Below are 72,089 nucleotides of genomic sequence, written 5' to 3'. Positions count from 1 at the left end.
TACATTTAATGAGGGACAGGGTCTCAATACAAAAGTTGACAGCTGATGCCTCTGCTTACCACCTGGAGATATCCATTGATAAAATTATGAGAGCATATCAAAGAACACTGGATCAATTTCTAAAAAGTAGCCCAGCTTTTCTCAAAATCATTCTAATTAAACTATGGCTTTCCCAGGACAGCAGCCTTGAAAAGTTCAGGAATAACTCCGATTTGCCTTTGATGATTTGTTTTAAAATAAAAACAAAAACAAAAACTTTGGCATTGATAAAAATAAATTTTGTCAATTTTGTTGTGATGAAATAATTCTAGAAATGTCATTAATAGTGCACATTACCAGCTTAATGTTAGAAGCAGCTCTTTATTAAACTATTCTTTGGAAAGACCACAGTAGGTATTTCCTTTTAACATGTAAGTATTTTTCTAGAACTATACACCCACCACTAAATGCATGAATTGCCTCATAGTATTCAAAAGGATTAAAAAATTTTGCTGAAAGCAAGGAATAATTTGGGAGTTATAGAGAAAATTCTCATAGAGTCTTGTTTCTGTAAAAATAAAAAATATAAATTTGCTAATTGTCATTCTATTTTCCTTGTATTGAGGATTTCGTAATAAATGATCTGATTTTATTCATTTATTCTTTCAATATTCATGCACTGAGCCTCAGTGACCATCATTGTTATAGGCACCATAAATTCAAAGGTATACCATGAGATATCCCACATAAATATACTGATACATATCTTCAAGTTTAAAAAATAGAGTATCAGCAGTGAAATGCTGGAGGTAAATTTTAAAGTCAACAAGGGAATGTGAGGAACATATTCAATCTATTTGTGAGAAATCAATTTCAGAGATGATACAACTTTGTTCTGGGCTTCAATAAACACATTACTGTTGTAAAGAACCCAGAATTGATTCATTTTTTAAAGTATTTATATGAAACTAACGTTATGAGTTATGTTTATATAAAATTGGAAATAATCTATTTCAGAGAAAGACTTTTGAAATAAAACATTTTCCTTATCCTTAAAAATTAAAAGAGGATGTGTAGTCAGTTTTTATTGTATTATTTAATTAAATTTAGATTTAATTTAAAACCAACACAGAGCTTTTGATGTGAAAAATTAATGCTATGCAAGGAAGATTCAATTATTGGTTTGGGGATAAAAGTTTATGTTTTTGCAATTTTTAATTTTGAAAGCCATCAAATATAAAAGATGCCAGGATTATTGACAAGTTTACTTTTGTCACCTTGATTTCTCAAAAGAAATTTATCTGAAAAATCAAAGCTCTACATTTAGGTTTGTTTCATTCATATTTGTAGCTCATTTTTGAAGGTATCCGAGGTCCTGGAATAGAAGGTGACATTGCTATTGATGATGTATCAATTGCAGAAGGAGAATGTGCAAAACAAGACCTAGCAACTAAGAGTAAGTATCTTTGTTTGAGATTGGTTTGATGTAATGTTAAAGTAACATTACTGTTAAATTAACATTTAATTAAATTTTAAGTTATTTTTAGTTGATTTTAAAATTTCTTATATCTAACACTCTTAGGTTTTTTCAGTTATTTTTAAAGTATTAAAGTCAATTGTAGACATATTTTGCCTGAGATAAAACAGAGGTGAGATTTTAATTTCGAGCTATGTAAAGCAAGTACACTGATTTTTAATTATGATTTTAAAACACTTTGATATTATTTGTTCTAGATTTAAAAACTTTCATTAAAATATGTGATAAATCTATATACTTCGCACATATTTACATTGTAAATTGAATTAGTCCATCTTCGTTCTGCTATAAAGAAACACCCGAGACCAGTAGTTTATAAAAAAAAAGAGATTATTTGACTCACAGTTCCTGCATGGCTGGGAAGGCTTCAGGCAACTCACAATCATGACTGAAGGTGAAATGGAAGCAAGATACCTCCTTCCCAAGAGCGGCAATGAGAATTGCTGATAGAATGGGGAAGAACCCCTTATAAAACCTTCGGATCTCGTGAAAATTCACTATCACGAGGACAGGCTGGGGGAACCGCCCTGATGATTCAATTACCTCCACCTGGCCTCTTCCTTAGCACATGGGGCTTATGGGAATTATATTTCAAGATGAGATTTGTGTGAGGACACAAAGCCTTACCATATCAGCATAGATGGTTTTATTCCTTCAGTTTGTGAATATATTTTCTAAATCTAACTTTGCCAACTTTTTTTTTTTTGAGACGGAATTTTGTTCTTGTTGCCCAGGCTGGAGTGCAAGGCACAACCTCTGCTCACTCAGCAATCTCTGCCTCCCAGGTTCAAGCAATTCTTCTGCCTCAGCCTCATAAGTAGCTGGGATTACAAGCACCTGCCACCACGCCTGGCTAATTTTTTGTATTTTTAGTAGAGACTGGGTTTCACCAGGTTGTCCGGGCTGGTCTGGAACTCCTGACTTCAGGTGATTATAGGCATGAGCCACCGTGCCCGTCCTTTTGCTAACCATTTTAACAAATTCAGCATTGTAAAGAGCTTCAATATATATATTAAGTAATGAAGTAGCCCTAATATTTCTGGTAAACTCTCCTATCTGCACCACAAGCTTGTTTAATAATTTTTCACTTTATACCCGTTTTTTGAATATTATGGCTTAATGATATCTTTAATTTTATTTTTTAATCACTGTCTCATTTTATAATAGAAGGGATATAAATAAAACATGATAAATAATGCATAAAGATTTAGAATTGTGTGTTTAGTTGCTGCTTAAAATCCTCATCTCCATATTTCACATTTGAATCTATGAAATTAAAATCATTCCTGTTAAAATGACTGCAATTGAAGGATTATCTTATACTCATCTGGAATCTTTCATTTTGTGGTCATGTATAGAGAAAGTAAGCAAACTAAATTTACACAAATTACTCATCAATTATTTAGCACATACAAAAGCATGAAAATCTATGTTGTAAAAGTGTAGAGCAAATCAGTCTTTGTTAATTTACTGTATTTGGTGAGAAACTATATCAGTATAGATGTTGAAAGTCAAATTTATACAACTATTCACTGATTGCTCATATGAACTGAATTGACTCAATTCTTAAGTATTGTCAAAAGACAAAAACTAAAATTGCATATAACAATGAGCCATTTTGCTCATAGTATCTTGTCATTAAATTTAGTATTTCAAAGAACATATTTAGTAAAAATGTATCCCTGTATCTGTCTAGTTCTGCTTTAGAAAGCCAGTAGCTATGCTCAAAAGAACAAAGTTTTTCTAATGCATAGGAAAACATGCATTCCCCTCAAAGGAGAACGGGATTTCTTTTGAATTTCATAGTGTGACTGAGTGGCATTAACATTTTATTAACTGAAGGTAGTTACAACTTTATACAGAAATTTTACATTTTCATAATGTAAGCACAAATATTATAAATACATTCAATTAATTGATTTAAACTTTTCAAAGGAGGAAAGCAAAGGGAATTATTTACTCCCTTGGGCAGAAAGAAAGTATAACCGATAAAAGTAGCCATAGTTAAATGCTGTGAAAGCCCATAGGGATTACAATAGAACATTTTTATAATTAGTTCTTTTTCTGTTAAACTAGCAAGTTTAAGAAATGTGTGGCAGTTTTAAATATGAAAATATCCCCTATATATACTGGGGGCATTTTTCTTTAAAATCTGTAAATCAGGGGAAATAATCTTAATTGAATTAAAATAATCTATTTGGTATGAGAAATTTTTCTGTTACATTTGTGTCATTTAATGACCACTTATTAAGTTCATTCTGATGATGGGCATTTGATTAATGATTATTAAATGAATGTTATATTCTAAGTATAGACAAGCCTGAAGTCTGAAAGTCTCTTCCTGATTTCTTACGCTACCAGTTCTTTCCAGGCAATAAATGGTACCGTGTCCCACACCATCCAGATATGATTGTATGTCTTTATTTCCAAACTCAACTCTCCTCTAGATGCAAGCCATTTTGCAATTTTAGCTAGGTTAATGAATTATGCCCGTGTTACCCCTCCTCGGTAAGGCATGCATTCTAAGAGGCATCACCTGGACACCAGGCTTTAACAGAAATCCCAATTACGGTAGGACTTTCCAGGCAGATGGGTGGAAGGAATTTTTTTAGTTAGAATAGTCTTCATAGTGCCTCTAAAAGTTAAACTAAAGAAAAAATGACGTGCACAATTTATAGATAACAGACTGATCTAAATATGGATAATCTACTAGGTGCAATTTTTAATTTCTGTACACATAACTATCCCTTTCTAGTTTTCATTTAGAGAGATTTTCTGTCAGTATTCAAGTTTATCCACTTCTGGAAGTTTGAAAAAACAAACAAACAAACAAAAAAACCTCACTTTTTGAAGATTTCTGAGAATTTTCTCCATTTTTCTGCTTTCCTATGCCTAGCAGAACTAAGATTGAGCTCAACCACAAACCTAAGTGAATATCTTATGAACAAGTTTTCATAGCATATTATATTAATTCTAAATCTGTAATCTTTTTATCAAGTGCCTTACCATATATTCATTTTCCTTTTCACTTCCCTTAGCAATGAAGCTGATAAACAAAACAAAATAAAAATAAATATCTTCCTGAAATGTTGTCATATACTTGTTTTATTATTCATCAAGGCTGTGTTAGTAGCTATGCGGAATGCTTATTCCTCTTTTTTTGCCTTTATTTTCCTTATTTTTAGATTCTGTTGATGGTGCTGTTGGGATTTTGGTTCATATATGGCTTTTTCCCATTATCGTCCTCGTCTCTATCTTAAGTCCTCGAAGGTGACCTTATCCAGGCAGAGGCTATAAAAGATTCACCAGGCACTGGCATGAAGAAAGAGTCTTTGTAAATGGACATTGAACAAACAAACTACCAAAGATTCCTCCACTGACTACTGACTCAAATAAAACAATAAAAACAAATTTTTTAAGCACTGGGGATAAAAAGACATCATGGAAGTATAACTTATTCCAACCTAAACATAAAAGATAATCTTGACCTGAGTAGAGAAGAGACCTTCAGGTGCTTTTGTGGCTAAAAAGATTACAGCGTCATCTGGTTGAACTCTGGAAAAAAAAAAAAAAAGAAAATAAGAAAAAAAAAGAGCTATAGAAATCCTTGTCAAAGCACAAAGTCATGGCTGGTTTTGTTTCAAATGAATAGTTTGCTTGTTACCATGGAAACCTAATGGCCTGCCAACAAAAACCTCACTGTAAACAGGGTACGTGAAGAGCTGGCATTTATTTTCCTTTCAAGAAGGTTTTCATAGAGAATTAAATAAATGTAGGCCCTTTTACCTTTGGCTGTTACCCTTCCTTGAAAATAACCCGAACTCAGAATTATTTAAAGCATTCATGTTCCTCCCCACCTTATCCCCATCCCACCTTTATTATTATTATTATTTTTCTCCCATGGCTAAGCTAGATAACTGTATGCTGTCTCTTTTTGCATGCACTACTATCCAGGATGGTAAACCTGGGCTTACATATTACACAGGCTTATCGGAGTTTGCTTGCGGCCACTTGAACACCCAAACTACGTCATCTGTTCCAATGAAGAAACCAAACCACCATCTTTTATAAATTGCCATGGAAACCAAGTGCCTTCAATGAAACAAGCCTGAATAATTTTCAACTCAGAAGCTTGCACTGCTAAGAGTGGTTTGTGTAAAACTATTTTATAAACAAACTACAGAGTCTAAATGTGCAAATTACAGGCAAGACAACAAAGCCGCTTCTGAAGAAAAAAGGACCGAAGCTGCTGCGTAAGCCCATGCAGACAAGATATTTGTTGTTTAACCTCCTAGACAGCCATGGCCTTTCGGCTTATTGTCCATTAGAAAATTACTTCCATTGAGACCAGACATGGAGCAACACTTTTTTTCTTCCAGGTTTTTAAATGGGTCAACCAGAGCAAAAGTTTATTAAGAATACTTAGTGCAGAAGGTGGTAAAACACAGAAGTGATTTTTTTTACTCTAACCTCTATTTGAAATGAAATTGGCCCTAGCTTTAGAGGGAACAAGGAAATGTTTGGGATTGCAGCGCATACTAACTCTACAGTGGAACTGGGCCTGAAAAATCTGGCTTTATTCTAAACTCTGAGGGTAATATGCCTCTGCCCTATAGTCAGACTCTGTGCAAATTGTGAAATATTATTTTATTATTTTACCAAGATTAAAAAACACTTTTACAAAAAAACAAAAACCTGTAAAAATGATTTTGAGCTACCTGAGGACAAATCATATCTTTAACCAGCCAGTTTTCCAATGCATTGTAAATTTCACTTAAACCTGTTGGTTATGAAAATTTGAAGATCCTTTTCCTTAAATTATCTCAGCTTTTAACTTCATTTAAAAAGACTTTTGTCTAAGAAGAGTATTACTATTACATGTTCTTTCAACACCCCAGGATTAAAAAAAGCTGATTATGCAAGTAATTGGAATATAAGTATTAAATTATAACATTTGCAAATATTAATATAAAAGCACAACAAAATGTAGTAGAAAATGACAAAGCTTGATTTTTTAAAACAATTCTGTAGAAATGTTTGTGCAAATTCAGTAATTCAATTTAAAGTATAATTTTACAGCTATGTTCAATAAAGCCTCTTTCCAGGTAAGGTTTGACAAGCAGTATGTGTGTTTGTTGAGCAATGTTCACTTATCACTAAAATGAAATTAGTTATACAATTTATTGGTTACCATGGGATAAATCTTCAGTGCTCCACATACCTTAATGTCTGCAGAAAGAAATTTTAATAGGAACTCCCTAATGCACTCTCCTATATTTGTAATACATGCAAAACAACAACAACAACAACAACAAAACAGTTAAACCTTTGAAGGTAAAATATGAAATATATATGAACCTAGAATGTAATGTCTATTTTAAGTCAGTTCAAAAGGGGACCTGTTTGAATTTAGGTAGTGTTGGAATTGATCTGAATCAAGTATTTTAAATTAAACATGATAAACAAATGAGTTTCATAACTTATTTGAATGAATTAGGCATATTAAAATTTTTTCAGAGTTTCACTGTTACCTATGTACTTTATCAGACCAAAGAGATTCAAGTAAACGATATCTGGAGCATTTATTTTACTATTTACAAAATTTCCCTTCACCTTGACTTCCATTTTTTGGCAACTAGCCCCTTTTCTCCACTTTCCCTTATCAGTAGATCACCCTTTTTAATTGATTTTCTTCACTTTCATTCCCAATAATAGCAATGAAAATGTTTTCGATCTAAAAGGAGAATCTTAACTCAATGCCCTCTTCCCTGATCTTTAAGTTGATTTCAGTGAGGCTTTTGCAATAAAACATAAAAATAAATTTAAAAAGTCTATATTCAGAATATTTGAATATACATATATCATTTTCAGGTAAAGAGTCAAATGTCCTATTACCCTAAATAATTATGCACAAAGAAACTACTATAAGAAAAAGTTTCAATCCTACTACTAAGCATTTATAAAACACTAAAATCTTTCCCACCCTCTCAAACAGTTAAGAATATACAATGCTTCAGAAGTTGATGAGAACTGGCTGGTACTTCACAAATTAATTTTGCTTAAATTTTTTAAAAAGCTGTAGATGAATGTGAAGAACAAAGGGGCAATCAGAAGTGCGAAGCAATCAGACTTATTGAGATGGTAATAAAATGTATATCTCAAGTGGGTTCTGGATTATTCATGTAAACCAACAAACAATTTGAATCAACGTTTTTCACTTCAGCTCTTATGTTCAGTTGCTTTAATTGAAAGTAAATGGATAAAAATGTAGAAATTTAAAAAGATTGGGATCAGTGAAATGTAAATTTTGTTAAGTAGCCTCTTCTTTAATATTAGTAAAAATAATGAAACTTTTAAAACACCCTTAGCAACTACCTTCCTTTTCCTAATATTTTTTGTATTTATTATGAACTGAACTCACCAACATATTTTTCCTTTTCCATTTTGATAACATATTTAAAGTCTAATTGATACCAATATTTTTTGTTCTTTTAAGGAAAGGAACCAGGCAATGGAGTTTTTAATGTTCTGGAAGAATGAATATACCATGTAATCTCTTATTGCCAGTAATTCATCCCAATTAATTAGAAGCATTATTCTATTTCATCAGTTCAAGAATGCTTGTCTCTCTACATGCTCACATCTCTGCAATTGGGCCTATTTTAATTGCAATTGGCAGCATTTCTTTGTAGTGATATATAAAATGCATCATAGACATAATCAAATTCACTAAAGTCACTAACATTGCCAGAAGTGCCAAACAATGCCTAATATGACTACTTTTCAACAAACCCTAAAGTGAGAAAAAACACCCAACCATATTTGTAAGATTTACATCAAATGCTCATTGACTATGCAGTATTTAAAAATAATGTAACTTTTATTTTGTCCATTTTAAAAATCTGCATCTTCTCTGAAATACATGATATGCATACCTAGATTCACTTTTTTTTTCTTTTTCCTGTTACTTGTTTTTCAGTTCTACCACAAATCCCAGTATGCTATATATACGTGTTTAAAATGTTTCCCCCTTCATGTTATTGACAATATTTTGTCACAAGTTTGGCCTGCCATTAACTTTTCTTTAAAAGATTTGAAAGATGCATGGTATACCACAATGTCATGCAATAGGCTAAACTAAAGGTATTTCATTTCACAAATATCACAGAATTGACTTTGGCATGGCAATGAATTATGATATTATAATATTGAGAATTACAACCCAGCTAGTCAGTTACATCATGTAATAGAGTAAAAATAATTCCATTCTTTTGTATTTTAAAATATGATGAAATACAAATTACAACTGTATTAACTTTTCACCAAACATGCATTTTTATTTTAAAGACTTTATAATAAACATATATGTCAATAAAATGTGTAACCTGAAGAACAATTAATTCATTTAGTTATGTAATTAAGACTCTATGAACCTGGCTGTGGTGTTTTTCATGACTGATTTTCTTTGCTCTGATTAGTGATTTGAAAGATGGTGATGGAATAATCTGATTTTTATAGGGTGATTTCCAAGTATTCTTATGAATGCATATTATTTACCAGAAACCTTTTCTTTTTTAATGTGCCTTTCAAAGATCAGGGCCAATCAACAGACATGGAAACTGGAAAAACTTTACCCCAAATTAATTTGCTTCTTGGTTGATGACTACTTATTGCTAATTGCTTCATCTGTGTCTCACTAAAGCAGAAGGTACACTCTTCTTGCAACTGGGTAGTTGATGTCAATGAGGAGTTATTGCATTTTCTGTGAAAACAATAAAATCATAGGGTTCAATCCCAAGCTCTTTCCTTTCCTACAATGTTCCCTTTGTGACTAATCAGTTTATTAGTTTTCTTAGTGCTTATTTTTAAAAAGCAATGTCTGGCATTTTCTACTTCTGCTTAAGAGAAAACCTACCACAGAATGATCAGAACTTTTTTCAAATCTAATACAAAATGTTCTTTGCTGAATATCCATAATATTTATCAGTAAACATGTATATTGTTATTACGTAGAAAAAGAAAGACTAAAGACTTGAAATCTTAACGTCAACTATGTCAGTTCTGAATCAATCCATATATTCATGTCTGCTTAGAAAAAGAAGCAAGGCTTAGAGAGGGCGAAATATTCCATATATTTGTATATGGATGACTTTATTAACATATATTAAATTAAAGCTTAATAAATTACGAGTGGTGATATCACTACCCTGAACCTACTTTGAATATATTGAAATTAGGGAACTGGAATTCAAAATGTTTAGTAGGCCAGAGGTTAAACTCTGGGTAAAAACTGAAATAGTTTTCTCAAGGAAATATTTGCAACGGATTGAATTTAATTTCAATTGTACTAATTTTCCATGAGTTAAGCTAAAATGTATTCTTATTTTTCAATAAAAAATGGGAAATTCTATAAAATAGGGATTAGCTTGTTAGTTTCAATTTGTTTTTGTATGGCTCTTAATTGTTGTCCTGGATTTCCAGGATATCATTTTTCTTTCTTTAGTTTCATCAATATATTTAAATGTGTACATTTAATCAAATATACATTGTGTTAAATTTATATTGAATATTAGTTACATTTGAAATTTTGAAGTTTAGATTTAATTACATTTTCCTTTTGATATTTTCCTCCTGCTAGTTTCAGATAGATGTATGTTATTTTCCCTTGGATTTTTTTTTTTTCAATAAATGAAATTATGTTAAATACTCTATTAGTGTTTTGGGGAAATTTCTGCTGTCAATAAGCACTTAAGGTAGAAACAAAAAGATATTTAGAACACCAATTATGTTTGCAATTTAAGATGAAAATGCCATCATTTCTCTCACTACTGAAAATCTTTTATAGACTCAACACTGCAGTGAGCACAATTAGCCCATTAAGATATGTGCTGATTTTTACATCCTTTCTAAGGGATCATTTATAAGATTGTAAGCAAACACTAAAATCTTCCTGAATGGATGTGATCTAAGAATTATAAATCAGTTTATTAACTCTAGGTTTCTGAATGATATATGAAATAATTGTGGCTTAATGGTGCTAATGTTATTCAGGAAGATAGATCTGATATCTGAAACATAATCACATATTTCATGGGGACGCTTGGCTAAACGTGAGTTTTCTTAGAGAAACAAATAATATTGCTTGACAATGATTAAGTGAACTGAAGTATAAAGGGAGTTCAGAAAATAAACTTGATTATCATTGTTTCCCTACTGACATTTTAGCATAATTTTGTTTTTATTTTTGGTATTATATCCCTAAACAAATCTACAAAATTTCGGAAATGCAGTGACAATTAACATTAACAGAACCATAACAGTATTCAAAAGTCAGCTTCCCAACTGCTTTCTAACTATGTGTTAATTACTATTTATTTTTCATATGCTGTTTTAGTATAATAGTTGAATTAAGGATCTTACCTATATTTGTATTTTCTGTAGTCTTTAGTGGTCTACATATGTGCTTCCCAAATGAAACTGTAACCTCTTCCATTGCAAGGATGTGTCTTTTACATCTTTAGTAGCCTCTATTGAACTTAGGTAAATTGTAAGTCATGCTTCTACGGAGACTACTGAATTAATGATTATTGAAATAATTTGCGATTTAGAGCCATATTTAGACCAGAACTTATTCAGTGAACCTAGAAATAAGCAGCAACTTCATCTTTCACTAAGGAAATCAATGAAAATTCATAGACTGGAGAGATCTCCTGTATATTGAGAAAAATGAGAAGCCAACTGAAGCAACAGTTTAAACCATTTGCAACAGAATTTTCTAGCACTTCTTACTTTAACAGAAAACAATTGTATTTCTTAATAAAAGAGCAAATGTTAATGTTTCTGCAAACAATATCATTATATGTTTAAACTAAGTAAAATTAGATAAATACTGCATATTTTATGTTAGATATCAGAATTATACATGAGAATAATATTTTAGGAAATCTAGATAACTAAAATGTACTAATTATAGAATATTATGCTTCATTTTATATCAGTAGGATCATATAAGCTCCAGCTAAATTCAAACTCTTAGTTCCTTTCTAGACTTTGTTGCAGAATGTATTACTTGGAATCTAAAACTGAAGTGTAACATATTTAGACATGCAAATATTTTTCAGAGTTGTATGATAATTTGAATTGTAAAACAAAATTTTAAAATTAAGACTATTTGGGGGTAATAATTTATGTAGCAAAAACTACATTCTTACAAATGGAACAAAATAATAAGAAACAAATTAATTTTCAAAATTGGAAACAGCATTGAATAGAGAGGACTCTTAATTTTTATTATTTTAACTTGTTTCTGCTTTGAATTACATGTTTTAGTTTGCAAAACTAACACAATTCAACAGGCCAATGAGTCCAAAATATAAGGATGGTATGGTGCTAACATATGCCAGCCAAATAATAATTAAGTAAATGAAAAATAAGTACTACAATGTATATTGTAATTTTTAATGACATAAACATACATCATTCTTTTTTTCAGATTTTGACAATATCATGTACAAGACTGAGATTTTGAATGTATCCAAAAAGCTTTTCCAATGCAGTTGCATCTGGGGGCACTGGAGGGGTATCCATTCTGAATCAATCACCCACTATAGAATATGATCCAATTATTCTACAATTTCTCACTCAGTTATCCATTCCTTCCTCCTTAGCACTATTTTTTTTCATTCAATCTTCCTTTAAACTACAAATACTTTCATAAGAGAAAGATATTAGTTCCTAATATTATGGAGTACATTTTATCAGATCAAAATCTTCCAATAACTAGAATAATAGGCTGAAAAAACTTACCAGAAAAGACTAGGAAGATGGAAAAGCACGCTAAAAGAAGATGTATAGGACTTGAAAGACTACACTTATTTTATAATTTCTCTGAGCATAGGTTCAGATTGCATACCCAATACTGAACATGTAGATAGAATGAGAAGAATGTCTAGCTGTCAGATACATGCAGTGGCTCAGAGCAGAGTGGTAGAGTTTATAAAACAGAAATATAGACAATGAGGTCACAGAGATGGGGACAATATGAGTAGGTATGGATAATGTAGTTTAAAATGAAATTATTTAAATGAGTGCTCACATCAGTATGAGAGAGACGAAAGGAAAATTTCATAGTCAAATGCATTTGGTAGCGACATAAAATCTAGAAAGTGAAAATAAAGTATTCAAATCAAGTAAATTTGAAAAGGGGTTGCAATAAACACATTTGCAAATATTTTGCCACATGTTCTTCTTGCTTTCCTTTTCAGTGACTATTTACAACTTGGCTTCTCTGCCTACTTTCTTCTTCCTGTGTTATGTGAAGTGACATTATGTAGGTTAGTTTAGAGTAACTTTTACTTTAAGACGTATTTCAACAAGGAAGTTCCTGCCTCCAAGTGCTTCTGCTAACACTCTTACTCTAGCACTTTCTCATTAAGTCATTTTATTCAACTTATTTAATGTTCCTACAACTGAGGTTTTTTTTCTCCTGTAAAATAGGGATAACAGCAACAGTAATAATATGGTATTTCATAGGATTGATGGGATGGTTATATGAGATAATCTGAGAAAAGCATTTAAATAATTTCCTAGAGCACAGCAAGCATTGGAGCACTAACTCATTTTTGATATCCTTCCTATTATTAGAGAAAGAAAAAGAAGAATGTTGAAAATCATGATGTCTGTTTCAGTGCACATATGCCAAGTTTGAAAATGAGCATTATCAAGTTATTTCTACTTTCTCTAATAATCCTACTTCGAGCCCATGCTTACACTTACATTCATACACACAGCATTTACATAATGATTTATCATTTTCAAATTGTTCTCAAACTCATTATTTTATCTGTTCATGGGTTAGTGATTTATGCATAGTATATGTGACTCTACACATTATGGAAGACTTAAGATTTTTTTTCCAGAACCCTGACTCTCAGAGCATGTAGAAGGGCACCCTTTCACATGTGACCCAGGAGGAAAAAAAATATTGCTTAAGAAGCAATCTCTTTTGTATTTTAATATCCAGTAAACCCGCATACATCAACAAATCTAAGGCAGCACCATTTAACATAGCATGAAGAAGGAAAAAAATCTGTTTTTATTGTGATTATAAGAAACACCAGTTTTAACAGTCAGTCCTATTTCAGAGATGTTAAAATGTTTTTTAAAAAATTAAACATTAACTGGCCAGGTGTGGTGGCTCTCGCCTGTAATCCCAGGACTTTGGAAGGCTGAGGTAGGTGGATCACCTGAGGTCAGGAGTTCAAGACCAGCCTGGCCAACATGGTGAAACCCTGTCTCTACTAAAAATACAAAAATTAGCTGGGTGTGGTGGCAGGTGCCTGTAATCCCAGCTACTCAGGACATGAGGCAGGAGAATTGCTTGAACCTAAGAGGCGGAGGTTGTAGTTAGCCAAGATCGCACCATTGCACTCCAGCCTGGGCAACAGAGCAAAAACTCTGTCTCGAAAAAATAAAAATAAACATTAAAGTTGATAAAATATGGCATCACTTATAATTATTCCAGATATTTTATTTGAGCCTCACAGTAAACCTGTTTTGTGTATTAGAATGCAGCCAGATGCAGATTTTAATGTTAATCAAAATCTCCTAGGATAGTTGTTGACAATTCAAATTCCAAGGTTTTGGCACCAGAGGTTTAGATTCAATAGAGATGGGGACTGGGTTTTAAACAAGCTGCTTAAATAATTCTGATGCATGTGATCAAAACAACATAATTTGGTAAACATTGGTGTAGTGGAAAGAACATACATTCAAATTCTAATTTTACCATTAGTAGCTGTGTGACCTTATGTAGATGGTTTAAATTCTCTGTTCCTCAGTGTTCCCTGGATACACCATAGAGTGGCCTGGAGCCAGACTACCTGGTTTCTTCCTTATACAATTTCCCTCAATTCCTTCATGTGTAATAGCGGGTAGTATATTGCCTAATTTATGAGCTAGTATAAATAAAACACTTATAACATTACTAGTAAATAAGAAGTGCTACATAAGTGTTTACTCACCTATAAAAAAAAAGGGGGGGGCAGCAGTAATAGTACCTATCTCATAATATCATGATGATTAAATGATGTAATGCATATCAGGTATAATATTTAGCAAAGAAATATTTTTTTCAAAATAATGGCTTAATTTAGTAATCTATCTTCTTAAATAATTTTTAATTTTTTTCATGAATAACCCTTGTGTTTTTTTTTAATCTTGTTTTATCTTGAGGACAGACAAGTAAGAATTTTCTACAATACTTTAATGATTCAAATATTTTAATATTCTTATTTAACTGACATAAATTATATTAGCTCTCAAATGAAGTAAGTCCTCTGGTATTACTTTCTAATATAAACAATTTTGAATAATTATGCTTATTTTAGAATATAAGAAAAATTAGACATTGTTAGTGAATAAGCACAAGTTTGGCATTCTTAAAAGTTAACCATTAATATTTATATATGTACATATATTCTAGAGAGAAATATTAATTTGTAAACATTTAGCCTTTTATTTTGACATAATTAGATTTACAGGCAGTTGTAAGAGATAATACAAAGGTTTCATACACAGTTTACCCATTTTCACTCAATGATAACCTTTAAAACTGTGGTACAATATCATAAACACATTGACATTGATACAGTCCACTAATACTGTTCCCTATTTTATTTGTGCTTGTACGTATGTGTGTATTTAATTCTATGTATTTTAAACACATCTCTAGGTTCTTGTATCCATCACCATAGACAACATACAACAGTTCAATCACCACAAGGATCCCTTTAGTGCTGCCTTTTGACAATACATCTCCCTTAGGCCAGCCAATCCTATACTACTGGCAACAATTAGTCTGTTCTCCATTCCTACAGTTTTGTCACTTAAGGAATGTTACATAAATGGTATCATATGATACATAAATATTGGGGAGTTGCTTTTTTCAGCCTAATTTCCTGGAGATTTATCCAAGTTGTGGTATGTATCAATAGATTGTGCCTTTTTATTGCTGAGTAATATTGTGTAGTATGCACATACATTTTTGGAACCATTTATCCATTAAAGGACATCTGGATTGTTTCCAGTGCAGGGCTATTATAAATAAAGCTGCTATGAAGAATCCTGTACACATTTTTGTGTGAACTTAGATTTCCATTACTCTGAGATAAATGTTCAGGAATGTAATGGCATGCAACATAGTAGTTCATGTTTAGTTGTATAAGAGACTGCCAAATTGCTTTCCAGAGTGAGGATTTCACTTTGCATTTCTGCCAATAATATGAGTGACCCAATTTCTGTACATTCTCACCAACATATGTTATTGTCACTGTTTTGTTTTTGTTTTAACTATTCTGATAGGTGTGTAGTGATATCTCATTGTGGCTTCAGTTTGCATTTTCTAAAGGCTAATAAAGTTGAACATCTTTTCATTTGCCACCTGAATATCCTCTTCTGTGAAATGTCTAACCATGTCCTTTGCCTGTTTGATAAATGCATTTTCATATCATTTCGTTTTGAGAGCTCTTTTTATATTTGACATCAAAGTCATCGGTCATATATGTGACTTTCAAATATTTTCTCCTGGACTGCACCTTGTCTTACCATTTTTTTTCACATGGTATTTTGCAGAGAAAAAGTTTTCCGTTTTGATAAGCTTCAATTTATTTTTTTTCTTTTATAGATTGTGCTTTTTTGATGTAAAGTTTAAGGATGCTTTGTCTAGTCTTAACTACTAAATATTTTCTCCTCATTGTTCTTTTCAAATCAACATTGACCTTATCTTAAAATAGAAAATAAAACAAATTTTTAGACTTGCTATTATGTTAGGTACATTTATTTTAGCTCAAATTACTGGCTTTTTTCATAACAATGATGAAATATGTAAAATTATCAAATAAATGTGGTTAAAAGATATTTTAAGTATTAAATCTAAATTTAGAATTTAAAATGTAAAGTTAATTATATATTATCTGACATTCCACAGAAACATTCGTTTAAACAGAAGAAAGTTGCATCTCTTTATCCCAAAACATACCCACAACTTACAACCTTGATTTTTTTGAATTACTCTTTAATATCACTAATAGGAATTATATCATGTAAAAAATCAGACAGCCATAAATGCCCATCAGAAGGGAGCATGACATAAAGCATTTGTGTTCTTAATTCTACTCCAGGTTTAATAGAACAGTGCATCCTGAAGACAGCTGATTACATGAGAGATTTTTTCACGAGCCAGGGCCTATCCATGATTGTAATTCAAAAGTGTCAGATATTTAACACCACCACAACCAGACACTAACCTGTTTCCCCACCCTGCACACCAGCAGCCTTGGATCAACTCCTCAGCTTTCCATCCATGAGGGAGAATAGCTCTGAGGAGCCTGTTTTATAGACACCCAGAGTTCTCCAGTGGGACCAAATTTATTACTCACCAAGGTCCCTGGATTAAGAGCAATCCTCTGTTGGTTGCCTTAACTTCCCTTTCTCACTTCCTCATATGTTTCTTAGAATTGACTGGCATCACCATGCAGGTAAAATACTGCATTGAAACCCTTGTTTCAAACACTAGTTATGAAAGAACAAAACTAAGACAATGATTCATTTGCAGAAGAGAGAAGCAAGAATCTGTTTAAGACAATGGGCTCAAACTTAACATAGGGCATATGGATTAATATACAAATATGTCCACTAGATATTGTTTGGCTAAAAAAATACATAAAGTTTTATGTCATCTGATATAGTTATAAAAATATGTATGCCCCAAACTGCTAGGATTCTTCCTGTCTCGTAGATATAGCTAAGCAGTTTCATTTTTTATTCATTTACTGTTTTCTTTCTGGGCATTTTTTTTTTTTTTACATTGAACATACATCAATTTTGTTGTCTTAAAAAAAGAACAAAGAAAACACCTGATGAGAGAAAAGGAAGAAAATGGTTCAGTGCAAGGAAAGGTTTTATTTGAGGTTTTTATATTTCAAAAGTGGATCTTTTCTAGATTTGGCCTAGAAAATAAAGCTTTAGGCATTCTATATGGAAGTATCATACAGTAAGGAGAACCACAAGTCTGCCTAGTGAAGTCCTAGCGATGTGCTGGGATACTGAAAACAGGATACTTACCAAAGGCAAATATCACTTAATGGTGCACATTGGCAGAGGAAATCAAGTGAGCTGAAGAGTCCAAATATGCTCTACTCGGTGAAGCATACTTAATTCAAAGTTTAAGTTGGGAATATTAGTTGGAAGAAAAAAAACAATCTTGATTTTGAGTTCATGAAAACTGTAATATGTGCATGAATGATTGGTAAAAATGACAAGTTTAAATACTGGAAGAAACATGCAGAATTTCTGTGTTAGAATATAATGGGCATGTGGTTTGAGACTATTTTCCCACTCTGATCTCTTCTTTTCAGTACTCTAATTATTTGTTGATCTCATTTATAGTCTCTCAACTGTATTTATTTGTTCTGGAAAATAGTGCACTGCATATGAAAGTAATCTCCATCACAGTGAGTGCATTTCTTTTCATCTCTCTGGCCTAGTTAGCTCTGTTGATTTGGGTATGTGGTAATGAGGCCAGTGGTGTAGATTCAAACCTGATCCTAATTAGCTGTGCATGGAGAGATAAACTCCATGGACAAACCTGCTACTTTCGGCAAAACATTGGACCATGCTTATTATCGGTCAGAAATGGGACTAAGATTGTGCAGCTAAATTGATAGTTTCATTATCATTGTTGAATAAAAATGTCAAAATTTGTATTTCTCACTGGTGTATTAATACCCTATGCTTCTCCAGTACTCTTCTTGTCTAGAATGACAGCAACAGTCACGACAATTTAAGCCAGAAACCTGGGAATCAACCTTGATACCTCCACATTCTTCATTCCTCTATTCAATCAATCACCACATCTATTTGTTTTGCCTCCGGAATATATTTCAAATCTTTTTGTCATCTCAAATGTCACTATCCTAGACTAGGTTGCCATGTACTCTTGCTAGGATACTGCAATAACTTCTTGTAGATCTTTACATCCAATCCCGCCATCTCCAGTCATTCTCTACGTTATAGCTTACGTGATTGTCTTAAAATGCAAATACTATACGCATTCTCCTTCTTAAAGCCTTTTAATAGTTTCCCATTGACCACCAAAAACAGACAGAATTCCTTAAAGTAGGACATAAAACCTGGATGACCTAGTTCCTTCTCACCAATCCAGCCTTCTATCCCATTTGATGGACATTGGACATTGGTATTCCCAGGACATACCACATAATATAATCTGTCATCAGATTTAAATAAAGAAATGAATGATTATCCTACCATCCTCACTCAGAATTTCATTGCTTCAGAAGTTTTTTTTTTTTTTTTTTTTTTTTTTTTTAGTTTCCCCAGTGCCACCTCCACACTCAGGGTTGTGTCTGCTTCTGTTTTGTCTCTAATGCTCTAACCCCCTCTTCCTTCTTCCAGTTCGTTCCTGGTCTCAGCTTATGCATGCAATCCTCTTAAAGTCCTTTCTTTATCATTTAGGCCAAGTACTTTTTTTTCTATTATTTATCCTTTCCCTTAGAACATTCCTCAAAATTTTAAATGAATATTTGTGTATTTTATTATTGTCCGTTAATTATCAGCTTATTACACTGTGAGCTCTAGGAAGCCAGAGGAAATAGGCTTGTTTTGCTTACCTTTAAAAAAATTCATAGGAGGGTTTCAAGTATTTGTTAAATGACGATAAATGACTGTATTTCCTCTCTATTGATCCCTTAAAAGCCAAGTCCAAAGATTTTCCCGAAGATTCATTTTCTTCAGTCATTTTATTCTTTCTGCTACTGTTCATAAGAATTTTTAATTTTGAAATTCAAACATGTTGGTGTTGCTGTGTTTTCTGGTTTCTCCTAATTGTTTTGAGTACTATCCATTGCTTCACATACTACCTATTTCTTCTTTTATCTTTAACAGTAGTTGTTTTCCATAGGTCTACGTTCATCCTACCCATTATAAGAGCTACAGCTCAATGGATGATATCCAAAGTGACTTCAATCTCCCAGACTATATTTGTTATATAGATTTCAAATTTATGATGAATCATATACTCTACAGTCCAAATCAGAAATCAGCTTCCTCTTCATCCCTAAAACACATTTTTTCTCTTAAATTATGAAATTCTTCTGAATTCTCTATCTTGGTTAATTTGGTCAGTATTATGCTCCCATTCTTCCAATCAACTATGTTCAAGTATATTCAAAACCCATAGAATCATATTTGCCTCCATTTGTTGTATCCAGAATTTAATCAGTATTGCTTCCTTATTCTGTCAAATCTAACCCTTCTAAAATTTCATTCTTTCACAGAAATTCAGGCAGTTTTACCTTTCTTGACATTGTAATAGCATATTAACTCATGTCATTACCTTGTACCTGAGATTCATCTTCGTAACCCTGTCAAATTTGTCTTCCTAAAGATAGTCGTACTTTTTTACATGAATGTGGAGCCTCAAATATTTTGGTCCCCTGCTCAGGGATCCTTAGTATCTACGTATTGTATGCTGACTAAGGTACACACTCCTAAGTGTGTACCCACAATTTTTCTTAAATGTTTATAATATATCTTGCCAGATTACTATGCATTGCAATTTTACTGAAAAGCATCTCTCCCTAGGACATATTCACACTTCCTAAATTCTTCAATCTTTATCTTACTATTCCACTTGACTTAAGTGATTTCTAGCTTATGGTCTTGAGGTAGGAGTCCTACTCATTCTTGCACATTCATGTCAAATACTCACTATTATTCTGATAACTTTCTTGAACTCCGTAACATGTTTTGGCACCTCTTTATGATATTTTGCTTTATATCATAACTATTAGGTCCTTGACTTATTTCCTTAATGGAGACTGTAAGCTCCTTAAGAGCAGGCATTATTTCTTATTAGTTTTATGTTCCCTTTCATGCAATTCCAAAAACTGGCATATATCAGGTGCTCAATTAATATTTGTTGAATTAAACTAAATATGTAGGAAACAAAACTGATAACAATGTATGTATACAGAAAAAATTCAAAAAATCATTAAAATTTGTACATCAGAATGTATAGAATAAAGACTTTATTGTTCCTGTTGTATCATTTGTTTTATTATAATATTTAATATAATTAATGCTTATAGGAATTAACTGTCTTGAAATTATCTAATAAAACCTTAATGCGATATTCCTAAATGTTCTGTGAGACAGTCAGAATAAATAATAGAATACTCATTCTAAGGATAAGTAAGCTGGAGTGCAGAGATTTTATAATTGACCCTCTCAGGCCCCATAACATAACACACCTAGAACTAAAACCAGGGTCTTTTAACGTTCATCACTATAATACACTGTCTCATAATCCCAATAATATTTGTAGATATAAAGTGAATTAATGTATTAATGGTGTGATAGTTTAATTTTTTAATTTAAAGGCATAATATATGGAGAACATATTCGGGATATTCTTAAAGATGTTGGGAAGACTGACAAAGCTATTTAATGCAAAAATAAGAAATGCCAATAATTCGAATTATTTATAATTACAGACACACATGCATAAAATTATGAATACATGTTTATACATATACATATATGTATGTGTATATGAATATATATGCACACACAATTGTTTTATGTGTAGATACACAGATAAATAAGCACACACACACATATATATAGAGAGAGCATATTTCTCCCAAACATCTTATAATTTAGAATAAATGTTATGGGGATGATCTTTCAGAAGCTAAACTAATCTTTTGACAAGGAATCATGAATCTGTACGTCATATAGAAGTTTAAAGGATAAAATATTGAAAAAGATTTACATTCTCATCAAAATTTGATCATGTTCATCCTAGTTTGAAATTATCTGTAATGTATCAACATAAACTAAGGTTCATGTAACTGCAGCCACTTCGATTATTTTAGTGTTATTTGTACACAGCAGTCTTCACATGAATAAGCCAAATTCAGATCCCTTGTGACACTTTGCATTTTGGATTCAGAGTCACGTTGAGTACAAGGAAGACATGGTGTTTAAACTTCAATAGTCTCCTTCATTCATCCTTAGCACTGAACGCAGGCTCAAGAGAAGAACTTAAATTTTCATGGTAATAATATGAAATTTTTTGATATCAAAAATATATAAAAGACTTTTCTGACACACTGAGTACTTGGTCTGACTAAGAGGTTTAAGTGCAAGTGTACTGATATTGCTAAAGAAATGACATGATTTAGTTGTAAGGAAAATCTATCTGTAATTTCCCCTTCACTCATGGACAAGAGTTTGTTAAGAAGTACTATGACTGTTTCTACTTGGCTATATAGATCAAGAAGGAATCTCTAGACTGTTAATTCTACGTTGAAACTGAGTAGAGATAAACTTCATAAAGGCAGAATTCATATAAGTAAGTCAAAGAAACAGGATTAATGTTTATATTTATAATGAATACACAAAGAAGAAAGTCATGCCTCTTCTGAAAAAATTTCCTAGTACTGCTACTGCTAATTCCTTCAATAAATTTATTTTCTGTCCCAAAGAATAAGCTTAGAAAAATATCAATTTTGAAACTTGATAGTATAACAGCAGTGTCCCATATGAAATATAATGTGTTCTGTTAGAAAGGAATAATTTGTTCTAGGAAATATCTGCTGGCATAAGAATATTTAGAACTTTTAAAAACAGTTTAAATTATAATATTTGTTGCGTCCAATGTCTCTGATTTGTTTTTGTGTTTGTTTTTCTACATTTGGATTTATATTCTTTTTAACTGTGAGTTGGTTAGGTGCTTAGTATTGAGGGAAAGGCAGATGGGTTTGCCTGTACTAACTAGAAATAGGCCTTACAACTCAGTCTTCCTAGAATTAGACTATTCTGCTTTCTTTTTACTTCTGAATTCATTTCTTCAAGCATGCATGAATTCCACAGAACTATATAGTATGCTATTACAAGCTACGCACACTGCTTAGAACTGGGAATGCAATGTGAACAAGATGTATGACACTGCCCATTCTCAAGTTAATACCATCAATTTAAGTGAGCTTTTGCTTTTTTATATTTAAGGCAATCTAGTCTCAGTCTTCTTGGTGGGAAACAGTAATAAATCTTGAATGAAATATTTACATGCATACTTGCAGTAGCTCTATTCAGTTCTCAGTAAATGTTTCTTAAATATATCCCACCCAGTATTTGTGAATATTGGTTCCACTCTTGGTTTTGCATTGAAAAATTAAGGAGAATCACCTTTAAAATAAGATAATAGTCTATCTCTACAAAATACTCTTAGTGCATGAACCCAGTATCCCTTTGTTTTGTGAAACTGCTACAGTTACCAAAATACGGTGATCGTGAATGGAGGGAATGCAGACACTCTAGAGAAAGGATGCTGTGAGGCTCTGTCAAGGTCAATTGCTCAGAGCCCTCACTTCTCTTAGATCTGATATTTTGCAAAATTATTAGTTACAGCTATAAAGCAAGTGAATTAAAAATTCTGGAGGTATAACATAAGCAAACTGTCTTTTGTGAGGTTAGCTCTGACCTAAAACCTAAATTTAATTTTTAAAAAGTTATTTACTACCTGGGGCTTATCAACATCTGTGATCTATGCAGTCAATTGAGAAACAAACTATATTTAAGAGTCTTTGGGTAAATATGCCCATTTCTAAAGAAGCTATTACAAGTCCGACTTTCTTTATGCTCAAGTAAATTAGTACTTATCTGATTAGCTATTGCAAGCAAACCTTCCAGAGCTGTGTTGCAAGCATAAAAGAAGAATAACCTAGAAATAAAATCACTGGATTTAGAGGACTACCTGTATTTTATTTCAACCATATTCTATCCCTAATCTATAGAAATTTCTGCACATTGAATGATTCTGTAAAGTGACAACTTTCATAGTGATATTATAGTCAAAGTTGTTTCATTTTTGTTTAATCAGTCTCTAAGTTGTAATAAAATGTTTCTATTCACAAATGTGATGGGCTTTTTTAAGGTGATGGGTTCATAAATGTATCTGCCTCCCTATTCATTTGATAATAAGAACTACAACAAATCAGTGTCATCTATGAGCCAGGCATTGTTCTACATATTAAGAACACAACAGCATAAAAGACAAAAATAACTACATTTATGTAGCTTATGTTCTAACAGACGTATAAACACAACCACCACCACTGCCACCACAAACAAACAAACGTACAAAAACTTCATTATACATTGAATTGTGACAAGTACTATAAATAATAAGTAAAAATAAAGACAGGGAGAAGGAAAGCATTGGAATTGTAGGATGTGGTAAGATTATTTGCTCTTCATAGGTTTAAGAACAGCTAAGGAAATAAATTTAAAAAGGTGTATTTATCTATATGATAAATAAAGAGAGAGAAAAAAGCATTCATTTGTATCAAACTAGTAATGAAAATTACCTAAAAATTCATCTTTTCTCTTTCTTTCTTCCCTAATGGGGGAACAGAAAAAAATAAAAAGCAAGAATCACACATGTATAGAATTAATTAGACATCAGATATCTCTCAAACAATTATGCTAGGATTGAAAGCTAGAATTGATTTTTAATAGGATTTTTAAATATAAAAATGATATTAAAATTTATAAGAGGTGTGTTGATTATTACACACATCTCTCTTCTCCTGTGCACCACATTTTGTTTTAGAAGATGGATGACAGGGGCTATTTTCAGGTAAGCTCTCACATTTCAGACATTAAAAAAATTAGAGATATATTTATCATCATTTACAACATCATTTACAACTCTAATTGACTTCTAAATAGAGAAGTCAGTTGTCTTTATCTTTAAACGTTTCTCCAATCTATATTTCCAGAGAAAACATCCAAAATTTTAGAATCCAACTCCTATCTTTCTTTGTTTCATTATCTTTTTAGAATCTGATCAGTCAGTAAATTCTACCAATACATTCTTCTTCCCATCCCTTTGCATTACTGATTTTATTAATATATCCTTTGTTCTCTGACAATATAATTTTGATCATGACATCTTCCTTTCCAAGATATCTTCTTTTATTTCTGCACAAAATGGCCTCATGCATACTTTACTCAGTGTTTTCTTAAGTTCTAGTTTTACAATGAGCTATCTTTTGCTGTTTTCCACTAAAATTTATGATTTTATGTTCACTTGGGCTTGTTCCCTCATCATTTATTAGCATGGCTTATATTATTTTGTCTTGCTGTCATTCAATATTAGAAAAATAAAGCCCTAGAATTCTTCCTGTCCTCTGAGATGAGTGGGCATTGGGGGAGACAACTATTATTGAGGGAGTCAAAGTTGAATCTAGCAACTCAAAATTTAATCACCCTATCAGACCCAATTTATGTACTCCCTCTTCCATGATACACCTTCTCAGTTGAGTTAGTTTTGGCTCCCTCAGTTTTCCCAAAATATACTGTAACTACCTAATTTGTTTATAAGTATTCTTTGGTCTTCTCTCTCACACTATGAATCCCTTATTCAAATTTATTCCTGGGACATAAACAGTGTCAAGCACAAAGCATTTACTAATTAATTGGTTATTAAATTAAATTTCACTAAATTACAGCAAAACAAAGATCCAAATGCCAAGAATGTTAACTTGGGGCTAAGCCCCAAAATTTTGGGACAGGTTTCCTTAAATCCTTTGGTCTAATATTAGCTTCTGATGGGGCTGAGTTTACAATTAGTTGTTTTCTATTGTAGAAAAAGGGATACTCTAGAGCAGGCATTCTAAAAAATATAAGAAGCAAGTATTCTAAAAACCAGAAGTTGGGGAAAATATTGATGGTAAAGAAAAAGTAGTTCATAATGTCTCAGAATAAAAGCCATGTGCAGACATGCTGTCTCATAGATGATAGAACCCCACAGATTTCTGCTAAGCCACATTGGAATCACAACTGAAGTAGGAGGTCTGTTTGAGGCAGTCTGTATTTTCAAGTTTTTTGTTTTTCACTGTATGTTTATCCAAGTGAGGCCCATATTTATAAATTGTCCTTAGCTCAGTACATATTCTTAAAATAAACCATCATCTGTATTTTTAAAAGCTCCCTAAGTGAAACATGAACATCATAGTTTGAGAACCATAACATGAAGGTATTGTCCACAGCTCTTGTGGACATATAAATAGGGCCAGGTACATGGTTGGTATCTGTAATTCAGGAATTAGAGAGGCTGAGATGAGAGAATTGCTTCGGTCCAGGAGTTTGAGGCTGCAGTGAGCCACAATTGGGCCATTGCACTCCAGCCAGGGGACAGAGAAAACTCTGTCTCTTAAAAAACAAACAAACAAAATAGTTTGAGTGAATACTTAAAAAGTTCAGGAGCATCCGGTCAACCAGAGCAGCACACACCTGAGGGCTGTAAGGTGCCATTTCAGCCAGGATAACTTAGTAATACTGTGAGACTGACTGAAGACCATCTCTCCACTGTAGGTTCCTGAAAGGTAGTGAAGACAGATCTCTGGTGTTTCTAGCTCCCCAGATCTGGGACATAAGAAGTTGGTGAAGTTTCTAGAGGCAGTGTGCCTCACTTACTGCAACATCGAGCAAGAGGATCCACACAGAGGAATGCAGAGTAAAGCCCCCTACTGAAAGATGTAGCCCAAGCCAGAATAAATTCCCCATGCCTAGAGAGACTGTTTAAAATGAAGCGTCTTCTCAATGAAACTTTTGCCTTTCTTATTGTTCCTATAAACTACACAAGAGATTGTTGTAGGATGACTTCCTCCATACTTCAGCTAAAAGCTGGGTTTTTGTCCCACAACCAGGAAAGATTAGGCTCACGGACACAGAGAAGGGTGGAAGAAACGGAATTTACTGGTTGCAAAGAAAAACGGAAAAAACAGCAAGCCAGAGAGGGGTTCCTGTTAACAGGCCCTCATCTCACAGATTGAATCCTCAGCTCCCATCCTGAAACAGGAGCGGCCAGGCTCCTCCCCACTGCAAAGGGCGCAAACTTCCCAGAGCTCCACCCCGTTCTCCCAGTGCGCAGGTCCGTGGAAGGTTCCCCATGGACCCCTTTATACTTGACTGTCTCAAGGTGATGACCAACATAGAAAGGACCACAACTTTATCATCTCTATTGTGTGGCTGTTTGTGTTATGTGTGACTGATCATAGGAATCAGATATATTGCCACAGGCATTAAAAAACAGTCATCTTTCCCTCTTCCTTTTGGTTCCACCACCTGAGAGCAAGGGCAGTGGAAAGGCCGGTTTCAGAGAAACAGACCAAGTTTACATTCCCTACAAGTTTACTGAGCCTGAATAGGGGGAAGGGGAAGAACATTAAGTAAACATGAATCTTCATTTTTAAGTCTGTAGGATAGAATCTCGGTAACTAATCACATGGTTGTAATAACCCAAGGTGAATATCAAGTCATGGAATCAGACTAAAATATTCAAAAGTGATTTTGATACTCAGCAAAAATAATGGTAACAGAACAGAGTGGGTAAGAGTTACAGGTAAAATAAAGCCATTTTATGTTTATACTTGACTGAGACTAAACTCTTCACAGAGTACAGCAGAAATTTTACAGAAGCAAATCATAAACAAAGTAGTTTCATTTTCTGGCTTAAAAGCTGACTCATGATCTATATCAGCTACATTTAATGACACCAGCCTGATGGAGAGACACCATATATTTAAGGGTAACAACAATTTCCAAATGATTTTAAACCTCCAATTAAACACTGCCCTTACATGGATTCCTCTCAGGATTATAGAGCTTGGTTTACCTCCCACCAACTAATTAAGAAGTGAATACCAAGAAATTAAGAAGCCTGAAAACACATGGTGAATTCTGCTGAACTTTTAGAATTGAAACATGGAGGGTGAATTAGATCTTCCGTAACATTTGCTTATGTTTTGGAAAGTGCATCATCTTAAAGATGCTGCTTCTCTGATTGTTACATTGACAAAGGTGAGCCACACTGGAGTGAGAGATAATGGGTAGCTTTAAATGAGCCATAAAGGAAGTCTGTTGGCTAAAACTAATTACTTGTTACCCATGGTTGCCTTTAATAACTGAGTAGTCATTTTGTGCAACATAGAAAATTAGAAATATGCAATTATGCCTTCAATTTGGATAAAAACTAACCATTGTTTTTTTATACAAAAAAATTTATGCTTACAAGAAAAGAAATCCCTGTAGCATTTTAAATGTGGGATTCTGCATTGTAGACGGGAAAGTATAGTCTTTCAGCTGTCGGAAGGATCTGCCACATTCGCTGTCATTCTGTGATATCATTTCCCTCTAACCTTTAATGACTTACAATTGACAAATAAAAATTGTATATATTTAAGGTGAACAGTGTGACTTTTTGATATACATATACATTGTGAAACAATTGCCACTATCAAGCTAATTAACCTATTCATCACCTTTGTGTGTGTGTGTTGAGATTCAGGATCTACCCTCTTAGCAATTTTCAGGTATACACAGTATTATTAACTATAGTCATCATGCTGCCAATTACATGTCCAGAACTCTTTCATGCTACATAACTGAAATGTTGTATCCTGGCATTTCTGTTTCTCTCCATAACATATATTATTTTACTTTAACATGAGGTTTTTTCCAGTGGCGATGCAGTTAATTATAAGGACAAAATGAAAGTATAGCACTGAAATACTGGAGGATAGGCATGCGGCTTCTTTTACTGCATGGAGGAACAAATTCTGCATTTTGAGAAGAAAAAAAATCTTTGGCAGCATGTTCTGAAGTATCCATTATTTAATATTAGATGGCAAAGGGGTTTATTATACATTTTAAAGAGCCTATATAATTCTAATGGCCAACCATGTAATTCTTTGGGCACAAATTCTTTTTTCATAATCATTACTATGAGAATCTGAAAGCAAATGTACCACCATCACTGGCAATTACAAGTGCCAAATTATTAAGTGCATTAACAATTTTAGGCTACTGGAGTTCCACTTAATGCACTGGAGTAGCAATTTACTAAATGGACATAAGTGGTCTGAAAGAGCTAATGCACCCCACAAAGGTAAGCACTCAATCACTTCATTACCATTTGGATCATCTGTATATTCAAGAAGAGCAGGATTGCAGGAATGAAAAGTTATCATTACATATGAGAAAAGGAAAAATACACCATAACATAAGCAGTTTAAGAACTGCAGGTTCTTAAGAAGTTAGAAATTTTAAGAGCCTTTTTTGGAATATTAAATGGATTAAATTTGATGTGACAAATTGTAGTCCACAAAGTTAGCTTTCTCTCAATACTTGAGATTCAAAGTAAGAACTACCCCGAAATCTTACTGCAAATTCTAAACACCGTAATGTGAAGCTGTTCAAAGGAAAAAGGGGAAAAAACACCCATTCTTGAGTAGAGAGCTAATTATTCAAGGTTATTCAATTAATAAGCAAAAAATATATCTGACCTTATAGATATGTTAAATTACATAAGGACATGAAGAACAAAAGGGTATAAACATAGTACATATATTTAAAGCTTGAAGAAGTTTTAATCAATTGGTTTACTTTCATATTTCAGCTCTGGCTTCAAAAGAAACACCATATATAGCAGCCCCTGAGTTTGCTTTTTTAAATAAAAATAAGTTTACTCTAAGAATTATTTATTCTGAATCTTGCAACTAGCTATCTTTATGCCAGTCTACTTTAAAATGCTTTTATAATTGATAAATATTAATGAATGGATTTAATAATCAAGTCTCTTATATGACTACTACTCAGTTATAGATATTAAAAAGCCCATGGTATATTGAGAGGCAAAATGATTTTGAAATGCATTTTGTAGATGCTTTGTTTCATAGTATAGGATATTTTTTGTTTGTGTTTTTGCTAGTCACTGTTGATCTCAGGAACAGGTTTTTTCAGGCAGTGCATGGTAGAAGTAAGGATGTGCCTGGGTCTAAGAGACTCTGACTGTAACAACGTCAGTGAGGAGGAACTTTTACTTGGCTGGGGAACAGAATTATTTTCAAATCTAAGGCTTGCATAAGCAACAGAACATTAAGAATACGGATGATATATCTCCCCATTTACAGTGCCTCAGCTATCTCTGTATGTCTATTTCTATTTGAATCTATTTTCCTCTTTCTGTCACCAATTGGCTTTCTTGTGCATGCAGTAAATATTTACTGAGTGCTTATTATGTGCCAGATTCTGTTTCTGGCATTTGAAACTTGGATGTCAGTGAACAAAGCAGATACATATCCAGATTTCCTGACTGTTTATCTTAGTTGTGGAGAGACTGATGATAAACAATCAATATAATTTTGAAAGTAAATTATGTTAGATGGTGATACATGTTATGAGGAAAAAAATAAATTCTTGCCATAATTCCCAAGTTCACATTAACATTCTGAGAGTTTGAGAGATTATCATGGCTTCTTTAAAAGGTTTATAGCAGAACATATCACAAAACCCATCCATCATGTGGATACACATATGGAAAGGGTACATATAAATATATATATATATATATCTTCCCTTGATAGCAAACCAAGATTTTCCTAATTCTATTCTCATAACCATGAAATCAAGAACACAATATGTGCTAGTTATAATAATGTTATAATGTTACAATAATGTCACCCAGGGAGGGAGCGGGGGTATCTCAAAGATTTCCCCAGTTCCCCACTCTGATGTGCCCAGCTCCTTGGCCTCTCTTACCCCAGGAATGGGGAAAATGGCCCTGAAGGCCTGATGAGCTTACCATTCGAATAAATATCATGGACCCAAAGAGTTCAGCGGAGTGCAATTTATTAGGCAGAGAGAGAAAGAGAGAGAGAGAGAGCTCCCATGCTGCCATGGGAGGGGATCCAAGTTACGAATCCGTATAGGTAAGGAGCTATGGGATTTTAACTCTGAAGTTATTCCTGCCCCATTCATATTCTTATCCAATGAGATAAGTTCTTTCAAACTTCTGCTGTAGTGATTGATCTTTGACTTTGATACCAGTTTGGCTACTTGGTGCCCAACAGAGGTCCCTCCTCCCAGAACTTTCCAAGGGCTTTTTGAACAAAGACGCCCACCTGGATTCCTCTACCTAGTCCGAGCTAGGGAAAGTCAGACAGAACTCTAGGTTGCCGGATGGGGGTGTGGATGGATATGTGGTGCTGGGAAGCTCCTGCCTTTGAACCCACGCCCCTTGTGGACTCAAGAAGTTTTTTTTTTTTTTTTTCCTTAACACAGTCCCTCAATAATAATAGTAATAATAATAGCTAACATTTCCTGAGGTTTGCTATATGTCTGGCACTGTGCTAAGTTACATCCAATGACTCGTTCAGAATATTATCAAATATATGTGACTGAGAATTATTCAGTCTTGTTTACTGTGTGCTAGTTATGATGAGAATTTATCATAGGAATTGACCAGGACAATATGTGAGCAACAATAGGCATTCCAACATACTGTATACATACTCTTGCCAAGGCCTTATTTAAATTTTCAGTACCACTAGTAATAAGATTACAAACAGCTACGTGAGTCTAGACAAAGAAATATTCCCCACAATAAAAAGAGGAAGCAGAGTAAGATATCTAAAAGGAGAACATGGGCAAAAAGGCCAGAAAAGAGAATATGATTTTTTAAAAAAAGGCTTAAAAGGAGAGAAAATTAAAACAGCTAAAAGAGATGTCTCACTGAGGTCTTCACCTATAATCCACGAGGAAGAAAAAGCCCTACAAGCAAGAGCCCTACAATTATTTGTTTTTCTTAAAAATATGTGCATCTTAGCATTAAGATTCAGTTAGGTCTCCTCTCTTTTTATCAGTAGCAAAACTCCTCTTCCAGACTGGAACATTAGTGGCTATGGTGGTGGTGGTACACAGGGTGGGGTCAGTAGAAAAGGACCCTTCCCTTGGGGATAAGGTATACCGCATACCTAAGCAGGACTCTGTTGTACAAGACTTGTCAAATAAACCTATTGTAATAGAAGGGCTGACTCAATATTAAATGTTAAACTGCAGACAATTTCAATCTTCCCCTCTCCCTCTTCTCTTCTTGCCCCACATTTGGGCAAACGAATCAGAAAATTATATGCTGTCTCCTGTGGCACTGGCAAAAAGTTCAAATCACATGGTACCTGAATTTCATAAGGAAACTATCACATCAGCCCCACACTTAACTCCAATGAAAGCCTAGATTAGTCATTTCTCCTTGCTATATCAAGCCATTTTAGGATGTACTTGGGAGGCTTCCCTGCTTCTCTCAAAAGCCTCATTGTGTTATGGGTAAATCTATTGATTCATTTTGATATATGTGTAGTATCAATAATCTTGATATCCTAACCCATTTTCAATGAGGATTCATTGCTTCTTCAAGGGACGAACACATCATCTCTGTTCAGCCAGGGGCATATCCAAGACTCTTACATTTGTGGGTCACTTTTTCTTTCATTTCAGACAAATTAGGTATTTAGGCCATCCATTATCAATATCTCTGATGCATTCCCAAATCACTGAACATGATCAGGGCATTACTTTGATTGTACTTAATAATTGTACTGTATCCTAGCAGAAATTATTTTCTACTCTTTGGCCCATGTCAGATTATATTTGTTAGCGTTATCACACCATGTTCTTTAGGGAGGGCTATAAAATGTGCAATGAAAAACTGGCAATGTAATCTGCTCCCAAATATATCCCCTTATTTTAGCAGGTTTTAACATTTCAACAGCTTGTTCTCTAAGAAATATTAATATCATAAGACATTTGTAAAATCATTTTATTTCATCCATTTTCTTCTCAATCTCCTGAAATGTGAGACAAAACAGAGATTTCTTGGATGCCTGATGAGAACCTAATTTTTTTGTTTATTTCATTATTCGTTTTTTTGTTTGTTTGTTTTCCCCAGCAGTTGAAGAATAAGGCAACTGCCATGAAAACTGATGCTATGCCTTCAACATCTCCCAGGCTAAAACAGTCCAATCTTAAATTCCACGTATTTTTCAACACTGCAGATTTCCAAGGAGAAAATGGGATACAGAAGAATATTACATAAATCCAGCATTCACAGCTATAAAAAAAATCACAACCACATATGTAACAGTTACCATGTACCACATAACTGATTGAAAAACCTTATAATAATATACAACTATAAATTATTTCATTAATAATAGTAATGCTTTACTTAATTATACATTTTTCACTATCTGGAAATTAAGAAAAAGAAACCCAAAGTATCTCTTCTGCCAAAAGACTCAAACTAACAAAAATAAATTAAGCAAGCTAAAGTCATATATATCTTAAAATATAATTTTAGAATCATTTTGGAAGTTTGCTTATTTCACATATATAATAGTTAAAAGATATTTTAGGAAGTGAGTCAACTCTGTTTTAGGAAGCACTGGAGTTTTTTTTCTTGTTTTATTATCTCCAAAAACCGGTATAGTTCAATATTTAAAGACAAGTTTATTATTCAAACTTTCCGTCATTTATGACCATATCATAAAATAAAAATGTCTTTCCTAGTAATTGTCATTTATTATAAACCATTCTAACCACATTAAAAAATTTCATGTCTGTGGTAACATTTTAAAAAAATGTATATTTGGGCTTAGTTCCTGTTTACTGGCAAGCAGGCAGTTTCTTAAAACCTTGGAATCTCATGAGTGATGAATGCCTTTCATATGCTAATGTATGACTTTTGACTAAGGTGCTTCTAGACAGCTTCAGGATGGTGTCTGGATGCCAGAAAGACCAAGTCTTGACTTGAAGCTTAAATAGTTTAGCCACATCCTATAACTACCAAAGAGAGGAGAGGGGCTGAAGATTGAGTTAATAGCTAATGGCCATTAATGTGATCAATCATGCTTATGTATTGAAACTGTACTGGCCTGTGAATCAGAACAACTGCATCTTGAATAGGAGCTGGGTAAAATGAGGCAGAAACCTACTGGGCTGCATTCCCAGATGGTTAAGGCATTCTAAGTCACAGGATGAGATAGGAGGTTAGCACCAGATACAGGTCTTAAAGACCTTGCTGATAAAACAGGTTGCATAGAAGAAGCTGGAGAAAGCCCACTAAAACCAAGATGGTCATGAGAGTGACCTCTGGTCATCCTCACCACTACACTTCTATCAGTGCCATGACAGGTTCCAAATGCCATGTCAATGTCAGGAAGTCACCCTATATAGTCTAAACAGGAGATCCATGAATAATCACCTCTTGTTTAGCATATCATCAAGAAATAACCATAAAAACAGGCAACCAGCAGCCTTCAGGGCTGCTCTGTCTATGGAGCCATTCTTTCATTGCTTCACTTGCCTGATAAATTTGCTTTCACTTTACTCTCCGGACTTGCCCTGAATTGTTTCTTGTGCAAGATCTAAGAACTCTGTCTTGCGATCTGGATCAGGACCCCTTGCCTGTAATAAAAACTCCAAAAAAAAAAAAAAAAAAAAAAAAAAAAAAAAGCCAAGAAAACCCTAAACAAGGATATTTGCAGAACTTCAGAGTTGGCAAACATATTCACATGCTGAAAGGGTAGTACACCCAAACTCCTGTGTTCAGGATCCTTCCAGGCCTAGCCCAATGTACCTCTTAATCTGGCTGGTTTTTATTGTACTCTTTGTAATAAACCAATGACAGCTAAGTAAAATGTCTTCCTGAGTTCTATGAGCCATTCTAGAAACGATTGAACCTGAAGGAGGAGGTTGTAGGAATCCTCATCATTGTAACCAGCTTAGACAGAAGTGGGGGTACCCTAGGCTCACAATACTTGTAACTTGTATGCTTTGAAATCCTTTGGGGAGGCAGATATTTATCAACTGAGCCAAAAAAATGGAATAATATTCAGAATATGTAATCTGGTTGGGTGGTCATAAGTAAAGGTGTCTCGGAAGAATTATTTGTCAGGGTGAGATATGCTCAATGAATAGGCAAGTGGAGGCATTCCAGGTGGAGAAAATAGCATAAACAAAACCCTCAAGCAGGATAGGATGTGGTGTATTTGAAAGAATGAAAGAACTGTGGGCTGAAGTTTAGAAAGTGAAGGGGAGGGTAGCCTCCCTAGTCTACTTTAGGCAGTGACCGGCTGATTATGTTATAAACTGTATTTTTACCCCCTAAACAATTGGAAATTATAAAATGGCTTTATGGAGGAAAATGTCATAACCAATTTCATAAAATAATTTCATAAACATTATTCTTTCAGGATGCAAATACTTACAAGTAACAAGAAACCTAAATAAAGTTGGCTTACATCATTGAAAGTGCAGATACAGAGTGAACTTCTGCAATTGTTTAATTTAGTGCCTAAATGGTCAGTAAAGAATTCTATTTATTTTCTTCACTGTACAGTTTGCTTTTGCATAAGACTCCTTTCCTTCATGATAACCAAATTACTGCAGCACTTGAAGGCTTCACATCATGTATACCATCATCCAAAAGAGAAGAGGGAGCTATTCTTACAGAATATTAAATATCTAACATTCATCCTAATTACTAGTTGTATGTCATATATCTACCTCAGAAACAACCACTGAAGTTAAAGGAATGAAATCTAAAGTCTTAAATAAAAAAGTCCAGTCACATAGGTTATGGTGGGATCAGTTTCTTCCAAAGCGGATTAACTGGTGGAGGAGAGATGGATATGATGTAGGAATAGCACTATGTGGTAACAGGACAATGGAAAAATCCAAAAGACAGTTAAAATAAGAACTAGGCAAAGACCACAGGATAACAGAAAACCCAACATTAGTAACAGATAATGGCTAAAATCCCTATCAGGGTGACATGTCCATGGCTCAGGCAAATCCAAAGAAGGGGGAAAGGGGTCAGTAACTGAGGGTTCCTAAAATTCTTTCCTTTTTCAGAGTATCTAATGACTATTCCACCCCCTAATTAAAGAAACCTCTATAAAATAGGAATGCTGGGTGGTCACAGGAGAATTGGGGAAAACATCAAGCAGTAATTTCACCTAACAGCCAGAAAGGAGGTCTTAACATTAGCTACAAGGACGAGGATGAGGCTGGGCTGACAAGATCCTAACAAAACAGGGTGGGGCATAAGCTGGTTAAAATTGGGTGGGTCCAAAATAGTGTTGGGTTTGACCCATGCCATATCCCAGACCTAATTATGTGATAATTACCATACTAAATCACACCTACCAGTGCCATGACAGATCCAAGCATGCCCATTTTCAAAAGATATACTCACAAATTTCATCAAGATGAGACTTCTCTACATAAGACTTCTACTGTGACAGCAAGGACAATGCCTTTAAACTTCTTTGAAAACCTATCATTTGGTTGAGAGGATCCAGGAGATGATAATTAAATTCTTGAACAGATCTTTTGTCTGAGGCAAGCCTATTGATATTTCTGAGATCTTAACAAAGGATTTTACATCTATGCCTTTGGTTTCATATGTGGACAATGATTTTCTTACAGTGAACTCTATTTGACCATTTCTTGGGAGCCATTGCTTGATTTTTAACATGGTTTGCTTTTTGGAAACTCTGATAATTTCCAATGCTATAAAACCTCTAATTATTAATGTTTTAGAGCATTTCCATTGTTCATCTCTTTCCTCTCACATTTTATTGTAAGCAGTGAGAAGCCACCAGACACCATGTTCAACACAGAGGGTGGGAATATCTTTAGCTAGATAATCCAGTTCATTAGGTGTAGTTTTTATTTTAAACTTTATCAGAGGGGACAGTATTTCTAACTCCCACTACATAACAAGTATCCGCTCTCCTCCAATTTTACATTTTTCTCACTTACCTTTAAGTCCTCACTTAACAGCCTACCAAAAGTCCATGGTGCTTCTACAAACACTTTATTCTAGGCTTTTTCAGCTTTTATAAACCGTCTTAAATATTTCCAGCTTCTTCCCACTGTTCAGTTTAACAGTCATTCTCACAGGATAGGATTATTTTTTGGCAGCTCCTCATTTTTTAGGCACAAAAATGTGTATTAGTAATCTATTGCTGTATAACATGTTATTCTAAAAACTAGCAGTTTTAATAACCGAATATTACGACATCATTTCTGTAAGTAGGAATTCAGAAGAAGCTTACTGGATAGTTCTGAACCAGAGACTCTGATGCGGTTATAGTCAGTTGTTGGACAGGGCTGCTGTCATCTAATGGCTTGTCTGGACTAAAGAATGTGTTCAAAGGTAGCTCACTGACGTGGCTGTTGGCAGGATGCGATGCCTCAGTTCCTCAATCCTTGTTGGCAAAAGGTGTTAGTTTTTTACCACATAGGCCTATTTTTACAACGTGGCGGCTAATTTCTTCTCAAATGTGAGGGACTGAAAAGAAAGCTATGGTACCTTATATGACCTACTTTCCAAAGTCACACTCCATCATTGTCACTTTATTCTATTCTTTAGAACCAAGTCATAAGTCCATCTCCACATTCAAGATCATTAATACAAGGCTCCATATATTAAAGAAAGAATATCAATGAATTTGTGGTTATATTTTAAAACCACCATACACAGCTCTTGCAGAGACTTCAGTTATTTTAATAATACACATATTAGGCTGCTTGAAGTTGTCCCATAGCTCGATGATAATCTGTTCATTTTTCTATGCATTTCCTTTTGGATACTTTCTATTGCTATGTCTTTAAATTCATTACTTTTTTTCTACAAAACATAACCTCTGTTAGTTCCATCAAGTGTATTGTTTAATCTTAAACATATTTTCATTTCTAGAAATTGATTTGTGTCTTTTTAATTCTTCTGTTTCTACTTATGTAGTGTCTGGCTGTGTCCCCATCCAAATCTTATCTTGAATTCCCACGTGCTGTGAGAGGGACCTGGTGGGAGGTAGCTGAATCATGGGTGCAGGTCTTTCCCATGCTGCTCTCATGATAGCAATTAAGTCTCATGAGATCTGATGGTATCATAAGGGGGAGTTTCTCTGCCCAGACTCTCTCTTTGCCTGCTACCATCCACTTAAGAGGTGACTTGCTCCTACTTGCCTTTTGTCATTATTGTGAGGCTTCCCTTGCCATGTGTAAGTCCAATTAAACCTCTTTCTTCTTTTTTTTAAAGATAGGGTTTCACCCTGATGGCCAGGCTGTTCATGAACTCCTGACCTCAGGTGATCTACCCACCTCGGCCTCCCAAAGTGCTAGGATTACAGGCATGAGCCACCCCGCCAGGCCTAATTTTTGTATTTTTAGTAGAGATGGGGTTTCACCATGTTGGCCAGGATGGTCTCAATCTCTTGACCTTGTGATCTGCCCACCTCGGCCTCTCAAAGTGCTGGGATTACAGGCTTGAGCCACCGCACTTAGCCCAATTAAACCTCTTTCTTTTGTAAATTGCCCAGTCTCAAGTATATATCAGCAGCATGAAAATGGACTAATACAACTTAACACGTTCAATCTTTCTCTAGGTTCTTGAAAATATGGAATACAGTTACAGTCCCTGTTGTAATGTCTTTTGCTATTCTTTTGATCATCATTCCATTAATTTATCATTTCTGGGTCAGTTATATTTGATAGATTGTTCTCTTTATTATTAGATAACAGCTTATAATACCTCTCAAGCATGTGGTAGTAACTGATTCCTATAAATTGCTTTCTGAGATGCTTTTATAAATGATTTCATTTTAGAGCATATTGATTGCTGAGGAAATGAATTATAGCTGTCAGCACTGGTTATGTAGCTGACTTCTTCACACCTTTTAATAAACTGATGCCATAAATTTTGTTACTATGAAAGAAAAAAATTAATTTTATCGCAAAAATGAGGGTAATGATAAAGAAAGAATGACTCTTGAGAAGATGAAATAAGAAAATTGTTATTTTTTCTCAACTGGGAGCAATTCCAAAAGTAATAATGGTTTGAAAACTGATTAGTTTTATTAGGCTCATATGAAAGAGTATTGGATAAAAGTAAGCACTAGACCAGTGTTCTTCACATCATTACTGTTCCACACCAATTGTCATTAGAACAAAACAGAATAAACAGAAAACAGCATAAACAAAACCCTCTGATTCTACGACACCATGACTTGGCCAATCATGAAAAAATATTTGTTTTATTTTATAGTAAAGCAAGGCTAGAGAAAGAAACACAAAAGTTTCTTTGAAAGAGGAGTCAGCCTGAAGTTATTATAAATTAAAACTCAACTATATTTTCAAAATAAAGCTATTAATTGACTATTCTTGAACTTCCTTCAAAATCTCGAAACAGAGTATGAGGACAACCAGCACTTGCAAACAAAACTCATTCTTTCCTATGAGCCTCTTCCAATTTTAATCTTAAGTTTTAATAACGAATCTACAGAAAATAGGGACAGAATAGGAAACTGAAAAAAAATGACAAGTAACAATTAATCATCATGACAATGTAAATTAACATTGTTACATAACCAGAAGATAATATTAGAAATGTAGATAAAATATACACAAAACAAAAGAAAACACAACTTACAGTTGTTTTGCTTTGTTTTTGGGTTTCTGTTGTTGTTGTTGGCTCTGAGTTGAAAGGAGCCAAACTAAAGGAAGTGCTGGGCCCTGAAGAGATAGCATCTTTAAGGTTGTTCTTCATGAAACTGAAAAAAAGAAAACAAAAAAGTATGTAGGAATGTCAGACATATTTCGGCACATTTCTAAAATAAACATAACATTTATTTTTCCCCCAAAGATCAGCAAACACAGATTTAAGAATAATAAGTTTGCCATGGCAATAATACAGAGAGGATGGTGAACAAAGCCAATGCTTTGAGTCTTGAAAATGTATTGCAGTAAAAGTAGTACTAGAAAGAAAGTAACAGGTGCAGAGTTTAGAGACCTTAAATAGCACATTAAGATTTACACTCAAGAAAGAAGATTGAAGAAGGCCATCTCAAGTCTGAGGGAATTCCAATGGATTAATCTTAAGTTAATTGCTGTGTATTAAAGCATGGACTTTTATATTTGCTTTTGCTCTTTACAGTGTTTCTAAATTTTCAGTTGTCCTCTTTCCTTAATTTTAAGTAGACTCACACTTTGTTTACTTAAATAAATTTATTTTTTTAAAATGCTTTATTAATCTAAAAACTTACAAAGTTTTTTGGCACTCTTGGAAGCAAAAGTGAATGGTACACTTTATACTTATACTTTTATCTCATATTTGTCATATTGTTTTATAATTTATTTTACATGATTTTACTGTGTCTGGCTGTGAGATGCTTGTGAGGCAGGAATTTGTCTCTTTCCCTCTCTCTTTTGTTTAAATCTTTGCAACTCTAATGCGTATTACTTCTAGAACCTGATAGGTGCTTAATAACAATAAAACAATAACTCAGAAACTACTAATTTACAAGGCGGAAAACTCCCTCAATATACTCTGTCAAGAAATAAACAAAAACAATGACTATTCTTACAATGGATTGTTAGGCCATGTATTGTAGATACTTCTACAAATAATCTGATTCAATAATAATGTAAATTTTGATAAATTTCAACACCGTTTCACGTTAAAGGCTCTCAATACAGTAGGTATTCAAGGACTACACCTCAAAATAATAAGAGCCTTCCATGACAAAACCACAGCCAACATTATATTGAGTGAGCAAAACCTGGAAGCATTCCACTTGAAAACTGGCACAAGACAAGAATGCCCTCTCTCACAACTTCTATTCAACATGGTATCGAAATCCTAGCCAGAGCAATCAGGCAAGAGAAAGAAATAAATGGCATCCAAATAGGAAGAGAAAAAGTAAAACTTTCTCTGTTTGCAGATGACAGGATTCTACATAGAGAAAACACCATAATGTTGGCCCAAAAGCTCCTTCAGCTGATAAATAACTTCAAAATTGCAGGATACAAAATCAATGTACAAAAATGACTAGCATTCCTATACACAACAACAGCCAAACCAAGAGCCAAATCAGAAAGGCAATCCCATTCGCAATTGCCACAAAAAGAATAAAATACCTGGAAATACAGCTAACCAGGGAGGTGAAAGATTGCTACAATGAGAATACCAAACACTGCTCAAAGAAATTGGAAAAGACACAGACAAATGGAAAACATCCCATGCTTATGAACAGGAAGAATCAACTGTCATTAAAATGGCTATACTGGCCAAAGCAGCTTACAAATTCAATGCTATGCCTATCAAACTATTAATGACATTCTTCACAGAGCTGGAAAAAAACTATTTTAAAATTCATATGGGACCAACAAAGAGCCCAAATACCCAAAGCAAACCTAAGCAAAATGAACAAAGTGGGAAGTATAACCTTACTTAACTTCAAACTACACTACAAAGCTAAAGTAATCAAAAACAACATGGTACAAAACCAAGCACAAAGACCAATGGAACAGAATAGAGAGACCAGAAATAAGGTGCACATTTGAGACCATCAAGCTGACAAAAACAAGCCATGGAGAAAAAACTCTCTATTCAATAAATTATGCTGGGATAACTGGCTAGACATATGCAGAAGATTGAAGCTGGACACTTTCCTTAAACCATACATAAAAATTAACTCAAAATAGATTAAAAACTTAAATGTAAAACCTAAATCTATAAAAATCCTGAAAAACAATCTAAGGAATACCATTCCGGATATAGGAACAGGCGAAGATTTCACGATGAAGATGCCAAAATCAATAATGACAAAAGCAAAAATCGACAAGTGATATCTAATTAAACTTAGAGCTTCTGTACAGCAAAATAAACTATCAATACAAAAACCAGACAACCTAGATGATGGGAGAAAATTTTTGCAAACCATGCATCTGATGGAGGTCTAGTATCCATCATCAATAAGGAACTTCAACAAATTTATGAGAAAAAAAACCCATTAAAAAGTGGGCAAAGGACATAGACACTTCTCAAAAGACAACATACATGTGGCCAAGAATCATATGAACAAAAAAGCTCAATATCACTGATCATTAGAAAAATATAACTCCAAAACACAACGAGATACTATGTCATACTAGTCAGAATGGCTATTAGTAAAAAGTCAAAAAATAGCAGATGCTGGCAAGGTTGTGGAGAAAAGGGAACCCATATGCACTGTTGGTAGGAGTGTAAATTTGTTCAACCATTGTTAAAAATAGTATGGAGATTCTTCAAAGAGCTAAAAGCAGAATTACCCTTCAACCCATGAATCCCATTACTGAGTATATACCCAGAGGAATATAAATCATTCTACCACAAAGACACATGAATGTGAATGTTCACTGAAGCACAATTCACAATACCAAAGACATGAAATCAACCTAAATACCCATCAATAACAGATTTCATAAAGAAAATGTGGTCCATATATAACATGGAATATAGTGCAGCTACAAAAAAAATGAGATCACATCTTTCCTAGGAATATGGATCCAACTGCCGGCTACTATCCTTAGCAAACTAATGTAGAAACAGAAAACCCAGGTACTCAGAAGAGGGACCTAATTGATAAGCACTTATAAACACAAAGAAGTAAATGACAGACAATGGGGTCTACATGAGAGTGAATGATGGGAGGGGGGAGAGCAGCAGAAAAGATAACTATTTGCTAATGGGCTTAATACCTGGGTGATGAAATAATATGTACAATCAAACTCCATGACTTGTGTTTACCTGTGTCACAAACCATCACATGTACTCCCAAGTCTAAAATAAAAGTGAGAAAAAGAATGTGTATCTTTCATTATTTTGACAAGGCTATTTTACATTCCTGAGTGATTAAAAACAACTTAATTTGTTGTAGAAAACTGATAGGAATGCAAATGTTTCTCGTCCATATTAATACAAGTATGTAATTTCCATTAGATAATATGTATATATATAATACAGGCATACCTCATTTTACTGTGCTTCACTGATGTATTTTTTACAAATTGAAAATTTCAGGCAACCTGTGTTAAGCAAGTCTAGTGGCACCATTTTTCCAATAGCACATGCTCACTTCATCTCTCTATTACATTTTAGTAATTCTCAAAATATTTCAAACTTTTCATTATTTTTATATTTGTTATCATGATCTATGATCAGTGGTCTTTGATGTTATTATTGTAATTTTTTTGGAGCTCTGTGGGCTGTGCTCATAAGATGGCAAACTTAATTGACATGTGTTGTGTAAGCATTCTGACTGCTCCACCAACCAGCAGTTCTTCTCTCTGCCTTTCTCTGTCTCTCTGTCTCTGATCTCCATATTCTCTGAGACACAGTGATATTGAAAAAGACAAATTAATAGTTCTGCGGTGACTTCTAAGTGTTCAAGTGAAAGGAAGAGTCTCATGTCTCTCATGTTAAATCTATAGCTAGAAATGATTAAGCTTAATGAGGAAGGAATGTCAAGAGCTAAGCGACTAAAAGCCGGGCCTCTTGCACCAAACAGCCACTTTTTTAATACAAAGTTAAAATTCTTGAAGGAGATTAAAAGTACTACTCCGGTGAACACACAAATGATAAGAAAGCAAACACCCTTATTGCTGATATGGAGAAAGTTTAGTGGTCTGGATAAAAGATCAAATCAGCAACAATATTCTTGTAAGCCTAATACAGAACAAGGAATTACCTCTCTTCAATTCTATGAACGCTGAGAGAGGTGGGGAAATTGCAGAAGAAAAATGTGAAGTTAACACACGTCGGTTCATGAGGTTTAAGGAAAGAAGCCATCTCCGTAACATAAAAAGTTCAAGACAAAACAGCAAGTACTGATGTAGAAGCAAGTGATCCAGAAGATCTAGTTGAGGTCGTTAATGAAGGTGTCTACACAAAACAACAGATTTTCAATGTAGATGAAACAGCTTTCTATTGAAAACAAATATGCCATCTAGGACTTTCAAAGTAGAAGAGAAATCAGTGCCTGGCTTCACAACTTCAAAGGGCTGGCTGACTCTTTTTTTTTAGGAGAAAATGCAGCTGATGACTTTAAGTTGTAATGAATGCTTGTTGACCATTCTGAAAAGCATAGAAGCCATAAGAATTATGCTAAATTTACTCTTTCTGTGCCTATAAATTAAACAGCAAAGTCTGGATGACAGTACATTAGTTTATTATATGGTTTACAGAGTATTTTATGCCTACTGTTGAGACCCAATGCTCAGAAAAAGAGATTTCTTTCAAAGCATTACTGCTCATTGACAATGCACCTGGTCACCTAAGAGCTTTAATAGAGATGTACAAGGAGATTAATGTTGTGTTCATGCTTGCTAACAAAATATCCATTCTTCAGCCAATGGATCAAGGAGTAATTTTGACTTTCAAGTCTTATTATCTATGAAATACACTTCATACAGTTATTGCTGCAATAAATAGTGATACTTTTAATAAATCTGGGAAAAGTACATTAAAAACTTTCTGGAAGTGATATATTATTCTAGATGCAATTAAGAACATTCATGATTTACAGGACAAGGTCAAAACGTCAACATTAACAAAAGTTTGGATGACACTGATTCCAAATCTCATGGATGATTTTTTAGGGATTTAAAACTTCAGTGGAGGACATAACTGCAGATGTGGTAGAAAGAGCAATGGAATAGAATTAGAAGTGGAGCCTAAAGATGTGAATAATTTGCTGCAATCTGATGATAAATTTTTAATTGATGAGGAGTTTTTTTCTTATGGATGAGGCATGAAAGTGGTTTCTTGAGGCACAATCTAGTTATTCAATATTCCAAATTGTTGTTGTCATTTCAAAAACATTCACAACCTGGTGAAGTTGCTGTCAGTGTTGTTGGAATGGCAACAAAAGGTTTAGAATATTTAATCAATTTTGTTTATAAGGCAGTAACCGGATTTGAGAGGATTGACTCTAATTTTGAAAGATGTTGTATTGTGGGTGAAATGTTATTGAAGAACATCGTATGCTACAGAGAAATTTTTCATGAATAAAGAGTCAATTGTTGGGGCAGAAACTTCACTGCTGTCATATTTTAAAAATTTGCCACAGCCACCCAACCTTCAGCAACCACCAACATAGTTAGCAGTTAGCAGCCATCAACATAGAGGCAAGATCCTTCTCCAGCAAAAAGATCACAACTCTCTGAAGGCTCTGATGATCATAAGTTTTTTAGCAACAAAGTACTGTTTTTAGTTTAGTTATGTACGTATTTTTAGACAAAATGCTATTGCACACTTAATAGACTACAGTATATTGTAAACATAACTTTTATATGCATTGGAAAACCAAAGAAAAATGGTTTTTGTGAATGAAGCAATCACCTTATTACTATATTCACTTTATCGTGGTGGTCTGGAATGTAGCCTGTAACATCTCCAAGGTGTACAAGCATATATTTTATATGCCAAATTTTTATTTGAATGAAAATTGGTTCCTTCAATAAGTTTGTATACAATATTTGACATACGTTAATTTTATATCTGCAGTAGAATCATACTTTTACATTTTTAAAAGTATATTTTATCAACTTATATACATAATAAGGAAGAGCACTCTCTGTGAAGGCCAATAACTCCAAACAGGCATAGGGAGGTCTTATTAAGGGAAAGCCCAAAATATTTTATCAGAAAAAGTGATTGTTCTGTGAGTCAAGTCTGTCTTTGACAACTGAGGATTGGTTGGCTTCCAGGGAGTACTGTTTCAGCTGATTGCTGATCTATGAAGTAATTCAAGGAGTTTTTTCTCTTTCTGTACACTTTAGGGCTGCTAAGTCAAATTAGTACAGTGAATCAAACCAAGATGGAGTCCACTAGTGTGGTCGCATATTTTTTTAATAACTCTTTCTAGTAAGAGTTCTCATAATGCAACTCTCCTACCATTGTGAAAAAGTGTTGTAGGAGAAAAATTGTAGTTTGAACAACTGAGCTTCTGAAATTTCAGCATAAACAATATAGAAGGATAAATAATTAGGTAAGTACTTTATCCTTTTTTATTGACTATAAGGAGTTTAGGAATCTGGAAGAAAATGAGCATTTGTGTTCTTTGGCAAGGCTTTACGCAAAAGATAGACTTTAATTGAATCTACAAAAATAAAATAGACAAAAGAAAACAGGAAAGTATTTTATGAAAAGAAGCATCAATAGGGGCATGAAAGCAAAGGATGAAGCTAGTTTGGAATAGCAGCAGCAAGAAGGAGGAGCCTGGGATGAAGGGAAACAGTGATGATTAGAAAATGGGTGGTGGTGAAGCAGCAGCAAATAGCTAAGCATGAGGGTATCAGGCAAAGGAAAAAAGGAAATTTTGGGAAAGAAACCTGGACTGATGACTGGAATAGCAACAATCAGAAAGCCCAAGAAACTCTGTAAAGAGCAGAGCAGAGATTTTTTTTTTTAATGAAAAATCTCTGAAGACATTTAAAAGTAGAATAAAAAATGAGCTGAGGCATAGTAGAAGGGAATGCTAGCTCTAGGAAAACAACCACCATATCTTAAATCTGAAAACAAGGTTGATTTATATATATACATATATACACATGCATATACTCATGGGGGTGTGTATAATTTTAAATACATGATATGCTTTGAGAATAGAGAGAATATGCAGTTAATGGGCATAGGACTTTGAATTCCAAACATTGTTAAGACAGATAGGTAATTATATCTGTGAATAAATTTTCAAGTTAAATTAAGTCATTTCTTTAACAATTTTGACAAATATAAAAGAAACATGCTACTTTCATCAAATTATGTTTTTAAAGTCGATGTAATTTTTCTATTAAATTATTTTAGAAAGTGTATGTATATGATCTTTCTCAAACTATCAGAATATTCTGGATATCTCTTAATTTTAGATATGTATGTGTTTGTATAGAGTATTTGAATATATTTTATCTGAAAGCAAAGGGTCCAAAAACATGAAGGAAAAGTAAACATTTTTTGAATTAATATCTGGTTGAGAAAATACTGGCTTCAGAGGTTTTTTGATGTCCAAATACTATATTTGCATCAGTGAACACAAGCTAGGGCTTCCAGAAGTTAACTAAGTTTTTCTGTCTGTGATTGCCTCTCTATTTCTCATTAAAATAGCCCTAAAAGGGTCAAAAAAGTTAAATGACAAATAGATAAACAAACTGGGGAAGTTCTTTTTTCAAATAAAGATATCATCGTTTATAATTCTACAAATGCACACTTGAAACAGGATTGAGAAAGAGCCATACCGCCCTAGTACATGTGAGTCTCTGGACTGGAAGGAAGACACTGACTACATACTATGGACAAAACTGACAACGTCCCGATCTCTTCTCACATTCTCTGGAAGCATCTATTAGGTGGCTGTGTGATGGTCAGGAAAATAAAGATATTGGGATAATTATAACTTTTCACACTGTACCCTCCTCCCATGCCACTTAGGTTTAGATATCAAACAATGGTGGGACTGGAGGACCAAATGGGCAGAGGTTACACATAGGTGTGATGCATATATTTGAATCTACATATTCAAACCTCTAAGGGGTGTTTAGTTTATTTATTTTAACTTCATACTTTTCCCCAGGCCACAGATCTAAAACACTGACCTTGAAGGCTTCAGATTGGACATTATCAGCCTTTGGCACATCTGTTTTCCAAAACTAAAAAAATCTCTTTTAAATGTACTGAAGAAAAGCATCATCAGTCCTTGAACAAAATGAACCTGCTGTCCATTAATAATATAGTAAAATGCATGAATCTATATTTAAGGAATACAAGATTTGTGGCTAGGGAATCATAATTTAAAGTATTTCATTTGTTAGCTATAAAACCAGCCTGGGAAATTTACTTAGAATATCTGTTCCTAAGTTTCATCAACTGAAGGGTGGGTTTAATGACATAAATTTTTATAGAGTTATTTTAATATATTAAAATAATATATATAGATTACTTAGCACTGAACCTGCTGCATAATATATTAATATATCTAATTTCTAATAATTAAAAAGATAACATCAAACATCAGCAAAATGAAAAATATATTTATAAATCTCCATAAAATCATCTAATATATTTTTTAAAATAAAGAAAAAAATAATGCATAAAAATCTCAGCCCATAATACTCCCACAGGGAATTTATGAATATTTAGAAAAAAAGAATATTTATCTATTCATATACAAATTTAAAAAACAATCATGAGTTAAAAAGGAATAGGTTAAATTTTGCATCAGAGTAATTTGAATGATGAATGTAAGAAATAAAATAATTAAAACTGTAAAATTTGTTTTGTGAAACAAAGCAGACTTGCAGAATGTAGAAGGCATTCATAAAGGGACAAAATTCAGCTAGAATATGACATACTGAAAGCATGCTTGGCAAATAATGGAGATGTGCATGGTGAATAACAGAAAAACTTTTACAGAATATCTAAACAAGCAAAAAATGCTAAGTCATGGAATAAATGAAGTGTCTGGAGACTACAGAACTGAGACGAGGAATGGAAAGGACTAATTGTTTTGGGCAAAATTAATTATGAGAAAGCAATACTGAGACATCATCTAGATTAAATTCAGTTTACCATAGTAAACATTCATTAATTACAAGTCATTTCCTTATAGAAGCAGTCATCATGAAAAAAACTTCATTCATTTCTACATGTTAGTAACTCATCACTTCCACGTAATATCAGGTTCTATTAAAATCACTTCTTCAAATTTGTTTTGATTAAAAGATATAATTAAGTAAAAATGCTATAAATATTATCAAGATCGTTCCTCACTAAGTATCATGAGCTATAAATCAAAACGTGTTTTAGGATTGACTGCAAAATATCACTAGGAGCATGTCTTGTTATGAATGACTCTGTTTTTAGGAAAGTTTGTGTTTAAAACTTTGGATATTGAGTACTTGTTTTAATTATCCTCACAACACTTTTGTTGAATAAATAAGAAAAGGACTTGACTGCCAGGCGTATATTAGGTTCTGAACCTTAATGTCATTTATTTATACTTATTAAAAATTGTTTCAATGAAAAGTACATTAGCAGTATTAACTTCTGGTCCAGTTAGAAGTTCTTCCATTTGAAAAATGTGGTACTTGCATGGAACCATTTGAATCTTTTTTACTTTCTTGCCCCTTCCCCCACACTGAATAGAATTTAAGCTAGAATTTTCTCTTTTGATAAAAGAACAAAGACTGAATGTGTTATTTGTAAATTAATGTTTAGTAACTAGTGATACACTTCAATACTAGAACACATTATAAGTGTAATCTTAGGTATTCTTATGAAAATGAATCTCTTAACTATCTTTTGAACTCATATTCACACTGATTTTCAAGATATTTTAAGTTATATATTTTTCTCTTCTTCAGAGGTCTTCTTATATGGGGGCTTTTTTATTGTGTAATTCACAAGGGGCTGCACTTTTTTTTATAAGGCTTACAACTATGGCTGGATGTTTTGCTCTAGTCCTCTAAGAGCCATTTTATTTTTTTAGAGTCACTTCTAAAGTCATGTGACTTTGCATGTGGGAGCTGATACAAATTGAAACGCAAGTAGAACTCATTGTATGTCACCCTATGAATGTTGACAATGAAAGGAATTACCTTGCCTGTAGTATCCTGTCACTTCTGGACTGAAAAGCTGGGGAAGAAACTTAATTTTTGCATAAGTCAGAAAAACTTGCAGCTAGTATTCCCAGTTCCCTGATTGACCTCAACAGATGAAGTGAACTGATAGTGTTAATTTGGATTGAAGAAACTGTCTGGTTCTTGGTTCGTGTAGATGTACAGTTTATATGCAATATTAACTAAATCAGATAGCTTTTACAGTTTCACACATGTGTACATAGGTTCCCTCCCAGTCCCTTCCACATCCATTAGTTATTGAACTTTTTAAACTGGAATTGAAACATTATAACAATGTTTTGGTGCAGCAATTTTATAAATGTATGCGGTGCAATATGTGTTATTATTCTGAGGCAAACCAAAGGTAAATTTCTCAAAGTTCTTGCTGCCTTCTTTAACAGCGTTTGATGGAGGATCTTTTATAATTTGTAGTAGATAAGGATAAACCAGATTGCAAATACTTTGTTAAAATCTTAAACCATGTACCAAGTTATTGGTCCAAATTATGTAGGATAAGTTAAACTTAAATTGCATTCTATTAACCAATATAAGTGTATTTCTGTAAGCATAGTTATACTGAAATAAAGTTTTAAAAAGAAAAAAAAGGATCAGTACTAAAAATATCTATACTTTAGGTATATTTGATATATCTATAGCCATTCTAGGAAAGTTTTAATAGGCAGAATTTTGTTCAATCATGAGACGTGTTATGATAAAACATTTGCTCTCAAATTAATCAATTCTAAAACATACAAGGAAACTACACATTTTCTATACTAAAAGTCAAAATATAAAATAATCAAAGAAAGACTTAAAATTAAACCAAAAATAAACTGTGTAACAATTATACATACTCAACTTTAGTAATATATTTATTTACATTTATTGTGCACTCACTATGTGTGAGAAATTATATGAAAATTATGCTTTCATTTACTTCTCACTTTTTCTGTGATTTGCATGTAGTAGTTACTATGTATAAACTTGGGAGTACACAAAAACTTCATTTAAAACTTTTAAATTTGAACTAATTTTAGACTAACGGAGAATTGCAAAAGTAGTACAGAGATTTCTCTCATATCCCTGGACTCTGCTTTTCCTAATGTTAACATCTTTCAAAATCATAGTACAATTGTCAGGAAGTGTCTGAAAGTAAAAAGAAAAATAGTCCCAAACTTAAATAGACCAAAATATTTTTCCCAGTATTATCCTTAGAAGAAATTAGCATTCCTGATAAAATCTTTACATAGTTTCTGAAAACATTTCTTGGAATTTAGACACGCTCTGTGAAAGTGTTACCCCTAACCTTATCGTGTCTCAGTTATCAGAGTCTGGAAGGTCTTTAACCATTATTTCTTATGTGTTTAATCCAATAATAGTTATATAGTCTTCCTTTGACTTGCAGAATATTATATCATTATTTAATGTCATATTACTATAATGTATTATTAATTATAAATATATTATTTTTCTATGGTCCTTATCTATTGAATGTAAGATTGTAAGCCTAGTCCCATTTGTGCAATTATAACTTGTAAAATGTAAAATTATGACCCTCGAATACAAAATGAACACTTGTCAATATTTTTTTCAACTCATTAATTAATGAGAGAGCCAGTAAGACTTCACTTGAGAATTTGACTAAAATTATTTATATTCTTTATGAGAAAACATACTTTTTCACCACTATGGACACAAATTGTTTGCATTGCCATCATTTTTTAAAATAATTTTAACTCCTGGCCAGGTGTGGTGGCTCAAGCCTGTAATCCTAGCACTTTGGGAGGCCGAGGCGGGCAGATCACGAGGTCAGGAGTTCAAGACCAGCCTGGCCAACATGGTGAAACCCTGTCTCTATTAAAAATACAAAAATTAGCCAGGCATGGTGTTGGGCATCTGTAATCCCAGCTACTTGGGAGGCTGAGGCAGGAGAAGCACTTAAACCCAGGAGGCAGAAGTTGCAGTGAGCTGAGATCATGCCACTGCACTCCAGCCTGGGAGTCAGAACAAGACTCTGTCTAAAGAAAAAAAAAAATTAACTTCTATAAAGCTGTAAAATAACATAGTTAATAAAAGCTATACAAGGTAATACACCACCATGAAACTAGACAATAACTGGAGGATTGGCAAGATAACACACCTCTCTCCTTTGGTGGAATAACGAATAATCTTTTCTATTTCCAAGTCTTAAGAAAATTTTTTATGACAGATGCTCACAGTAATATTATATCAATAAATGGCAATATAGAAAAAATAACATCATTCATTTAAAAATGTATTTTCAATAAAATTTTGCTTGCTCTGTTCAATAATCATTGTTCAAAAAATATGCTTATGTTGCTTTGATCAAATAATTTTTTAAAATTTCTGCCTCATTTCTTTGTTTATCCAAGAGTTACTCAGGAGCAAGTTGTTTAATTTCCATTTATTTGGGTAGCTTTAAGAGGCATTCTTGATTTGTATTTAGATTGTACTGTGATCCATGAATGTGCTTGGTATAATTTTGATTTTTTGGAATTTATTGAGACTTGCTTTATGATAGAACATATGGTTGAGATTACAATATATTCCATGTGCAGATGAGAAGAACATATATTCTGTGGTTGTTGGATGGAGTAATTTGTAGACGTTTATTAGGTCCAACTTGTCCAGCGTCATGTGTAAGTCCAGTATTTCTTTGTTAGTTTTCTGCTTTGATGATCTAATACTCTCAGAGGGGTGTTGAAGTCCCCTATTATTATTGTGTGGCCAACTAGGTCTTTTTATAAGTTGAGAATAACTTGTTTTATGAATCTGTATGTTCCATTGTTGAAATATATTTAGGATATTTTGGATATATATTTAGGATAGTTATGTCTTTTTATTGAACTCTTTATCAGTATGTAATGCCCTTATTTGTGCTTTTTAATTGTTGTTGGTTTAAAGTCTATTTTATCTGATAGAAGAACAGCAATTCCTGCTAGTTTTTAATTTTCATTTGCATGGGAGCTGTTTCTCCATCCCTTTGAGCGTGTGTGGATTAAGTTTTAATTAAAAATCATCCATATATTATTAAGAATCGGTTATATGCAATAATATAAATGAGAACAAAACAGAATTTGTGTCAAGCTTACATAAAGAATAAAAATAGTAGTTAACGCTTATGAGTGTTAAGCACAATTGGATGTGCATTTGCTCATTTGGTCTCCACATTCATCCCACAAAGTAGAAATAACTTGTCTAAGTTTACACAACTCAGATGTGGAGATGAAGAATAGAAAATAAATGAACCCAAGAATCCTGAACAAGATCTCCTGCCCTTAACTCTGTACCATAGGAGATGCATACCAGATCACTAATCATGTTGTATTGTATGTGAATGGTACCTCTGGAATTTTGTAAATCAGTAGTTGTGTCTCTCATACTAAGCATACTGCCTATGTGTAACCTGATTTCTCCCTAATCGTACATAATAAATATAATGCTCTATCAGTTTTGATGATTTCAATGTATTTCATTTTTATATAATTTCATTAAAAATATAGACACATACTAAACAATTACTTTTGGTAGGAACTATGCTTATTATACATGTTCAAACATCTATCTTTGTACTTGTTTTTTGTTGCTTCCTTAAGAATAGTTTTGCAAGTAGAATCCCTGGGTGGAAGGATATATACAATGAAATTTTTATACTTATTATTTATTTTTCCTCCAGAAAAGCATTAATATATAGTCATCAATAGAATATTTATTCTATTGCAGCAATATACACTGTAATACTGGATATTATAGGTTCCTTTAATATTTTGTAAATATTTAAAATTTGATTTTACTAACATTTCTTAAATGTCCTACTTTTATCAGAAAATCAATATCTATTTTTGTAAATACAATATTCCTGTGGTAGGTATGTTTAAAAACATAATTATAAGGATATAGTTGCTATTATTTAGTAAGTTACATAAGCATGCAAAAATAATTTTGCTACTTAGTTTACACAATTTCATCAAGCTTTTTGAAGATCTTAAACCAATGAAAAGTTTATATATGATGAAAAGAACAAATCTTAAATATTTTTATTATTTTTTAACACCTGTAGGATGTGTAGTAACGTCACCTCTTTCATTTTATTTAGTATTTTTGCATCAATATTGACACATGAAATTGGTCATAGCAGTAAGCAAACCTAATACCCAGATGCCATTTTCTACATATACTTTTTCAGTAAAATACTCTAAATCTTGCAGAAATGGCTAAGGCAAATATGGCAAAATTTAGTAATATTTGAATCTAGTTGAAAAGTAAATGGGTGCTTATTGTAATATCCTTCAAAGTTTTCCTTGGTTTAAATTTTATATAAAGAACATGTAAAGTGTGTTCTAATTTTATCAGTTGGAAAATACAGTAAAAAATGGTAAGAATTATTTTATTACATTGTGCAAACATAGCTTAAAAAGAGTCAAAAATTTCATCAGGGCAATTAATTCACTAGCTATTATTTTAATTTCTGATGTGCATTATAACAATAACTTTAATATGATATAAACTACTGACTGTATTGCAGTATTATTTATATATTGGTTATTAATATCCAAGTCACTTTAATAAAATGTGAATTCTGTTCTCCTGTAGTATCAATTACATTCAAAGCTGTCACCCATAGCCTGAGAATTATGAAATAGAAAGTAAGAACTTCAGCTGCTGTAACTTGTTCCAGCATTTATCTGTGGGACTTGTTCATTCAATTATGTTTATGAAATGCTACTATGAACAGGCATTCTCAGTGCTGGGAAAATACAAACTAAGAAGTAATAAAATTAAGAATTCTTGCTTACAAGGAGCTTATATTTTAGTAGAAAGAGAGGAAGGTTAAATATTTTAAGTAAATAAATTATATTGTTGCTTCTATGATGATAAGTGCTCAAGAGAAAAAGAACAGAGTTAAAAGAATATGAAATTCTGATGGAAAGTAGAATGGTGGTATGGTTACTATTTTAAGTAGAAAGGTCAAAAAATGACTCATTAAAAGTAATTTCAAAGCAAAACTCAAAGAAGGATTATTGTAGAATACATTTATTAAGAAATCAATTGATCTATTAATCTATCAAAGAGAGGTCTTTGTCATCTCTATGGGGTTTATGTGGGAGAAAGCGGGGCAGGAGATGTTTTTTTTAAAGTTCTGCCTTTAGAGAAAAACGTAATGCTCTTTCAAATCTTTAAAATTCTTAGAGAGAAAATAAAAGGAATGCATATTATCCACAAATATGTAAATAAAAATATGTAAAATATTATCCACTTTTTACAGTAAAAAGTAGTAAAAAGTGTAATCACAATAAAACCCCCAAACTTTTCAATATATTTTTAGATACAAATACAGAACAAATATTGCTTTCCCCTTCAATGAAAACTTTTTATTTCTCTGAAAGTCTGTTTCAGAATTCTCAGTAGAAGTCCATTTTTTACTTAAAGCAGGTTCACAGAAGCATGCTGAAGAGGGAAATTTTTATGAATTTCCCTTTCCAAACTGAATAACAGTGAATGCTACCATCAAATCCAGTGTGCTCCATTTCATGCATTAATCCACTTAGTAAGCTCAGGTAATACTTTTAAACAAAATATATATTTTTGAAAAGATTGTACCACTGGCCCAGTATTTCAGAAACTCTATAACAATACTGCATTTATTTCCTTCCGTGTTTCTAGTTTGAGATATCAAAACTAATAACAAATAAAACATGAAGGGCCCTTCACATTTTTGCATACATGTTTACTCCTTTGGAATTCTGCTAATGAAAATTAGCATTGAAAATCAAGTTTGAATGAAACTCTAATTTCATTTGTAAGTCTTCGTAAAATTCTGTAGATTCATTTATAATATCAGTATTTTGAAATAAATACTATGTAATTTACATTCACTTGTAAAGAGTTTTATACGTTGTAATTTGCTTGAATCTAAAAACTGAAATTTGTTTGTATACATGTAAATCATTGTTTTTCTCATGCTGCTATCCTGAAATTACAATTCTGAAAATGTAGCAGTTATAAGTTTTCTTAGAATTTTTTTAAAAATGTAAAAAATTTTCTTTCTACCCGTAAGAGTTAAAAAGTTTTCAAAAAAATTATTTACTTTTTATCTTATTTAAGAAATACAGAGATTCTACCAGACATCATATGCATCAAACACCAACCATGAAGTAATCTTGCAGACTGATATATATTTTCTATCAATGTCAATTTATAGAGGCAGAGAAACCTACTAAATACCACCTGGAGAAATGCAATAAACAGAACCTAAATTGTGAATAATTTACCAGAGCAAAAAAAGGGTTTCTTCTATCAATATTTTCCAAAAAAAAAAAAAAAAAAAACAAGAGAGAGAGATGGGAGAAATTATATTAATAGATTAATAAAAGACTTACTCTGAATACATGGGTCATGATCCAAGTGAACAAACTGTAAAAAAAAATAATAATATTTGTGACACAATTGGAAAATTGAAAAATATAAGTATATTTAATGAAATTATTAATTTTGGTAGCTAAGCAAAATGCATTGAAATATTTTCTTTTTTTTAGGATTTAGAGCTACTTATTGAGATATTTACATGTATAGTTATATGAAATCTGAGGAAATAGATGGAAGTATACAACAAGAAAGATTAACATGGCTTGACAATTGTTGAAGCTAGTGATTTTTTCATAGCATTTATTATGCTATTTCTTTCCTTTGGTATATAACTAACATTTTTATAATACTTATAATGTAAATTAATTAAAGCCTTGAAATGAGAAAACTATGCTATGTCATTATAGTTGGGAGAAACTCACACAATAATTGAGACTTTACTATGTTATACATACCCAAGTTAAATGAAGTAATTCAATAGCAAATGCATTTATAAACATATATTAAATGCATATTTAATATATGTTTATTCAACATTACTGACCAAATGGAACTTCTAAGAGATTACCTATAGAAAAATGCGTCTCAGAAACTGCTATTATCATATGATAAATTTCATAATTAATCATTTTTAAGTATACTTTTGGATTGGTTACAAGTAGTTGTTTGCAACATATATTTTTGAGTTTTATAGAATATAAACTAATTTTATTCATTTCCTATGTGATTTATTTATACCATGTGTGTATTTTATTATCTAATAAGAATACATAAGAATATTCAGTTCTATGGTTGTAATAAAGTTATGATTACATAAAATTGGCTGCATTAGTTATCTATTGCTAAGTAACAATATTATCATAAACTGCATGATGTAATGTACATTCATCACTTCACAATTTCTATGGGTTAGGGCTCTGGGCACTGCTTAGCTGGGTCATTTACAAGGCTAAGATCAAGGTTTTGGCCTGGGTTAAGGTCTCATCTGATGCTTGACTGGGAAAGGGTTTGTTATTTCACTAACATGCTTATTTACAGCATTCAGTTATTTACAGACTTCCAGACTGCACTTGGAGGGAGAAAATTAGAGTGTAAATATCAGAAGGTGAAGATCATGAATATGACCTTAGAATCTATTTACCATATTAACGAAGTCAGTAATACTTACAAACTGTAACAAAACATTTATAATAAAGTATAGAACAAACTAGCCTCTTTTTTTGCTAATTAGATGCAGTTACCCAATGTTTCACATTAAATTGACTATTAAAATAATTTCACATATTCATATGTTACTGAAATATTTTATGAAACATTCTTTAATCTTTTGTCTTTGATTTTATTTAGTGGAAGTAAAGACAGTTGTTATACATCTTGTTTTTTGTTTGCCAACAAAATTATTGTATTTTTAAATAAAATCAGTCTCATTTATATCTTTTATCTACCTGTGATCATGACCATGAATTCTTGGTTATATTCCGATTATGCAAATTCAATATTAATCGTAGATATTTAAAGGTGAACCTCAATGTTCTCTTTCACAATATGCAACACATATTTAGTTGTAAAACTCAAAGGGAAATACGCACATATTGTATTTAATAGAATAATAATTTCTTACTCTTTGGCTACATCTTCATAAGAAAGAAAAACTGAAAAAATAGCCATCAAATACAGAGAAATTTTTCTGGAGAGTCTGAAATAATTTGATCAATGTTTAATTTCAGTTTGTCTATCAGATGGCAAATGTCACTCTATTGTGCCTTTACAGAAACCCACAAGTCACTTTTGGAATAAAATGGTTCATCATGAAAAGTCATTCAATGACATGTAGGTATCAAAATACAAACTATGTCTGAATTGCTCACTTCAGAAGAAGTCAACAAATCCACACTAGCTAGTTTTAACAAAAAAGTATGCAATATGGAAAATTAAGTGCTTATGACATCATTTAAAGGCTAAAGAAATAACTTTAGAGCGACTTTTCTAGGTTATTTTGCTTTTGCTACAATTTGGGAGGTTTCAAATGCTGTTGAATTGGAAGATAACTGCTGAAAAGGAAGTTACTGCTACAGCTTCTTGCTTCAGAACATTATCACCTTACTTAGAAACAACCTTCCATCTAACTATTTTTCCATCTGACTTAGCCTACTTGCATCAACATCTCTTATGGATATACATATTTGCTGGATAAGGATGGTAACTGCAAAAGAAAATTGAGGAAATGCAATTTTTAAGTTCTTAGCTAAGGGAGTTTATGCTAGAATGGAATATTGAGTTTGCTAATTTACATACCAATATATATGAATATATTCATCTATATATGTACCAATTCAATATAATAAGCAAATAAACACTGGTTGTGTCTTGCATTCTTTTTTTATTTTTTTATTGCATTTTAGGTTTTGCATTCTAATTTCAAATAGCCTCACTTTCATTGACAAAACCTTGTAAGAATTAATTTATAAAGTCAGTCTTGTTGAGAATATTATAGGGTTCATTCAAAATAGCAATCATTATTTATGTAATAATGCCATGTATAATATGTTAACTTTACATTTTTAAGTGCCTTTATCTTAATTCTCACCCATTTTTACCACTATTAATTTATAAAAGTTATGAAGTTTAAACAGTCACTATAAAATCTATTCTGAATATGGGGATAGACAGGCATTAAAACATCCAAAGTAACTTGCCGAATCTACATGTAACCTAGTAGAACCTAGGTTATAAGACTCCTAAAATACTACCCTTTGTCTTAAACTATGTTCTTCTATATGGAGAAAAGTATCATTAGGTACTGATATCCTGCTGTCCAGATGATCTTTGTCAAACAAGGTTTCAGAATTTGTATATATGGGCAAACTATATATTAATATATATTAAACTATATATCAAAAATAAAGACTGCAATAGACAAAAGGAAAGAAAACTATGTTCTTTTAATACATTTTTATAAATGAGGCAAATATAAGGATAATATCATTATAATTATGATGGGTATGAAATTTACAATCCAGATCTGAGGAGAGCAGGTGTAGCTATCTTAATTTGTCTATAACTGAATTCCCATTTGCTCTGGAGGCCCTCTTTCTGCCAACAGAAAGAAAACACAATTTTGGTACTTTTAGTTAACTCAGCAACTTAAAGTTTAAAATTTAGTTGATTTATAGGCAATGTTCAGTTAAAAGTTTCTTGCCTATCCCCTGTCCTTCCTGGCTGGAGCATTACTTTCTACTATGGTCCTGTGAGCCAAGACATTGCATCTTAGACGCTCATATACGTTGACTGTGTGATAGCTCTATTTCACTGTATTCGAATAAACACATGAGTTATTGCGAAAGAACAAATAACAGGACCTTTATCCCTACTGAAAGGTTACCTGATTTTCAGTTTCACCTGAACATCGCCAGGAAGGTTATCAGATATTCGATATTTTAAAAGGGAAAACAATTTATTTACTTGAAATTTTACGATTTTCAAATGTTGGCTCACTATTTTTAAAAAATAAGGGTATATGCAAAATATGTAAAATCTACATGAAGATTGCTATTGATACCAAGGATGCTGGCTCACAATATTTGACATTTTGACAATTTATTGCATATTCAGCTATTGGAAATTTAATAAAGTGTTTCAGTATTTTTTCATTTAACATTGAAAAGATTAGCTTGTTTGTGATAATATGAATGCTACGATTCTTTTTACAAGCTGTAGTACATGCAACTTGAGTTTCTACTACTGGTCTCACTACTAGTCATCTGTTATTGTAATCTGTTAATTAAGATTAAATGGTTCTGAAGAGTGACTTTCATTTCCTCCCATCTATAGCTATCCCTTCCTGGCAGAATCTATAGCTCCTTTTTCAATGAGAAGTTTTTTTTTTTTTTTTTTTGAAATGCTACTCATATTTTCATTCAATCATGGTAGATTTAATCCATGGATATCCCTCGGTTCTCTCAAAAATTCATCACAGAAACAGCAGTGGAATAATAAAAACATTTTGATCTAATACAGAAAGAAAAGAATAGTGGACAAGAACAAGAGAGGTCAACATATTTTTGGAAGATGGAAAGAAGAGAATGGATGTAATGATTGGCACAGCAGAACAAGGAATGAAGGCACTTGCCTGCAGCGGAGAAGCCAATTAAAAGCCAGCTATTCTGCCTTGCAAAAACTAAGAAGGAAATCATCACAAAAGGAGCCAAAGTAGGTAGGGGAGAGAGTAGGAGCTGAAAACTGGCATGATCGTTTAAGACATGACAAGGAACAGACCTCTAGCTTCCCTTTGCAACTCAGTGTTGGCCAAAATCAGCAATATCCCATTTTTCAGGAGAAATTGAATGTGAAACTCAGCAACATAAGATGTTGAGGTACTTTGCTGCAAATGATGTGGGAAGTGAAAAGCAGTATACTGAAAGTTGATACCCTTCCTGAAGTCCTGTTCCTGGCTCAGTCCATAGTAATCTAATAGTCAAGGATACAGATCTTCAGATAAGAGACTATAGGACTCATCTCTAGAAAAACTGAAAGGCACTTGGTGGGGAAAAGATCTGCAAATAGTGAAATTCTGCAATGTCTTAATGAAATTTTAGCAAGCTACCATGAGCTCTCTCAGATACATATCTATGTCAATAATCTTTTTAGAATCTCACTTCAAATATAAATGTGAAGTATCACCAGATTTTAAAAGAAAACACCCAACATAAAAAATAAATTAAAGGAAAATAGAAGGGACAAAATACAATGCAAGAAACAGGCAAACATCTCAAAAGGCTGTCATTAGTGTTCTGAGGGAGACAGAATACTATGAGAAAAAGAACATTCAGAGCGTAGAAAACAGCCTTTGATACTTAAATATGTAAGTGAGAAGACAAAAGGATGAAACTTTACACAAACTAGAACCAAAAAAGTAAGACTGAATATTGAAATGAATAAAAAGATAATTAGAGCCTAAGTCTAAGAGGCCAACTATTCAATGACAGTGTTCTCAGAAAAGGAAAACAAATAAAATGAATGGGGATATAACGTAGAAATAAAAACAGAAAAATGTTTCTCAGAATCGATTGAAACGGGTATCATTCAGAAAAATCAATTAAAGAAACTAAAGAGCAAAACTGTGAAATATTGGATAGCCAAGGGCATTTAAACTTGTGTGTGTGTGTGTGTGTGTGTATGTGTGTGTGTCTGCCTGTGCATAAAAGAGAGACAGAGGTAGAAGAATTAGAATACTGAACTTCTCAAAGGAACCCTATAATCTGAAGGTCATTGTAATAACATCTTCAAAATTATTAGAAAAACATTATAATTAATCTATGGAGTATATTCACCATATAGAATTCTATGTGCAGCCAAATTATCAATCAAACTTGGCAATGACAGAATAAAGATATTTTCTAATGTATAAGTTTTCAGGAAGTTCCTCTCCCTTGTACTATTTCTCAGGGAGCTCTTATATCAAGAGCTTAATTTTGAGAAAAGGAATCTGGATTTTAAGAAACATGGGATCAAACACACAGAAGAAATAGAAGAAATTCCTTGAATAAATATAAAGGAGGATTCCCATATGGAAGATTTCAACAAGAGTAGGAAGTAACATGGCTAAAATGGGTTGGCAGGATGGAGAGTTCTAAGAAGTGGCTTTTGTAGAGAAAAGTGTTGTTGATAGATTACCTAACACATTTTACAAATTGAAAACAGTATTGAAAGCAGTTGTACCAGTCATGAAGTGGCAGGCTGTTCATAATAAAAAAACTCAACAAACAGCAGCTTTAAGTAATAAAGAATTATGTGTCTCATGTCTCACACAACAGTACTGGAGAGGAACTAGACACTTTAGGTCTCAATATTACCAGAGACTCAGGTTTCTTCCAGCATTATGCTGTGTCAGTTTGCAAGGGCTACCATAACAAAGTACACAAGCTGGGGGACTTAAAGAACAAGACTCTTTTTTTTTTTTTTTTAGATGGGGTTCTCGCTCTATCGCCGGGATGGAGTGCAGTGGCACAATCTTGGCTCACTGCAACCTCCACTTCCCAGGTTCAAGTGAGTCTCCTGCCTCAGCCTCTGGAGTAGCTGGGACTACAGGCACCTGCCACTAAGCCTAAGTAATTTTTTTTTTTGTATTTTTAGTAGAGACGGGGTTTCGCCATGTTGGTCAGGATGGTCTCAATCTCTTGATCTTTTGACATCATGATCCGCCTGCCTCAGCCTCCCAAAGTGCAAGGATTACAGGCGTGAGCCACCATGCCCGACCAAGAAAGATTTTTTTGTCTCAATTCTAGAGGGTAGAAGTCCAAGATCAACAACGGGTCTTCCTGGGGGTTGTGGGGAGAATATGTTCCATGCCCCTCTACTAGCTTCTAGTGGTTTGCTGGCAATCTTTGTCAATCCTTGGCTTTTGCTGTATTACTCTGATCTCTGCCTTCATCTTCACATGGTGTTTTCTCTCTGTGTGGGGATCTATGTCCAAACTTCCCTTTTTATAAGAACACCAGTCAAGTTGGATTAGGGGCCCACCTTTAACTAATTTCATCCACAATGAACCTGTCTCCAAAAAAGTGCACTTTCTGAAACAGGCAGTTAGGAGTCAACATACGAATTTGGGGGTGGGGTGGGGAAGGGTACAACTCAACCCATAACACCTGACATCACAAGAGTATAAATTTTGATCTCATTATTGTCTCATGGTTACAAACATATTCAGACATCTGATTCATTGCTTTAAGCAGGAAGACAAAAAATCAAAAGGTTTGCTTTAGACAGGAAGATAAAAAAGCAGAAGGTCAAAGAAGTACAGAAATCAAATCTTACATTTTACAAAAAATTCTTGGAAGCTCTACTCAGTAACTTCCACCTACATATCATTGCCAAGGACTGGGTCATATTGCAATGTATTCTGTGAAGATGAAAATTTGTTTCCTAGCCTCTAAATTAAAGAAAGCATAGGAGGACAGGACTTTAAAGAGCTTTGCTGTATTCTATCCTCACTGTACTCTATAGAACTTTAAATTTTTCTGCTAATTTGGGAAAAAATAGCATTACATTAATAGGAAATTAAGTAAATGATAGAATGATGATCACAAACTATTGTCTCTAGGAAAATAAATGATTGTACAAGAAAAGAAATGTAATTACAGTGTACTACTTAAATTTTAGTTATACATTAATACTTATTTTAAATTAAATATTGACTTAAGTTTTTGATATAACTTCAGGAGATGGTGCAAGAAAAAGTGAAGCATACACATGACTTTCTATAAGAGTTCTAAATCTTTATCTTTCATAGGACAAATAAATACCCACAATTAATAACTTGAAAAATAGCAAAATAAAAAATCATGAGAAATCTGAAGTTAAATATTTGAGGGAAAAACAACTAAAAGGAGGTGGCTCTATGGGGACAAACTGTAGAGGCTGGTGGGGAGAGGAATGTTTGTATTTCTGTAAGACTTGTGAGTTTATATTACATATTCATGGATTACTTTGATGAACACAAAGCTTCATTTTAAAACCATCCTGGTTAAAATACTATGTGGGCTGAATATTTGGCCATCATAACCATAATGCTTCCATTAATTTGCACAGATGCCTTGTTGAGGACCCCCTTCTTTATCCCCTCTTCCATGGTTTATACTTAGGTATTGGAAGTGGAAACTTTCATCCTTTAAAAGCTTTGAAAAGGATATTATGTTGTGGGAATCAGAGACATTATGCAGACCTTGAAAGTTATAAATTTCACTATGACTCGAAACAGCAAACCTGGGCTTTCAATAGGAGTTTGGGTTAGAGAAGTCAACTGAATGTTTTTAACCAGTGAAACTACGCATATGAATTTTTATAGCATCGAGTGGGAAGACAGGGAAGGAACAAAATTCAGTGCTTTATAATCACATCAGGACATCTCTTGCAGAATCTTAAAATACTTCAATCAGTATCACTACTCAGCAGAAATAGCATAGTGAGTCTAGAGGGAATGAGATAAACACAGTGCTGCCTTATTACATGCCTTAAGCTATAAATCTTTCAAAGGAGTCTCTTTGCATGGGATTCTGCTATTTCAACATAGAAGATAAATAGCCAGAAGAAAACATGCGGCTTTAAGTTAACATTTAGATGACACAAAGTCAAACAATAAACATAATTTATTTATTTTACTTCATTTAATAAAAAGAAATTCTTGAATGTTCTGTGGTTTGTTAATTTATTCTAGCCCACCACAAACAGAGGGCTTCTATTGTATACTATATTTCTATATGTTTATTAAGTAACAGTTACAAAATTGTAGCTTTATCATAATAAAGTTCACAATCTGAGACCAATCAAGTGAAGAAAGATACAGATATTTTTGTCATGATTTTGCTGCATTATTCCTTCTAACAATACTTGAGAATAAAGTCATGAACATTGGTGTATTTATTTAAATATTCGAAATTTTTATATTCAAAGATATTTCTCTGTAGTTTCTGTGTAAACAAAACCTGACACTAAAAATAACTACCCAAGGATACTTGAAACTATTATAACTGAGACATCAAGGTAGCTTTGCCCTCGAAGAACTCAATATAATTTAAATTGCAGTAAGATTTTTAAAGGAATATTTTATATTTTCTTCTATTTAAACAAGATTGAATATAATAAAACAAAAGAATTCTATTTTCTTTATATTTGCATTGACCCTTACAGAAAATTTACTATGTAGTTGGTACAGTTACATTTTAAAGGTCGACTTGCTTTGAACTTGTATCTTGGATTGTTTGATTAACTGTATTTAATGAAAGATAGACTCATTCATTCATCCATTTATTCATTTATTGAACAGGTATTTATTTTACACCCACTATATGCTAAACATAAATTTTATATAAAGTTTTTCAGGAGGTGAATGTATATATTATTTAATTTAATCCTTGAACACAACTTTTGCTAAATGCCTGCTGATCGCTAAGCACATTGCAGGCCACTGAAGATAATTCCATGAATTTAGAGCATTGGGAAGACAAATAATTACAATAATTTACTATGGGTGGAAGGTCAGGGTCCTAGGAAAGAGCACCAAAGTAGTAGCTGAGTTCAGGGAATTACCAAATGCTTTCCCGATATAGTGATATGTAATCTGAGAACTGACGGATTGCTAGGGACAAAAACAGCACAGACACAAAACATTTTCTAAGCAAAAGATACCATAAGTTTAAAGATATGAGATGAGAGAATGCTGAATGGTAGTTTAGTGCTCTGAAAAAATAAGTTTGGGAAATCTGGAGCCTTTAAGTTCATGGGACACGGGGTTAGAAATGAGGCTGATATGGTGGATAGTTGCTGGGAAAACTTAAAGTAATTTGATGTTTATCATGAAGTATATGAGAAATCCATTTTCTTCAAAGTGTTTTAAGTTGAATATAAGCATAAGGAAAATGGCATTTATTTGTTAGAGGCCTATCACTTGCTGCATAGCAAAATGATATTTTCTTTAAGGCACAGATACAATGATTTTGCTCTCCATGGTTGCCCCCAGAGATTTGGCGACAACTCAGCTTCATGTTTTCCCTCTGCTCAAACAATCTTCAACTCCTGTGACTTTCCACTGAGTCACTTCCTCCACAAACAGAAAAGTTTGGGAATACTTGGCAGGTTAGTTCTCATGTAGAGGCAGACATTTCCAAGAGAACATTAAGGAAGATACTTTTTGTCTTTTAAAACTCTTAGATATAAGATTGAAACCTTCTCTTTACTCAATTCTCCTATACAGAGTGTACAATAAGACTAAATTTTAAAATTTAAATTTTATTTTTGAAAATTTAAAAGAAAGCCTGTTATCTCAGCACTTCAGGAGGCCAAGGAGGTTGGATAACTTGAGTTCAGGAATTCAAGATCTGCCTGGACAACATTGAGAGAGCCTGTCTCTACAAAAAATAAAAAGAATTAGCTGGTGGCACATGCCTATAGTTCCAGGTAATCAGGGGGCTGAAGTGGGATGATCTGACTGACCCAGGAGCTAGAGGCTGCCAGTGAGCCATGATCGTGCCACTACACTCCAGACTGGGTGACAGAGTGAGATCCACGGTCTGTCTCAAATAAACAAACACAAAGAAAATTTAAAAGAAATACAAAAGCAGAAAAAGAGTGAAATAAGATCCCACATATTCCTTCCAACTTTAACAATTATCAATGAATTACCAGTTTGTTCCACCTGTACCCCCCCAAACCACTTCTTGCCATCCTGCATTATTTTATAATTAATTGCTTTAACAATTCATTAAGGTGTAATAAATATACCATAAAATTCACTTATTATAAGTATACAAATCAATAATTTTTAGTAAATGTATAGAGTTGTGCAACCACACCATGTTCTATTTTAAGAACATTTCCATTACCCCAGAAGCTTCTCCACATTCATTTGGAATATTCTACACTCACTTCCAACTCTAGGAAAGCACTGATCAGATTTCTGTTTATATATTTGCCTTTTCTGAATATTTTATGTAAGTGAAGAGTACAACATGCACTTTTTTGCATTTGGCTTTATTTAGTGTAACATTTCTGAAATTAATTCATGTTATATAGCATAAATCGGTACAGCATCTCTTTATTGCTGGAATGTGCTCTGTTGCATAGATATATCATATTTATCTTTTATTAGTTGTGGACATTTGGATATTGAGAATAATGCACTTACGAACATTCGCATACACATCTTTATAAGAGAGTGTGTTTTCATTTCTCTTGGATATCTTCCTAGAAGTCAAACTACTTGTTTTTATGTTACATTTACATTTAACTTTATAAAAACCTGCCAAATTGTTTTTAAAGTGGCTACATACTTTTACATCCCTCAGCAATGTTTGAGAGTTATAGTTTCAACATGAACTTGCCAACACTTGGTATTATCTCCCCTTTTAAATTATAACTATCCTACACATGTGTAGTGGTGTTTTATAGAGTTTTAATTTTTTATTCCTCTAATGATAAGTATATTTATACTTAGGCTTAGTAGTCATTCATAAATCTTTTCTGAGGAAATGTATATTGAAATACTTTGCTCAGTTTAGAATGCTTGATTGTCCACCAAATGTATTCTTTTAAGAAAGTGCTTTTGCTATTCTAAATCCTTTGCATTTTAATACAAATGTATGCCAATTTCTACAAAATACTTTGCTGAGGTTTTGATAGAGGTCTCACCATATTTGTATTATAGGTCAATTTGGGGAGAACTGCCATCTTGATGATTTTGAGTCTTCCAATCCATAAACATATAAAGACTTTTTTATTTATTTAGACCTTTACTTTTTCTCAGCAATGTTACACAGTTTTTAGTGAACCTGTCTTACAACTACTTCTTTTATTAAACTTGTTCCTATGCAGTTTATTCTTTGTAATATTATGAACTTACTTATTTTCATTTATGTACTAGTTATTGTAATATACAAAAATACAATTGATTTTTGCATATTGGTATTGTATCAAACAACCTTGCCAAATTTGCTTGTTACTTCTAATTAATTTGGGAGAATTTCTTGTGATTTTCAACATACAGAATCATGTCATTGGAAAATGATGATAATTTTACTTATTTTCTAATTGGTACACCTTAATTTTTGTTTGTGTATTTTACCTTATTTCATAGCTAAAATCTCCAGGACATTGTTGAATAGAAGTTGTGAGAATGCATGCATTCAGTCTTTAAAAATTATGTATAATGTTAGCTCTGGGTTTCTCATGGTTGTTTCTCATCAACTTGAGAAAATTCCCTTATATTCCTAGTTTATTGTTTTCTTGAATGAATGGGAGATTTTTTTCAAATGCTTTTTCTGAGTTGATTGAGCTGACATTGCCTAGTTATTTGTGCTGCTTATATATGTAATAATTCTATCAGAAATACAGTATTTTAATAATGTTATTTTACTAATTATTTTAGATGTATATTTTGATTTACCTGTATACTATAAATTTGAATAGAAAGGAATACTGTCTTATGTTTTTATACCTTTTCTAATTCTAGTCAAAGTGTTATTTATACTCAGTTACTATTACTTAACACCATGGAATCAATATTTAGAATTGAAAGAGAATTTAAAGATTACCTAGTTCGAGGCCACAGCTACTTTAAGGTACAACTGAAGGTCCAAGATTTTAATTTTTTTCTCAAATTTACCACTAAAACTGAGATCTTATTGATTAATATCCATTAGTTTTATGCTCACAAATATTTTAAGCTTGGTGTGTGGGGTTGAATTAAGATTAAGTTGGCATAATTAATTTAGAATAGGGACGTGCTGGAAGGTAATGAAATCACAGGGGCAAGTCTTTCCCCTGCTGTACTCATGACAGTAAGTCTCATGAGATCTAATGGTTTTAAAAAGAGGAACTCCCCTGCACAAGTTCTCACTTTGCCTGTTGCCATCCATGTAAGACGTGACTTGCTTCTCCTTGCCTTCCGCCATGATTGTGAGGTTTCCCCAGCCACATGGAGCTTAGTTCCATTTAAACCTCTTTCTTTTGTAAAATGCTAGTCTTCGGTATGTCTTTAACAACAGCATGAAAATGGACTAATACAGTACCAATAGAGTGGGGCATTGCTGAAAAGATACCCAAAAATGTGCAAGTGACTTTGGAACTGGGTCACAGTCAGAGGTTGGAAGAGTTTGGAGGGATCAGAAGAAGACACAAAAAAGTTGGAAAGTTTGGAACTTCCTAGAGATTTGTTGAATGGTTTTGACAAAAATGCTGACAGTGATATGAACAATAAGGTCCAGGCTGAGGTGGTCTCAGATGGAGATGAGGAACTTGATGGGAACTAGTGTAAAGGTGACAGTATGTTTTTGCAAAGAGACTGGTGGCATTTTGTCCCTGCCCTAGAGATTTGTGGAACTTTAAGCTTGAGAGAGATGATTTAGGCTATCTGGTGGAAGAAAAATCACAATGGCAAAGCATTCAAGAAGTGACTTGGGTGCTGGTAAAGGCATTCAGTTTTGTAAGTGAAGCAGAGCATAAAAGTTTAGAAAATGTGCAGCCTGATGATGCAGTAGAAAAGAAAAACCCATTTTTTGAGGAGAAATTCAAGCCAGCTGCAGAAACTTACATAAGTAATAAGGAGCCAAATGTTAATCCCCAAGAGAATGGGGAAAATGTCTCCAGAGCATGTCAAAAGGTCTTCATGGCAGCCACTCCCATCACAGGCCAGGAAGCTTAGGAGAATATGTTAGTAGACCAAGTCCAGGGTTCCAGTGCTGAGTGCAGTCTAGGGACCTGGTGCCCTGCATCCTAGCCACTCCAGCCATATCTAAAACGGGCCAAGGTACAGCTTGGGCTGTTGCTTCAGAGGGTGGAAGCCCCACGCATTGGCAGCTTCCAGGTGGTGTTGAGCCTGCGGGTGCATAGAAGAAAGAAACGAAGTTTGGGAACCTCTGCCTGGATTTCAGAAGATGTATGGAAATGCCTGGATGCCCAGGCAAAAGTTTGCTACAGGGGTGGGACCCTCATAGATAACTCTGCCAGGGCACTGTGGAAAGGAAATGTGGGGTCAGAGCCCCCACACAGAGTCCATACTGGGGCACTGCCTAGTGGAGCTGTGAGAAGGGGGTCATTGTCCTCCAGAGCCCAGAATCATAGACCTACTGATAGCTTGTACTATGTGCCTGGAAAAGCCACAGACACTCAATGCCCATGAAAGCTGCCCATGAAAGCAGCCAGGACAGAGGTTGTGCCCTAGATAGCCACAGGGGCAGAGGTGTCCAAGGCCATGGGAACTCACCTCTTACATCAGTGTGACCTGGATGTGAGACATGGAGTAAAGGAGATCATTTTGGAGCTTTAAGATTTGACTGCCCCACTAAATTTCAGACTTGCATGGGGCTTGTAGCCCCTTTGTTTTGGCCAATGCCTCCCATTTGGAATGGCTGTTTTTATTCAATGCCTGTACCCCCACTGTATCTAGGAAGTAATTAACTTACTTTTCATTGTATAGGTTCATAGGTGGAAGGGACTTGCCTTGTCTCAGATGGGACTTTGGACTGTGGATTTCTGAGTTAATGCTGAGTTAAGACTTTGGGGGACAGTTGAGAAGGCATGCTTAGTTTTGAAATATGAGGACATGAGATTTGGGAGGGGCCAGGGACAGAATGATAAGATTTGGCTGTGTCCTCATCCAAATCTTATCTTGAAATCCCATATGTTGTGAGAGGGACCAGGTGGAAGGTAATAGAATCATGGAGCAAATTCATCCCCTGCTGTTCTCATGACAGTGAATAAGTCTCACAAGATCTGGTGGTTTCAAAAAGAGGAGTTCCCTCATACAAGTTCCCTCTCTCTCTTTGCCTGCTGCCATCCATATAAGATGTGTGTTGTTCCTCCTTATGAGAAAATAAATTCCTGAAGACTCACAATTCTACATGGCAGGAGGCCTCACAATCATGGCAGAAGGTGAAGGAGGAGGTAAGTCCTGTCCTCCATGGCAGCAGGCAAGGGAGTGTATATAGGATAACTCCTCTTTATAAAAACATTAAAAACATTAGATCTCGTAAGACTTATTCACTATCATGAGAGCAGCACAAGAAAAATCTACCCCCACAATTCAATTACCTCCCACTGGGTCCCTGAGATCATGGGAGCTATAATTTAAGATGAGATTTGGGTGGGGACACAGCCAAACCATATCAAGGACCCATGTAGTTGTCATTTCTGCACACATGGTACCTGGGTTCCTGATATATTTCTGAATGAATGGATAGACAGACGGATGCAGGTCTGCCAGATGAAGCTTCAAGACTGGCTGATTAATTACCTTGGATAAAGCAAATGTTTGTCGAGATCGGTAGGACATCAGTCAGGGTGGTGGGACAAATTATAGGAAGACTCAAACCCTCTTGGAAGGCCAGGAGGTTTTACAAAAACTGGGGGAAAGGGTTATGGCTGAAGGCAGCCTAATCCTATTGCCTTGATCTAATGGCAGAGGGCAGATTACAAGGGAGTGCAAAGGAATTTATCCAGATACGTTTGTTTATTTCTCCAGAAACTAGCCTCTGATCATCTGTGCACAGGACTCTCCCCTACTCAGACGGTCGACAATGTTTATTACCCACAAATAGTGTTTGCTTTAAACCTTTGTCATTAAATCTGTACTAAATAAATTTGAGCATCTCCAGCTTATCAGGCTGCACTTTTTCATCAGCTGGGCTACGCCTTGTGGTCCTCTAGCCATATTCACAGGCAAAATAGTGTCTGTGTACTCTATTCATTCATCACTTGGCCAGTGTTTGTGGAACAGACTCAGGAACCGGTACCTCCAAGTGAGGAATGCTGCAACAGATGGCGACAGAACCATCATAAACAACGGTGAAGAGACTGTGCAGTCAGTAAGTCAATAAGTCATTGGTGCCATTTGGGATTCCAAGTTTGAGGGAGTTGTTCAAGCTAGAGTTTCATCATGGGACAACAGTTATCAGCCCTACAGAAACAGTATATAAAAGTATTGAAACAGCTGCTTAAAGCTAACAGAGTTTATGTTTCTCCGGCTTAATTAAGGGACCTAATGCAAACTGTTGTTTCTCATAACCCATGGATCCCAGAAGAAGGCACAATAGATGTAGAGCTCTGTGATCATGTGGGAGAAATCTTAATATCATATACAATGGCAATGAATCCTAGTAACATGTTTAACACTACAGGCCTTGGACAGGGCTGCTTTGGCCCCGCTCTACATAGAAGAGCCTAAAAAGGGAAGTGGGGAGAAACTGTCACCTACTTTACCGCCTCCTCCATCTCCCTCAGCCCCAAAATTACCAGGTAAAAGTGCCACAGAGGAAACAAAGGTTTTCCCTGAGCCCCTGAACCCAATAAATTGGAAAACAGATAAGGGATACACTACAGATATGGGACACTGTCTTAAACAAGCGGCATTAGAAGGAGAGCTCTTAGCCTGCCTGGTAATGCAAGTTTGACAGGGCAATCAGGTATATGAACCCATTTCTTTAATGCTTATAAAGAGATAACAAAAAGGATTAGAGAAAATGGAGCCACTAGCAAATTTATGGAAGGGTCAATTGAGACCATGGGAGGCAACTTCTATATGAGCCCATGGGACTGGTCAGTGTTAGCTACAACAACTTTAGACACCAGTCAATACCTCCTCTGGAGGGCAGACTTTGATGAACTATGTGAACAGCAAATCCTTTTCTAATATTGGCCATTGTTATTCCTCCCCTACCCCTGTACATGACTCTCTCAAAATCTTATTTGGGTAGGCCAGTAGCCTTTAAAGGCAGAGAAATTACAAGGAGCCCATGAATTAGCCAAGAAGCAATTAAAAGCTGGCCATATAGAACCATCTAACAGCCCTTGGAATTTGACCATGTTTGTCATTCCCAAAAAGTCTGGCAAATGGAGACTTCTGCATGACTTATAGGCTGTTAATGCTAATCTACAACCTATGGGGCCTCTTCAACAGAGGCTCCCTTTCCCTGCGGTAATTCCTCAAGATTGGCTGATAGTCATTATTGACTTAAAACACTGCTTTTATACGATTCCGCTTGCAGAACATGACAGAGAAAAATTCGAATTTACAATACCAACTATCAGTAATGAAAGGCCAGCTCAATGATTTCACTGGAAAGTGCTTCCTCAAGGAATGTTGAACAGTACTACTATGTGTCAGTATCATGCAAATCAGGCTTTGCTCCCTAGTACAACAAAATTTCCTAATTGCAAGATTGTTCATTTTATGGATGACATATTATGAGGAGCTCCAAGGAAGCCAGTACTT

General features: G+C 33.7%; 1 protein-coding gene and 1 long non-coding RNA gene across 4 annotated transcripts in view; both read left to right on the top strand.

Annotated features, from left to right (window-relative positions):
• The window catches only part of MDGA2 (MAM domain containing glycosylphosphatidylinositol anchor 2), an 863,364-nt gene extending 855,559 nt beyond the window's left edge, over positions 1-7,805 (top strand). For all 3 annotated transcript variants that reach the window (XM_032244515.1, XM_032244514.1, XM_032244516.1), the window contains 2 exons: positions 1,330-1,435; positions 4,702-7,805. In XM_032244515.1, coding sequence (XP_032100406.1) covers positions 1,330-1,435; positions 4,702-4,790 — 195 coding nt within the window. In that variant the 3' untranslated portion in view covers positions 4,791-7,805. The remainder of the gene's footprint in view (positions 1-1,329; positions 1,436-4,701) is intronic.
• A 35,281-nt stretch (positions 7,806-43,086) lies between these two features.
• On the top strand, positions 43,087-60,693 carry LOC116527720. The gene is made up of 3 exons (XR_004258686.1): positions 43,087-43,171; positions 45,196-45,200; positions 60,682-60,693. It is a non-coding gene; the product is annotated as an uncharacterized LOC116527720 (long non-coding RNA).
• The last annotated feature ends 11,396 nt before the right edge of the window (positions 60,694-72,089 follow it).

This window comes from Sapajus apella, unplaced genomic scaffold, assembly GCF_009761245.1.
Source record: "Sapajus apella isolate SASKATOON/1434 unplaced genomic scaffold, GSC_monkey_1.0 scaffold55, whole genome shotgun sequence".
Classification (NCBI taxonomy): Eukaryota; Metazoa; Chordata; class Mammalia; order Primates; family Cebidae; genus Sapajus; species Sapajus apella.
The sequence above is the reverse complement of the archived record's forward strand: the minus strand, read 5'-3'. Positions and strand labels throughout refer to the sequence as shown.